General features: G+C 36.6%; 2 protein-coding genes across 2 annotated transcripts in view; one reads left to right on the forward strand and one right to left on the reverse strand.

Annotated features, from left to right (window-relative positions):
* Nucleotides 1-11271, forward strand: part of LOC139731093 (ZP domain-containing protein-like) — a 13649-nt gene extending 2378 nt beyond the window's left edge. The window contains exons 2-10 of the mRNA XM_071641974.1: nucleotides 1140-1394; nucleotides 2107-2244; nucleotides 2713-3066; nucleotides 3270-3445; nucleotides 4247-4486; nucleotides 6209-6345; nucleotides 6786-6885; nucleotides 7630-7792; nucleotides 11153-11271. Of these exons, the coding sequence (XP_071498075.1) occupies nucleotides 1140-1394; nucleotides 2107-2244; nucleotides 2713-3066; nucleotides 3270-3445; nucleotides 4247-4486; nucleotides 6209-6345; nucleotides 6786-6885; nucleotides 7630-7792; nucleotides 11153-11256 (1667 nt within the window). The 3' untranslated portion in view covers nucleotides 11257-11271. The remainder of the gene's footprint in view (nucleotides 1-1139; nucleotides 1395-2106; nucleotides 2245-2712; nucleotides 3067-3269; nucleotides 3446-4246; nucleotides 4487-6208; nucleotides 6346-6785; nucleotides 6886-7629; nucleotides 7793-11152) is intronic.
* A 16335-nt stretch (nucleotides 11272-27606) lies between these two features.
* LOC139731094 (uncharacterized) lies at nucleotides 27607-35173 on the reverse strand. The gene is made up of 6 exons (XM_071641975.1): nucleotides 34968-35173; nucleotides 34028-34294; nucleotides 30806-30853; nucleotides 30219-30266; nucleotides 28939-28986; nucleotides 27607-28281 (listed from the first exon to the last, which is right to left on the reverse strand). The coding sequence occupies exons 1-6, from the start codon at nucleotides 35101-35103 to the stop codon at nucleotides 27653-27655; spliced, it is 1176 nt and encodes a 391-aa protein (XP_071498076.1). The 5' UTR covers nucleotides 35104-35173; the 3' UTR covers nucleotides 27607-27652.
* Nucleotides 35174-72089: the final 36916 nt, after the last annotated feature.

Genomic DNA, 72089 nt, shown 5'->3' on the forward strand with positions numbered 1-72089 from the left:
AAGTGACCCCACCCTGCATCCAACTGGACCCCATGAAAGACAAGCGATTGCAGCTGAATATGGGCTATTCAGCCATCTTCTTAGAGGGAAAATGAAACAAACTAACAAACACTAGGCACTGTATAATAGGCCTAAAGACGAGCATAATACGAAAGTTTGGTCGACACCTTCGGGGGAAAACAGTTTGACTACTTTGAAACTGATAACATGAACATTGTATACGTCTTGGTGTGTATTGATATCTTATTGGTTTACTTTTGCTGGACTATGATCATTTTCTGTCAGTTTGTCATTAAACTGATGCATTGTCATTACGTGATTAGTGTTGGGCGTTGTCAGCATGCACAGCATGCAGTATCATAAAGAAATTATGATTAGATTGTCGTTGTGTTGTTTGCATGCACTGCTGATTGGGCCTTACCATTTAAAATTTATTGAGATGTACAACAAAGAATACGTGAACAGAGAACGATGTGGAACCTTTAAACAATCGTAATTACACTGTATAAATCTGTTTATGTCCCCTTTCCCGCCTAACTAGACGTGTGCTTTAATATCTCGAAGATTTCTCCTCAAATAACCTGCTATTATTTCCTAAATGTTGCAATGGGTACATATTCTCTCCGAAGGTTCGTTTATCTGGAAACGAAATCAGGTTCGTCATTAACGGAAGGCTCGATAATCTGAAAATTAGAATAGAGTTAAGTAATTCGGATGGTTCGACCGTACGCACCGTCTTTTTATTTTGGATTAATGAACACAAGTTAATTTCATTTTTGGATTAACGAACCATATCTCATTTTCGGATTAACGAACTTCAAATTTACTAAATTTGTTTGTTCCGAGCCTTCAGAATAACTAACATTGCCCACGCCTGCCGACCAAGAATTATCAAAGCGGGGAAACATATTTCCATAGCTAAAGGGAACGGGCTATGAACCCTGGATCTCCTGCGTACAAACCAGATCTGTATCCACTGCATATGTTTCTATGGTGATCAGTAAAAAAAAAAAAATTCTAGACAGTTTCTTTAATTGATTTCAGCAGAAGGATAAAAAAAGAGAACTTGTTTATTGTGGAGGATGCTTTCAATATTGCCTCAACTAATGCTCTTCCCATTTCACGTCCGTTCAATGCAGGTACCAAATTGTATTGGCATGATGACGGTCCCAATAGGATCGAATCTCTGGATTTATTGAGTGGCGAAAGAACCATTTTGCTGACTAGAAGTGGTTTCTATGGACTCACCTGGCACAATGGATATGTATACTTGACGGAAATATTCCTTGACGTCATTGCAGTCATGAACGACACCTCAGGAGAGGGGTTTCGATACGTTGGTCCTCGGATCTTCCCCGATGCCCGAGATATTTGTGTGGTGTCGTATCTGAAAGGTTAGATATTGTAAACAGTTTTACCAACTTGTACGCGAAATAGTTTAAAAGGGATCATTTGATTTGATTTGATTTATTTCAGCTGAATTCCATTACATCAGATATGATTTTGTACAAGTCATTTATAACAAACAGTATATCAACACATATTTTTAGTACAAAATAAGACAAATACGAACAGCTTAGGCTGGGAACTTAAACAGAACGGTCTCCAAAATAAGCCGGGGCTTGACGGCATGGAGACCCTATACTTTGATACTCTGGAAATCTTACATTGACAGCCATATATTCCCTGACTATAGATTCACTCCTGCTTTTGCAGTCGCTGATTCCACAGCTACAGAAAGCTCGAGCTGACACCAAAGGCCATTATACAAAAGATTCTGTTTTCTGTATGTACCTGTGAGAGACTGTCTTCGTGTTGTTAAAATGGTTTTAGTAACTCTAAAAATTAACAAAACATCAACGACACCAACAAATTGCTATAAAGTACTTAGACCTACTGGTATAACAGAAGGGGTCTAACTTACTAGAATCTTTTATACATTACGCAGTCAAATAATGCCTACTTCTTTATCAGAAAAACTGCTTGGACCACTGAACCCTACATGTATAACAAACGACTAAAAATGAATGCAAGGCGTTGGTATAACTTATTGAGCATTGAAAATATCTATATCGTATGTTGACTGACAACATTCTGTTTCTACAGACCCATCGCAATGGACTTGCGATTTCGACAACTTTGGCTCCAATCTTTGTGGGTGGAGTCAGGCTTTTCAGGACGATTTTGATTGGCTGAGACTGCCACGTAACGTCAGCAGACATTCAGAGAATGGTCCGTCTATTGGTAAGTGGAAATGCCAAGTTTATTTCAGCCAATACTTTCATTCCTAGAAAACCCAAAATATCTCCGAAAATGTAGCTGGATTACATGAACATTTTTTAATCAGGGCACACTGTACCTGAGGTACATGTACAATGTAACCTGTGATGTATAACTGCCGAGATTTGAAACTATTGCGTTTTCTTTTTAAGACCAAAGGGAGTGACATTCTAGATTCCCAAAAATTCCACGTTTTGAGCATATTCTCCTTGTAAGCTATTGAAACAGAAATTACCTTTTTTTTTACTACAATTGCTCACATAGGAAAATATAGTCATGAACCATTTGTTCGTAATCACAAGGCGAGGTATAATCAGTAGATTGTTTAAAGAATATAACTATTAAAGAATATAACTAATCATTGACCTACCATCGACATAAATTCTTTTATTGTACATTTTGTGTGTGTGTGTGTGTGCGTGTGTGTGTCAGGAGATTACAGTATGTTCATCAACGGCACGACACAGGAAGACGGTACTCGAGCTAACTTCACAAGTCCATATGCCAACACTGTAAGCACGACTGCCACCTGTTTCCGGTTTGCCTTCATCATGCCGGGGGTCTCCAGTGATACCATTCTCAAACTGCACTTCACGAATCAAAGTTTTTCCTCGGTCATCTGGGTTAAACGGGGAGACCAGGGAGCATTTTGGGAGCTAGCCGATGTAGCAATCTCTGGACTGGGTGAGGGGCATTTCATCTTCGAAGGCGTGGTCGGTACTCCAGAGCGTAGCGTCATAGGAGTGGATGACGTCCACTTCGGACCCTGCGATGACCAATACGACGGTAATCGTTGATCAGCATTGTGTGTATTTGGTATTTATAAACGCACTATTACAAATCTATAAGCACCACATAACACAACAACTTCTACGTGCAATTTCAATCAGTATATCACCAGGTGATTCTGTTGTGGTTGTGAAATATCGTCACTGTTACTTGCTATCATTCGTCTCCTGCACTTTCTCTGTTTCTCTTCTCACTGCCAGCTCCGAAGGTCTCATGTGATAACGGCAGAATGGAAATACTCCTCAAAAGGGAAAGCTACCGAGTCTCGGCTCCTAGCCAGATCCGCTTTTCCCGTTCTCGTTGCTATAGTTACGCTGTTAACTCTGACTACGTCGCCCTTTCAACATCTTTCGAAGAGTGTGGAACGCGCATAGCGGTAAATACGACAACGTCCGGCGGAAACATGTACCGATAATCAGATAGGATTTATTAAGCTGTTATCGGCTTGATTAGACCTCTCTTTTGTTGACACATAAGGAAATAGATTCTAGTTTCTATTACTTATTCTGCGATAATATCAACGTTTCTGTCTATGTGAATATTTCCTCTTTAACTGTCAGTCCAAAACATCGAGACGTATGATTTTGAATCAGTCCTGTCATGGTGATTCTGCAATATTCAGTAATTCAGTCGCGAAATGTAAAATGCAAACCCCAAAATACGTACATTGCAGTTGTGGAAATTGAACCAAACGATTTTATCCTTCAATTTGATATTGTAAATGTCCTCTGAAAATGTGAATCTATCTCTATCTATTTCTTTTGTACTTATCTACTACAGTAAACAAAACGACACTCTCATGAGGCTCGTATGTTGCTATACATTGCAGATAAGAAAAAGTGTCGACTCACAGAACGTGTTAACGATTTCTGGGAGGATATATCGTATATTGGACGGGGATATTGACCCCTGGTCACTCAATGTGACCTTGATCTGACCTGCAGCAAAAATGAAAGAGGGCGACAAGTAAAATGTTATAGACTATTGCTTCAGACATGCAACGTATATCCATGTCACATGCAAATAATACTTTTTTCTTTCTCCCTTCATCTCTCCCTCTCTCTCCCCTCTCTCTCCATCTTTCTCTGCGTTTCCATCTTCAAGAAGTCACAAAAGCAATCATGTAAATCAAGAAAAAAAGTAACATAACTCTAACACAAAAAATTTGCCTTTTCAGAGTGACGAGGAGAACTTTTTCTTCACGAATGAGATTGAGGATGTGAGCGGGGTTATGCAAAGCTTCGTCGTCAATTGCACGGTGAGGCGCAGACAGCTCATCCACACCTCATACATCGCCCAGTCTTCTGTGTCCGTTTTCACAGAGGCGTTTGGCCATGGCAATTTCACCATTGCTATTCGACAATTCACTAGTCAAACTTTTGACGTTGCTCTTCCGGAACCGGCTCCCCCGCAACAGGTACCCTGCATCAGCTTGTACTACTAATTTAAGTTAATCTGATCAAGAGAGCATTAATATGTGAAGGGAGATTCTTATGTATGTTGCAATACCTGTTGTGAATTGGAGATTATACTTTCAATCGTAGAGAAGAATGATTGATGACTATAAATAGTTAAATCGTTTTCACCAGGAGAGTTATATGTACAGTGCACTCCCGTTACAACGAACATATAGCGAAGTGTTTTCCGAGCGCCACTGACAAAGAAAAACAAAAGAAATGCACTCCGTTATAACGAAATGCGAATCGCCTCCGAACATACGTAGCAGAACAAGCATTTATAGCGTCTCCGCATGGGCGAACGCGTCACATCACTGTGTGTTCGCTCCGTGTGTCACGCACAGTTTCCGAGGGGAACTTGCGTTATTGTAATACAATAATCTGAAATTAATTATTCGTTTAATTGTTCCGAAAGCTCTTTATTACAAAACACACAGATGCTGATACACCTTAAATGTCCGTTAGTATGGAAATGAAATTTGTATTTTCCGATCAGCGAGCCTTCGGAAAAACGAACCATATATTTCTATCTAATTCATGACCTTTCGGAATAACGAATCTTCGGAAGAGCGAAGCTTCAGACGAGCAAACCTTCGGAGTCCCAGGAATGGTGAAACTTCGGAATTAGGAGCCTTCGGAATAACGAATTTTAGTAAGAAACGGACCTTTGGAATAGCGAACTATAACCGCATCCTAAACCATCAGTTTCTATACATGCGTGACAATACAAACAACTTTATGCTCTCTTTTAAATGTAACATCTAAACGAAATTAAAAAGGTACCATCGTATTTCACATAGCTTTCCAGTGTATGATGAGTATTCAACAAACAGAATATGATATACAGTAATTTATGTGTGTGGCTTCCTTGTTTTCGTTTTATATTGTATTTGTTCGGTTATAACGAAATTTCGTTATAACGAAAGAATCCCGAGCATTTCGTTATAACGGGAGTGCACTGTAGCTGTTATGTCAGTAGCGTGCTGCTCTAGAAAACTCGTGATAATATTTAAGAAAGAAATTTACGAGACGTAGCTTCTACTTCTCAAAGGAAACCAAAGCTCAAATTTGTATATTGATTGACAATCGATTAAAAATTCAGGCATTTTAAAGTTTCGCTACTATAAGGAGAATAGTACACTTCATGACGTCATTATGGACGGAAATATAAAGAAATGTAATGAAAATTAAAAAATATTTCACTAATCTAGAATTATGAAAGTACGCTTGACTTTACCGTATCTCTTTTAGAAAGCAGGTGGAATATGAACATATGAACATTATTATGTCAATAATAAGTTGAAGAAATGTGTTCTTTTTATACCGATCTGTTTTTTTTTTATTCTTCCAAGATTTTCTTGATATTGTTGTCCATTATGACGTCATAAAATCTGGTTGTCTTCTTGTCAAATTCATATCCAAAATTCAAATTAAAATTGTAAAGTCTCGGTGCCGGCGTTGGTGGACAACGCCGGCACCGAGACTTTACAAATTCATACCTCTTAAATGGATTGTCCGATTTTTCTCAAACTTTCACTAATACGTTTTACTATTGCTGTTTTTTCTCACTCCACGTTGGTTTCCTGGAGTGAGTCGGTAGCGTTTCATTTTGATACCCTTATGTTATAGGATTACCTCAACTACTTATCAAATCAATGGTTCACTGAATCCAAACTATCAAGGTGTTAGAAGGTGATACCATCTTCCTGGGCACAACAATCGCATCCATAAAGAACCTTTACGCCTTCAACAATCGTTGCTGGGCGACGCCTTCTCCGGACCCAGCAGATCGGAGTTACCGGGATCTGATAGAAAACGGGTCAGTCGGGAGATACAAATAATTTCAATATACATTTATCAGTTATCAGTATAATACAAACGAACTTTATTTCTAAATACATCTTAGTTATATGTAGACAGACTATTCAAAATATATTTTTCAAATCGTTACTTTTTTTCAAATTATTCATCAATTCATTCTTTAAGACCCCTTTAAAGTAAGTCTTGATAGGTTTGCAAGAAGTGGAAAACTCGAGCAAGGTTTGTTGTTAGTTGGTTAGTTGAATAGCAAATAACTTTTATGAAAAAAAAAAGATGAGTATAGAAATTACCCAGTCTGTACGATACTGAATAAACAATATCAGTCAATATATATATTTTTTTAATTCAAGTCGTTCCAAAACATTTCGAGTAGAGTCTGCAGATATAATGATTTCTTATCATTACTCAGTATGAAATCCATGGCTAAATTAATTGCAGACTGGCTGTATCGACGAACGTGGAAATCTATGACATCAACAACTCTACTGTGAGGGCGTTTTCCGTCAGGACCTTTAAGATCAATCGCGTCACAGATGTGGTGAGAATCTTTCAGCGTTTATTTCCATGATCACGTCGCATTGCGATGATGAACGTGATAGGTATGATTGTAATAATAATAATATGGTGAATGAACTACTTCTCTGTGTAGGCAAAGATAGTCCTGATTTTGGAGACCAAGAGGTAGCAAAGTAGGTCCCCTCTTACTTGTCTTGACAGCAATTTTTGACATTATGGATCTCATTGCCTTCAACATTTGGACGTACTGAATCTTAACTTGTATCCTTTTTTGGGTGGGGGGAGGGGGGAGTCATCTTCCTAGGATAACGTTATCATTGACTATCGTAAGGGAGCTCCTTTTTCAGGATACTAACCAAAAACTAATAACTAGTCTGCCCAACTCCCTTTCGTATAACATGTTTTTGAGAAAAGTGCATTTAAAGCCGTCAGTTGAAAGGAAGTGAAAGATCGGCAGTAGATAATGGACCTCTTATGGTAATTTGAAGAAAAACAAACAAACTACAGATTAACCAGGTTAAAGTTTTTCATTCGCTCACTTATTTTACTCACATTAGGATGATAGGACCCTATTGTAGTTGCCGTGGTATTCTGTCGAGACTACAAAGAACGGCTTATAACAGTTTGGTCATCAGATCGATCCAAGTCTTGCAGAGGGAATTTTGAAAACTTTGTCTAAAATTTAATTTGTTATATTCTGTGTAATTATGTATTAGATATCACTCGTCATTGAACGTAGTCGATTTTTCATTGGGTTATTTGACAGACATACATCCACTGTAACGTCCTGGCATGCCAACAGAACGATCGACTGGAAAGTTGTCATACTTCGGACCGTTCTGGCCCACGTGCCAAAAGGTATTCGAATCGGAACCCTGCTAACGCTTACCTCCTGTCAAGTGGACCATTCTTCATCGAGAGCGACAAAGGTATTGATTGTTAAAGATTCCAGTTGAGATGGTTAGGGAAAGACCCCCTGCTTTTGCTATAGTATAGTTCTCTTGTCAAAAGATGCAGTTTAATATCTTTGAAAGCAGGATTCGCATATTTAATAATTAGCACATCAGGATTTCAGTTAAGTTCAGTTTGTTTTATTTCTCCACTTGTACAAATGGAATAGTTATCAAAACGAAAGAGAGAGAAAGAGAAACGATGGTGTTTAGGAGTTATAATACAACCTAAAACAACAGCTAACTTTACCTAAGAATTTTTATTTGAAGAAAGAATACGGTGATATGAGTAAATGCTGAAGTGTGAAATAAAATCATCTGTAAATGATAAAAGGAGTTGATTATTGTCCTATTTATAGACGAATATTGCTGTTTGTCATGTTTATCGGAGATTCTAAGAGTCTTCAAATCATCAAACAAACATTCAATGTGTGCTAAGTACAATGTAATGAGAACCAGTGAGAAATCTGACGGCAGGCTTTTTTATTTACCTATATTGTTTTTCTAATGACAGTAGAGTTGAAAGTGCTGATACCACTATTTTCCCATTCAGCTAGCACAGAAGGTGATGAGGTAAAGTGATTGCATTACACAAAAACAAAAATTGCAATCTTTCCAGAGGATCCGATAATCTTTGATCCTATTGTTGTACAATATTTGATCAGAGAAAGGGAGAGAGTGACGAAGAATTCTCTTGATTCAACAGGAGACCTACTGTAATCTAAAAGCGCTGGGTAGTGGAGTATTCTAATTGTAATTAAAGTGGGATGAAATCAAAATATATAATGTAGATGGAGTGAATGTAAATTCAAATTTAGTATACATATTCAAGATCGCCTGAACATGAGTTTGAAAGACTATGTAAAATTTTACAATCAATTGAAAGGCTGGGAAACTTTATAGTTCTATATAACAATTTGTGACGTCACATATGGAAAACTTTACAAAAAGTATATAGGGGAAACTCAACATATTTCTACCCGTCCTGTCTTGCACTATGAACAAGCATGTCACTTACCTTCTGAGGGAGTAACAGTGGGAATAATACAGGGGAAACTCGGTATAACGAACACTGCTATAACGAGATATCGGTTATAACGAGGAAATTTTCCCGGTCCCAAATTTCCTTCCACACAAGTCTATGTAAAATGCTACTCTTATAACGAGATCGGCTATAACGAAATAACTGCTATAACGAGATAAATTTTGTGACTTCCAAACAAAGAAAAACATAGTCAATCAAACCTGCTATAGCGAGGTAAAGCAAAATGCCTTCGGTAAAGCTTTCGCCTGTGTTATCATCTTCCGAGATTGTAAAGCTTGATGCGCCAAAAACTGTCTTGTACACACATAATCATTTTCTTCAGTGCACTCCAGGTAGCACTGCATGTTCGTGTAAGTGTGTGTGTGCGCGCACACTGATACATGCAGAAAATGTGGTGGGACGGCCATGTATACATGACATCATCATGACGTTTAGCAGGTGTGAGGCAATCTGATGCTGTGATTGGCCTTCTACATAGGGAATTCCCCATCTTCACACACACGCAGTCATAATGTACATACAGAATGTGTCACATACACACACAGCATTGTGCAGAGCATATTCAAGCTTTCCACACAACACACACCCATACGATAACCACATACCAATCCACAGACGATCTTGATACAATCGCAAGCTGTATTAATTTACAAATTCAAACATCTACAATTAATAAGAAACACATTCTTGATATGGGATTTCCTTGGCGAAAAACATCTTCTTACCCATAAAGGTGAGTAATTCCCTCACACACAATATCAAGTTATCACAATATTACATTTAAAGGAATAGTATAGTGTTGGTTGAGATGGGAATTCAGGTTTCCAATTTTTGGGAGATAATGAGAAATCTATGAATTTTGGAAGAGCATACAATTCTAAGAGCAATTTAAAGTTCATTCGATGAAAATCGGTTTAGAAAGGGTTGAGATATAAGACAAAAGATCTTGATAAAGGGAGGGTCCCACGTCATATCAAAACCAATTTGTGTCATTATGTTTTTGGATACCTCAGCTATTTCAAAACTGGTCTTCATCAAATTAGCATTACATTCCTCTTAGAATGGTATACTCCTTGATATTTCACAAGTGGTCGATAATCATCTCGCAAAGAGTTAAAATCTGAACCCCCCCCCCCCATCTCAACCAAAATTGTGTCATTCCTTTAAAGACTTGATACCTTAGAAATTACTGGAGAGGGAAAATGGCCCTATTCGGATATATCAAATTCTGCGAGAATCAACGTTTTTATATTGTGCTAAGCTTAATCAGTGATATCTGTGTAGGACATAGTGCTCATGCACACAGTCGAAAAATCTATCACTTACCAGTGAGCATCATCTTCGATGCACGTATTCGCTTACCGATGGTATTCGCGGTTTTTGAATGTGCCCCAGTGTTGGCAGGGAATAAATTGAAATCCTCATCCTTTTCAGTCTTTAAAGATTTTGCCAGTAACTATAGTCTATGTTTATTGTGTATTATCAATAGAAATACAATTGTGTGAAAATCTCTTTATATTTCCATTGATATGTTTTTACGTTACGTCAAAATTCCATATATTCCGTGTATGTGCGTAAGGGTTTGAGGGGTGTATTATAATTATGTATATAATATGTATCGTATATCCCAAAAATTACAACGGTACCCTCCGCAACGATAACTTTAAAAATGATACATCAATCAAAATACAATTTCAGGGTATGAAACTAGAACTCATTGCCCACATCGTACAGAAAAACCCATTCGTTTTGCTTCAGTGGTTAAAGAGAAATGAGGAATTTTGTAGAGCTTGTCAGCAATCTTTTCCCTCCAAGTTCTGTCTGTTGTGTTCACACACTAATATGCAGTTCCAAGAGCAATCACGTGCTACACTTTGAAAAATCAGGGGACTCATGGCATGCTTTTTGCAAAATATAGGTAGGATGTTATGTTTTAAGACCCTGAAGTAGCATTTAGACGGTTTATTCATATTGGGTGATATCAATGCGAAAATCCGATTTTATTCTTTTTTGGGGACATACAATAACTGTATATGAAATGTTCAGAGCGACCTCACTGGATAAGGTCGTCTTTAAAGATTGACATATTCTTTTAAATATTATTATGTTGGCATGTATTGATTACTGAAACGAATGCTACTACGCTTTAAATTGCATTGTCATACAATTGTTTTATTTTCTAATATTGCTGAAGGTAAACACCTTCGTTATCAAAAGAAGTATTAAGGTTAACAAGTTAGATGTCCATCATGATTCTACCTTTTGGTCCTTGCTTTGCTCTCCCTATTCATCAGGTACGTCCGTGAGTTCCGTGACTGCATACGTCGCTCTGTCCGCCATGTTGGTCTGCAGCATCGGTGTGATCCTCTATCAACGCCATCAGAACACCAAAAACTAAAGCCTCAAGCGATGTAGTGCTTTCAGATATGAATAATAACTTCCTTTACAAATTTAGGCGTGACGTAGATAAGTAGATTTGATTTGATTTGATTTGATTTATTGGTTCCTGCATCGATCATTATGGTTGTACGCATATATGTACAAATTGTGCACTCATTGTTGATACCATACAATTAGCATTAGTACGTAAGCGTGATTTTGTCTTCACCCTGTAAACAATGCGTAACAAAATGTATCATTGATGTACTGAAAAATATAGAAGAGTTATTCAGCTTTAAAGCGTAGCTAGATTTGATTATACATGAGACATGTAGAAAAAAAAATCAAAGGGAGGGATGACTTGCGTAGAGCTAAAATAGAGGAAAGGGAAAAAGAAAGCAATAGGTTCATTTGCTTTCAACCAAAGATTGCACAAAGTAAGATCACTTGGATTAGTGATCACCTGGGCATAACCAAATATTTTTTCACCCACGTGCAAATGAACTGTTTTGTATGCCAGGTCACAATCGGTAACATGGTTTAATACGTAAGAGATCATTAATATGTGAGGCGATATTTTATAGGAAGAAATTTCATTTAGAGCACAATACACTGATTTTTCGCATTCTACATCGGTTATAAAGAGATATCGCACAATTCTCTTTGGACGTTATTAACAAAGTAAGACTACGTACTACTGTCACTGTCGCTGTGGACATTTTATGCGAACGATATATATATATATATATATATATATATATATATATATATATACCCGTCAAAACACAAATTAAGAACACAACTTGATAATTCTCGCAGTATATATCTGGTATATAGTTTTATGTAATGACTTTATATTCACTTTTTGTCGTAAAAACGTACCACGAGGATGAAGGATAACATATTGTAGATAGATGATACATGTTGATTGTCATGACAGTTATGCTTATGGTGCATGGAAGCAGTTTTTGAGCAAGATTGTTTTCAATTGAAATACCGAGAAATCTGACTTAAAACAGTTCTCATATATCATCCATGGTGAATGAAAATTCTTTCAAATCAATGGCACATATACTACAAGCTGCTTCTTTTAGTTAAAGAAAACTATGTCCTAAAACCTTTTATTTGTCGATAATGCATTCGTTTACGAGATACATATGTATACAGTGCATTTCAATTAAACGAAGATTGCCTAAAAACTATACCAGTGAAATAAGCACCGTAATGCCAGTCGCAATGCAACCTGAGCAAATCCGGTTATGACAGAGGATCGGCATAATTCATATCATGCTCTGTTAGGCCCACATCTCTTGACTTCGACCTCGATCTCGACCTCGATCTATTATGTGACTTTACCATTTTTTATGGTGTACCACGGCTTTCGTACAAGTACCAAATAAATTAGTATGAAATACATAACCACAGAAAGAGAAAGAACATAGTGTGTTGGTGCTTTCATTGTGGACATACTGCGTTTATCAAGCGTGTAGTCAAAATATCTCCGGGGGGGGGGGGGCATTTCATGAAGCATTTTTGTCCGACAACTTGTCAAATTTGCTCTCAGCCAATCAGATGCAAGGATTTCAGTAGCTTTTAACACTTTGTCAGACGAAATATCTGACAAAACGCTTCATGAAATGCCCCCCTGATCTTTGCTGTAATTTTCACAGTATTGGATTTATAGTCTCTCAACGTTACAGTCTTCTCACATAACTCATTCATTGAAAAAAAAACCCACAAAAAACATTCAAATAGAAAACCGAACATCGAACATAATTAGAAAATCGACAATTTAAGTGAATTTCACAGTCTATATCTTATCTTATCAGTTGGGCAAGATCGGTGGGAAAGAAGCCTGCAGTTGCAAGCCTGCAAACGGTTTACAATATCCCTGAGCACATATTTCCAGAATGTTTAACGTTAAAAGATGTCTACCTCTCATTCTATTCATCTCAATCTATTAATCGCTTTATCTATCAGTTTATCTTGAATACCAAAATGGTACGTGTATACGCACCACAAAAAAAAAAAATATATATATATATATATATATATATATATCCGAAAATGATTACGTGAAAACCCTTAGGAGTTCAATGTCCAAATGGACAATGTCATCGAGAACAGGCGACAATATCATCGTCGTATCGAAAGATGTATATGATCGTTGATGTCGGAGACAACAGAGCAGCCAAGAAGAGGAGAGATAAGGTGGAGTACGAGGACTTCGTTAGAGAACTTTACCTTTGTGGAATATGAGGAGGAAGATGGTCCCACGCTGGTTGGAGCGCTCAGAACAATGGTAAAGCAGTATTTTGACGATCTGGGTCCCGTTTCATAAAACTTGTTATCATGACAAGTTTTCTTAGTTGTTATAAGCTACTGAAATCCTTGCATCTGATTGGCTAAGGGCAAACTTGTCACAGAAATGTGACAGTTGTCACTCATAACAAGTTTTATGAAGCGGGACCCTGCTTGTCCCTGACCGAGTGCGAACACTCCAAATAAAACAGCGTTGTTCGGGTAGGGTAGAATCCTCAGAAAAGTATCAGAAGTCTTGTAAGGTTCTCGGAAGGAATTTCACGTGATATTGATCTCCAATAGACATAATGATGACAAAGTTATTCAATTTAGTGGATTATAATGATTACACTAAAGACACTAAATATTACTTATGAAACGAATCAGTTTGTGGATCATGTTTATTTTGTAATCACGGCCGAAATGCTTATTCGCTAAAATTTTCAAAAAAACAAAAAAACCCAACCACCTAACGTATCGACATTGATCATTTTATTTATGTTATCAGTGCGGCTTTATCACCCCCCCCCCCCCGCAAAAAAAAAATAGTACCTATAAAATTGGATATAAATTTGATTACGAGAGAAAACAAGAGACCGAGTGGTATCTGAGTATCGGAAGTTCACCTTTCCCGCATTCTTGAAAACAAATATATGAGGACATAGCAACCTGGGAGGGGGAGGGGGTGGGGGGGGGGGGGCTGGATTTACCAAGAGCAGCGTTGGAACTATTTTCAATAATGCAGTTTCTCCGAATATTTCTCGTCTTACAGATAATTTGTTTGTAGATTTAATGGTGCCCATTTGAACAAATAGGCGCCCTAAACATAGTGAAAATTTGGCCATGCGTTTTCGAGAAGAAGATGAGAATGAGAAAGCATGGCATAATGATGTCCATTTGAACAGATTAGATCCTACCTACCTTGGGATTCTACCTGCCAAGGTTGGTGAAAAACATCCAGGGGTTTCCGGAAGAAGTAACAAGTAAGAAGTTCACGCACGACGGACGACGCACGACGGATGCCTGACGAGTGATAGCAATAGCTTACTTGAGCATTTGTCTCAGTGAGCTAAAATAACATAACAATTGAGAATAGGCAGAAAGTAACAAACTTTTCAGTCTATGTGAATCTATCGCGAAGTTATTCCATAATCTGACAAAAGCATTTGTTTGAAATGAAAACAAACATCAAATGGACTTCAGTCCCACTGTACTGAGTAAACCTTAAGTCTCAGAGACTATTTTTCTCAGAAGTAAAAATATTCCCTTATGTTTTTATCGTTTATTTGCCAACATCACAAACTATGCTTTATTTGAAAGTCGGTGTGTGTTTGTTTGTTTGTTTGTTTGTTTGGGTTTTTAGGGGGGCTTTATGATATAAAGCAATATTTATTCCCTTTCACATGATATGTGAAAGGGAACTACGTGAGCACTTCTACATCCAAGCCCGTTAAGTATTATGCATTATGACCAAATGCATTATTGTTTTATATGTATCTTATTCCTCCACTTAATTCATCTTTGTTCGTACAAAAAACGCATTAAGTAAAGATACATGTGTACATATACATATGTATATATATATATATATATATATATATATATATATATATATATATATATATATATAAATTGTGTGTGTATGTATGTGTGTGTGCATACCCATGAGCAAAACGAAAACGTATCTGCATTTAATGTATGAACATAAAGTACGTCAAAGTGATTGATAGCTCCTCTAAATTATTCCTATTGTTTTTTTGTTTGTTTGTTTGTTTTTTGGGGGGGTTACCTTGAATAAACTTTCTATTTAATACAATTAGAATCGTATGCTCTTTAACAAGTCATTTAAAAAGTTGTTTCTAAGTATCTTGCAAAAAGTTAAAGGCTGAATCTTGACCTCAACCAATGCTATACAATTCCTTTAACGTCGGGTGATGCGCAGCTTCACCACAATCGACAATTCGAAGGTTTACGCACAAAATCGTTGATTTACTACTTATCAACATTGATTAACTGAGTCGTAAAATTTGGTAAATCACTACGAAAGTGAAGCATTCTATACGACTAAAATATTTGAGTATCATAGGTTCTACTACCGAGAAAATACTCGTGATCTATGTTTGACACGCCTGCAGGTACGTCAGAGAGACAATTATCCTGATAGGCACTTTCATTGTTTTTCAACTGTGACAGGGTGATGGGATACGTTTCTTCAGGATTGGGTGAAGTCCAGGTGGTGTAAAAGGTGTGGGACTCTGGCTCGGGGCACCGCGAGTAAGACACAGCTATGGAGTGCATTTCTTCGTATTCTTGTTCGACCTCCTGATAGGGTGAAGTGCAATCAATGCTTGCTGCTGGGTGGCCTTCAGGCAGTGGAGGTGTATCTGTATGGCACGCTGCTTTCGGAGGTTTGTAGGATGCTCCCATAGGCGGGACCTTAGGTGCCGCGTAGAGAGCGTGGTATGTGTGAGTAATCGATTGGTTATCAGCGCTCTGAACCACTGTATCGTCTCTACTGACAGCAGCTTTTCGCTGGTCTCTACTCCCTCTTTGGCATTTATATCTCATTACCACCAACAGAAGTAGAACGAATAAGATTACCACAGCAATACTCAGTGTAATGACAAGGGAATTGTTGGCCTCTTGAGCAACACTGTTGCAGGTCTTTCCTGAACTCGTATGAAGCATTGGAACATTTGAATTAATTCCGGTACTTGAAACTGGGATCAAGTCGCTCGATAATTTCATCGCTGAAGTCGGATCTGTGAGAAAAAAGAATGGAAAAATTGAAAGGTTATAAGACCTTATTGCATCTTTTGGTAAGAATATATTATGATCCCACTTTGTAAGGCGAGACGTACATTTGAGACTATCGTGTTCATGGTTTGACAGTACTTTTGTTTTGCATAAAATATTACAAAAATGTCTGTTCAAAGCGACATATCAAAATCCACTTGAAGACGGCAAAATATTATTATCATATTGCAGGACCCCACAGAATAACAGTTTATGGACCACTGATGAGTAAAGAATGCCGAATAAAAGTAGTAGATAGATATAAAAGACTGTAGAATTTCAAGTGTATACTTTGTATACATCCTTTTATTGTATGGAAATAAAGCATATTTCAAGATGGGAATTCTTTCCGCAGGCATTACAAGAAAACACACACAGACACACACAGACAGACACACACACACACACAGAAACACCTATGAATTCATTGGATAAAACAAAGAAGACTCATGAAGATACAGGATTGCCATACTTTCAGTAACTTTGGCATTCTCTAACAATTTGAATTAAGTTCCTAGTAAGATTAGTCGAAATTGGAGAATATTTCGATGTCAAGTTTATGATTATAATAAAGTCGAGGATTTCTATTTTTGGTTTAGCTTAAACGTTGTTGTCTTCGATATTTCTATAGAACCTATGAATGACCCGAATTCACGAAGATGGTTCAAGCTTAGACCACATAGACCATGGTCTAAAATAAACGTAAAATTTCATATGCGCGGAGCAGTGGCGTACCTTTGACATGCGCGTATCAACGTTTTGTCACTAGACGTATGTTGGCGTACGCAATCTGCCAACCGTATCATACGCAGAAGAATTTTGCATAAACCATGGTTTAAATCTAAACCACCTTCGTTAATTCGTCATTATGTCAGTGTCATGCATTACCTGGTGCGTTATTCCACGACGTCCCTTCTGTCTGGCTATTACTCATTACTGTAGATGAAAACAATCACATGACAGTATTAACGACAGAAGGAAGATCTTATAAAGGGCATTACACATTTGGAACTTATAGAATAGAAGGAAAACCTACATGAGAGTTTTGAACTTTAAACATTAAAAAAGCTGTTTGTAGGAAACGCTGCCGTTTCACTGTGTAATTTTCTCCCACCTTGCAAATATTACTATATTCCTTAGGTTATTATGCAAAGGCAGTAAATATGAATGATTTTAAAAGCATTGAACGGTAAACTATGTTTGTTTGTTTTTTTGTATCGGGAATGAACGAAATCATAAGTCCCAACCCTGCACTCCAAACTTACAATGAGTAACAATAATAAGTTTTTGGTACGTAAGTCACTTGATCGGACTTTTAATTTAAAAATTATCAAACACAGTTCATATCTTCATCACTAAAAATACTATTTAAGGGCTCTTTTTGAATGAAACCAGGATGATATTATATTGATATGGTATTCGATGTTGTTATATGATAACAATTAACATGTAAAAATTCATGCATACTATAACTACGTACAAAATGATTGAAAGAAAGACATGTTTACGGTTTCCTTATCACCCAGGAGAGGTTAACATTTTTCTTATTGTTGATGTTCAAAGAACCTGTCTGTGAGCCCTTTAAATAGTGCTAAATACCTGTTCGGTAATCCCGAGAGGTCTCTTGTATTGTGCTGTCTGTCACTGTCAATAAAACACAAAACAACATTTCAAATATCATTCTTGGTAGTACATTAGAGACATTACATTGCAAAAAAAAAAAACACATAACACAATGGAAAACTTAAGTGTTCCGTTTTCAAGCAGATCACTGTATTTTTATTTCAAATTTGAGACTGAAGCTAAATTCACGCGTTATACCACAAAAAAAAAAACCTGATGCAAGACCTGAAAAAAAAAAACAGTCATAGACAGATTTATATAAACATGTTGAGAATTCACGTATTGGCTCAAATAAAACGAAGAATAAAGAGCTAGTAATGCATTTTTTTTTTTTTTTTTTGGAGTGGGGGGGGGGGGATCGATAAAGAATTTTTCGAATAGTGCACGCTCTTCATGTTCAATTTGACTCCTTAAGAAGGTGGAGGCCACCGAAAATAGTTCTTGATTCTTCGTTATATATATATATATATATATATATAAAGATATATCTAAGCAATGTAAGCAATGAGCGAGAGAGAGAGTATTTAAGTGATAATTTATATTCGTGTATTTGTATGCGTCTGATTGAGCGCTTCCTTGTAGGTTTCAAGCACGCAGATGGTCCAAAATAAAGTGCATATCACACACATACAGGACAGTGATATTACGCATCGTCTCGCCTACGTCGACCTAGTCTGGGCTCCGTCCCCTTTTCCTCGGTGCGATAAACCAAAAGAGGGTGCAAATTTCTGACTGCGATAATCATGAGACTGCGCGCCCAACGAAAACGAAAGAGGTACAGTGTATTTCAGTTTCTCGGGTATGGCAGTTTTCGGCGTATCGCAATCCTCGGGTGTCACGCCCTCAAACGGCTTGTCGCGTACACTGAATCACGGCTATTACGAGTAAAAAGAGTCCAGAAGCTACAGTGTATACTAAGCTAGACCAACGTCGACCTTGCACAAGGCGAAACAAGGGCCATAATCGAAGATTAACTCTGACCCGGATCGAAATTAACACGTGTTAATGCCATCATGCACAGACTAGCAAAAATAGATTCATTGCAAGAGCTTTTTCTATCCCCCTGATTTTAATAACTTTCACAGCGTGCACTCCCGTTACAACAAACACAGTCATTACGAAATGCTCGTTCCAACGAAGTAGAGATTTTGGCCAAAGGATTATCAATCGTATTTGCTATATTCATTTACATACTCTACTATTCAGCTATAACGAAATTCGATATAACGAAAGAAAACCGCAGGTCACTAATGTATTGTAGGACTTCATTTATAACGGGAGTGCACTACACTTACTGGATTATGTGTGGGTGTTGTCTTCCTTACCATTCAGTTTCGTCTCGAGAGGCAGCCGATTATGCCTCGAAGTGGATACTTGACAGCTATTGTTCAAAATTATACAGAGGATTTTTAAGTTTCACTTGCCTACCCTTTACGTGAAGAGAGCATTTCAATTAATACGGAGCTTGATTAAAACGGAACCGGTATTGGCTAATTGCTTAAAGATGGATGGGTATTAAAACCTTGCAACATTCTCAATATCCTACCTCTGTAAACGGAAACAGAATGTAAGCCACCGCAATAACTGGTTGTGTCTCCTGAACACGTCATACTGCAAAACTGGGTTGCATCTCTCTCCGAATCCTCGCAAACTAGTATTCCACAGCTACACCGATAACCGTGTGCAAGTGCAGCATACGGGAATCCGCCATCTTTACACTCTCGGACACACAATGCGATAGTCATGCTCCCTTCAACGACTATGAAATCGTCCCTGTGGCAGGCGACGTCAAAGCAACCAACACAGCTGGAACCTGTACACACACACAAACGCACACACAGTGCACCGCAAGAAACAATGTTATTAAATGGATATTTTCATCTTTTATATCTAAAAGGACAAGTTCTCCTTCATAGACATGTGAGTTTTGTGAACGCAGCAATATTAGTAGAACACATCAGTGAGAGTTTGAGAAAAATCGGACAATCCGTTGAAAAGTTACGAATTTTTAAAGTTTCTGCTCAGTAAGACTGGATGAGAAGACTATACAATAGCTTGTGATGTCACATGTGTACAACGATATAAAGAAAGAATAAAGAAAATTCAACACATTTTCACTTTCTCGTATAACAAAAGAACACTCGACTTCTCTCTTTCAGAAAGCAGGGGGAATAATACTACCCTTAACATACCCCAGTAACAAGTAGAAGAATTGTGCACTTTATTCAAAAGGTAAAGTTTTGTGACATTCTCTTTTTGTTTTCCATAATTATATTGTTGTACGCATATGGCATCATACACTGTAGTAGTCTTATCATCCAGCAGTGATTGCGCAGATACTTAAAAAAAATCATAACTTTTGAACGGATTGTCCGATTTTCCCCCACACTGCCACTGATGTGTTCTTCTGATATTGTTGCCTTCACTCAATCCACATGTATATGAAGGTGGACTTGTCCATTAAGATTTTGTATGAAGAGGAATGAACTCATCTTTCTATACTATGCTGCAGGACACAAATCAAGGCAATGAATGAATGATAGCGTGATAATTTGATATATTTGTGTTATTTCCAATACCAATAAAGTACTTTGTGTTCTTAATTTTTATATTTCCTAATACTTCGTTGAGTTTTTCTGTTTTGTTTGTTTGTTTGTGTGTTTGGTTTTTTTTTTTTTTTTTGCATATGACTTGAATTGTGCAGGGTATAGGTTCTATACCCACCACAAATCAATAAACAAAAATAAATCTAAGTCAGTGTTTGTTGCTAGCAAAGCAAAGATGATAACTATCATTGTGTAAAACTGAGTTTGAATGATATTTTGTCGATGTTATTCAATTATTTTAACGCAATACGATGCATTCTGAGGATTCAACTCGTCACGGATTCCTCGAATGACAGGTACAAAAAGATTTTTTTTTTTTGAGGGGGGGGGGGGGGAATTGGACGTGTTGGAAGTTTTGGTTTGGTTTATTTATTTATTCACAAAATTAAACGACTTGCTCTCAGCTTGCGTCTGTTTTTGAGCAGGTCCGTTAGATTGAAGTATACTGTATTCAACAATGAATGAAACATACACGACGTTGTACGAAGCACATACTTCTGAAATATATATTTGCAAATGGTAAATAAAAGGTAAACTTAAATCAGTATCATCGAAAAACACAGAAATGATCATATAAGAAGTACTGAGAACACATCACAATTCTTAATAGTCAAGATATCATGAAGAAATGAAAGGAAAAAAAAAACAATATTACAACAGCATCAAGTACTTATTCGGAATTTCACTCAAAAATACTTTACAAATTCTCTCACATCGGGCATCCCCAGGAAGATCATTGATCAATTTGACATATGATTATTTTGCCCTCTTGTTCCTGGCGTACCTTGCGGTATCTGTGACTTCAAAACACCTAAACAGCAACTACCTTCTCTTATATTTACTACATAACAAAAAGACTCAGATGCAATATGATGTATACAATTTAAAACACAATGTCAATAAAGTGTTGTTTTACCTTAGCAATTAAACATTCACAATTAAATCTGATATCTTCAGATATCTCTCTTCTACTGTATCTACTATCAACAAAAACAATTTAACGTCTTGTTTTTACCAGCTTCTCATTTTCGTTAATGTATGAAACCTGGATGCATCTACAATACACCCCAGTAATTAACATTTGTGATTAGATCAATGTGTTATACAGAGTAGTACTGTCGTCTTTCCATCAAGGCATTGCTTCCTTTGAAGGGGTAACAGATAATTACTGAGCCTACCATAACTCTACTGGTAATGACAATTTACCACTTCCTTGTTGGTAGTCAAGCCTGCGTGACCTTCCTAAAGAGTGCTATAATGATGATTAAAGAAGCATCCACAGAGATATTCCTGTGATATGCAAGTACGTCGCCAGTTTTGATGGTCTCTGAATACATGATAGCAACGCTTATTTACATTGCTACGCAATCATTCGATACCATATACAAGTTTATCAGGAAGTTACAGAGGAAAGTATCTATACTGTTGTATTTATTGTTCATCTTTCCCACCTTGTAACGTAGGCCTATACATTGCACACAAAATGCCAGGGCATTTTCAAACGCTAACATATAAGTAAAAGGCGGCAACAGCTTCAACTTACCATTTGGAAGATTGATACCTTCATGTTGATAAAGACATGATTTTGCGGGGTCTTGAGCAGTTACGCCGTAATTCATACATTGAGTGAGCAGAAGAAGTAAACCTGTTGTCAAGCCCATTTCCATCAGCATCTTGGTTGCTCTGAATTCCAAGATCAGCCTGGACTGTGAGCAACAACGTCGATAAGTTTCCATTCTCTCATGCCTTGTTTCAAAATGTTCACTGGAAATCGTATTGTGTTGCTGTCTCTCTTGCTTTCAGAATAGCTGCATAACACGGAAATGCTTTCTACAGGCTAACCATCTCAACTAAGATTGACCTCCCTATATAAACAAAAACTTAAGTTCTGCAATGTTGCCAGATCTGAGTTTTCAAAAAAACAGACTATAATCCCTTTTTCTCTTTAATTTGTATCAACAAAATTGTGTTATTGAAAATAATGAGTTGAATTGAATAAAAATGAATTGTTTAACACTATTTCAAGTCAACAAGAAAAGTTAGGATACATGGCTATTTATGAAATTTTCCTCTGGTGTAATGTAAACGTAGATTTGTCGGAAGAAGAAGAAAAAATACATCTAGATTTTCATTGACCTGTATACATATTCAAAAGTACATTTGTATAAAGTATATATATTTTGTAGAAAGATCAGTAGATAATGTTGAAAATATCATAAGTAATGAGTTTAGATACATTCATTCCATCTTCTCTTTTTCATTTCTAATAGACTGAAGAAAAAAAAATCGCGTCCCTTGTAGCTACGGACAACATTTCAGAGTGAACTTTCTTTGCTTTTGCTTTTTCTCTTTACTTGTTGCTGTGTTTGTGTTGTTTTTGTTATCCATTTCACCTCAGTGAATAAAGTGACATTAATAGGTTCGTCCTGGAGTACTGTTTTGGCTATCTGGTAGTTGTTTCCTATTCCTAGTATAAGATGTTAATTACTTTTCTTTTTTTTGTGTTTCAGTTGTGGGTAGACGCCATCGATACTGTTTCAACACGCAGTTTGATAAACAGAGAGTCGGAGTGACATACAATCCATTGTTTTCCATCATAGAACATAATAACACTTTATTATTGCATCAAGGAGGGAGTTTCATAATCTATTCAAACTTATGATTTATTACTTTCAGATAGTCTTTGATACATGCGTTTTAACCTTCTCGTATGAAAGTTATTCAAAGTACGACTGGAAAATGGACAGGCTTTCTACATGCCCACAACATTCTGCTTCAATACTGTCAATACTATTCAATTATGTCAAATGGTATCGAATTTTTTTTTTATGTAAACCCTTGTGAGCCATAAAGGGGATATAAATTCCCAGTTTCTTTCTTTTCTTTATTGTACTCTCTGTATTTGAGAGCCTATACTAAAAGTATTGCATCGGGAATTCATTTTTTTTTTCATCTGTAATTCGTTCTCCCCTCGGTCCTTCTATTTAATCAGTCTCCAGTTTTCCAATAAGACATTTGCTCAATTCCTTCTTACCAAAATATATCAACATTCGAGTTCTACACATCTACCTGAAGACAGGAGCAAAAGCAGGGCAGAGAAAATGTTAAACAACAAATATATATCGGCACGATTGTGTTACAGTAGACATCTAGTGATCATATATATCCTCCAAATGGGATGTGGTAATTATAACATTTGAAGGCGGACATATACATTTTTTCTTGTATAAGTTCCACTCAATGTATGCCATAAGCATGGCGTAGATATCTACTATCACGAATTATATATATATATATGTATATATATATATATATATATATATATATATATATATACATACATGATCTTTTGATATCGGTTCGAGGAACACTATGTCATGAACAATTTATCAGAAGTGCTAAATTCACATGTAAACTTCTCGAGTTAGAATTTTATATGCAAATAGAATAAGTGTCAAAGGAACAAATATCGAAATTATCGGTTAAAGAATGACATAGAAAAAAGTCACTGATGTTAAAGTGTGAGAAATATTCATCATTAATAGCAGAAAGGGCCAAGGGGAGGAATTTCAGAGGTAAAAATGCCATCCCAAAAATCAAGGTAAACGCTACTTAGGTGTTAAACTGAAACAAAATGCACAATGGTTGGCAATGATGGTACCCTTGTGGTGAACAGTTTCAGATATATAATACCCCATTTCAATGAGCTTTCGCTCATTGTTTTGCATAATGTACGGTTTCCTTCTACCCTTGCAATCTTGGTAGTGTATATAGAGTGAACTTGGTCTTACACTCATGCCAATATGATAACCTGGAAATGTTTCGAAGAGATGTCTAAGTTCGACTGCGTTTCGCCATGAATATGTTGACTTTTCTGGAGCCTTATTGTAACGCCAGTTTAGGCTACTTGTACGTCATGCCATATACTGAAGCCGTAAGCTCTGTTCAGCGTAGGACAGGTGTGAATATTTGGAAGACATGCATGAGATCTGTTTCTCTGAAATAATTTTGAACGGCCATATTAGCTAAATATTACCTGGATATGAATTTCTGGCATCAAGGTAGACCTCCAGTTACGATAGCCAAAGAGACATTCATAAGATAATGTACCCTAAAGCATTTTTACAAATGAAGAGTTTGATCGCAAAATTTGTTAAACTCCATTCTTGTTAGCTTATGATTAAAGCCGCTGAAGTAAAGGAAATATGAAGACAATATGGAATATTCTGATTCATAACTTCAATGATAATTCTTTGTTATGTAACATTTGAGAAAATAATAATTAGTTTCACTCTGATGGATTTTACATACTTTAAACTGTACAAAAATGGCGCTTAAGGGGTTTTGCGGTCATACTCTTCGATAACTGATTATCTGTACGTCATTAAAACAATTAATACGGTCGTTACTTATCTTTCATTTCCTTTCTTTATTGTCCTTGTCTTCATTAGCACAAAACATAATGTGACTTATGGGGAAAGTAGATCTGCAACAGGCAATCAAGTAAGCCTAATTGTTGCCAGCGTCACAGCACGCCCCCTTGGCCATTATCAAAATGAAACTGAAACATACCTCTGCACTATTGTTATCGGGATTGATATCAAAGCCGTGGTCATACATAGTCACATGCTTGCCAACAGGAACGTCTGACAAAATGCAGAGAAAAGTCGATGAAGTGGGCAATGCTGTCGATACTGTAAAGAATTTCCCCCTTTTTCTTTGGGTCTGGGGATGGAGAGCATTGCCCGGTCTTTGAACAGAAAGAAACACGCTATTCTCTTCAAACGTCTTAAAGCTGGAAGATTAGGTGTCATTTGTCTGACTTCTGCAAACTGAGGATTTTGACCTTCTTGCTCCCTGAAATTCATACAGACATGTATGAATAGATTGAAATTCTCATATATTTCAATGGTATCTATACATTAATTCCAAACACAGAAATACAATCTTTAATCAAACATCAGCAACACCCTTATTTTATTGCTATTGAAGGATTATGCCCAAGATCAACTTATTATACAAAGAGGGCTTAGAAATCTAATACATTGTTGCAAACAACTAGTGAGTGTTTCCAATGACTTTATAACACAATGTAATTAACAGAAGTTTTTTATCCATTCATGTATAATGACCTACAGTGTATTGATAACAACCAATCACACTTTATGTTCTAATATGCAGACATCAGTTAATTTATTTATAGTTAATTTATTTATAGTAAAATCTATGCACAGAAGCTTGATCATTGTTTACAATGTTGACAGAGCAAATGACATAAAATAAAACACACATTGAGGAAAAATACACTTGAAATTAACGTAATAAAAAAAAAAAAAGTTCCACATCATACATGTATAGTTTCTGGTCACTATATAGCTTAGTCTTTATTATCTGGAAAATAATAACAAACAGTATAATATACTTGCCCTTATTGATGCTCATATTTCCCGTGAATGTAAATCAATGCTATTTTTTATCATTCAAAGTCAATCATTGTCAATGCTGTAAATTCAGGTAATTCCAAAATCTATAGGTCAAGATGAAGAAAATACGATAATAATGATGATAATGTCTACATATTATTCTCAAGGGCATTAGGTTCCCACTAAACCAATAGTGTTCGAGACAACTTTGTGCCCTTCTCATTCTAAGCTGACAAAGCACAATACGTTAATGATCATAAAAACGTTGCCCACTACTTATTACGGTGATTACCGACTAGCATTAATTGTGCTCCACTTTCAGTGGTTTCTGCGTATAGAACTCGCGAAGTGCTTTGACGTTGAGACAGACTGTTCTTTTGCATCTGAATTGTGTGTGCAAGTGACAAAATGGAGAAGAATCTCAATTATTATTAGCCTTAGCTTAGCCCAGTAACGCTTTACACAGAGCGCAGTATATAGCATCATTCAATACGCTTGCAAAACACTACCACACATACATATACACAAAACGAAATCAAGTAATGGATTGATATGGACGTAATATTTTTTTTTTTTATATGTCATTTTTATGGCCAGTTTTCTGTCAGCTTGGTCGACATAAAGTAGGATGGGTCGTTATGGTGAATAGATGCTTTTAGGATCCAGTACGGAAGGTGACACATCTTATTGTGGGATCCGGCTGATAAGAGGTTAATGTAATTATTTCTAGGCCCTGTAATATAGGTTTACTCGGACTATTTCATAAAGTTATCATCCATGTTCGTTGTATGCGCATTCAAGTTCGATCGTTACAATCGGTTGAGTGACCTCGGTCAAACAATATCATGTTCACTACTTTCGATTTCTTTTTCAGGCACTTAAATAAAATGATTGACAAGTTCAAAATGAAATGTGAGCATTCAAGTGAGTGTGACCGGGGGTGGATCAACACTTCAAAGCACTCCCAATTTTATTTTTGAGCTATCGATTTTCACAAATGAGCATTCAATTCACCATTCACAAATTTCAGCAAGATTTCGTATAATCCCTGAAAGTAAAACTATGACTGTCATAATTTATTTATATAATACAAAAAAGTAATCATATTTGTTTGCTTAATTTGAACACCTTTCCTATTCTCACAATCTTATATGTCACCTTCGATATAAGTCCATCTTCCAGCATAAGTAAGTATGGAAGTCCTGTGATAATCATCACATATTTTGATCCAAATTCACATCTATTTAGCGAAACCACACTCGTACGTGATCTTTAATTAGATGCCCTATATTTTCATTCTGATTTTTTTTTAATGATTCTATGATACTTTGTGATCTTCCTGTTACACTCTTATTTCTAATATGATTATCATTATAGGCGTGACCGGTTAAAAATCGATGATTATTCAAAGAAACACTTACTTCATAGGCAGATACGAGAAGTTATGTGCATGTGACGACGGGATTAACAGAGTATGGTATAACTTCTAACCCAGTTCAGGCCAAAGTGTAAATTTCAATTGTTACTGTTGGCATGTTGATCTATATAACTATTTATCCACATTGATCACTTTAGTAACGAGGGTAGCTACCTACAGCATTAAGCATTGAAAGTGTGATCTTCTAGAATATTTCAAAATATTCTGCGTGGTATAAGTTCAAGACGCCTACAACACTATGTCACGACGGCAGTTCTGATAGGTGATTTCATTGGGTTCCAATTGAGGCCAGGTGGTGGAATAAGTGTCGCCAACACCGGGTATGCAGATGCCGTAGGCTTCGGACTCCGACTCTGGGCACCCCGGGTCAACCACAGACACAAATTGCATTTCTTCGTATTCTTGCTCGGCGTTCTGGAAGAATGAAGCGGGATCGACGATTGCCGCAGGTTGCCGGTAGGGCGTAGATACCTTCGCGGATGGCACTGAACTCTCCAGGCTCTCGTTGGTGTCCGTTTTCGCGGACAGTTTGGGCGCTGCGTGGAGGGCCTGATATGCATCATGGGTAGTCATTTGGACATCAACGCTCTCCGCACCCACTGCCTTGCCTCTACTGACAGAGTTACCCGAACTTCCCCTGCTCCTTAGCCACTCATATCTCATTACGAACAGCAGAAGCAGGACGAACAGCAATACCACAGCAACGGTAAGTGCGATCACAGATGGCTTGTCAGTGTTCTTGTTGACACTACTGACGGGCTTTTCTGATTCATGAAGATATGTCGTCACTTCTAAGCTTGCTGAAGAACTTGAAGTTAGGGTCAGGTCAGTTGGTGATTCGATTTCTGTCGTCAGATCTTTTACAGGAAAATCAAACGTTTTCATGTGAATATACAACAGCTACAATACTAAAATTGCCTTAATGCAGTTCTCATACTATTTCAACTCCGCAGACGGGCTGAATGTTATTCTGGTCCTGAGATTCCCATGTGTCCTGTTTTGAGTTAGTTTATATCATAAATCTACATTGCTTATGTGTAATCAAGAATTTGACAGTAAAATTGCAGTATGCATTATTTCCTTAGACTGGAAATCAATCTATAATATCGTGGTTAGGGACAAATCTAAAATGAAACTGAGAAACTAGATTGACTTCTAAATCTATGAAATTGAGATCTTCAATCTAATTTTGCATGTGTCCCTCAGCCTATCCAGCTTGATTAAACACTTTTTGGAGCAAAATCAATTTTTCGTTGCCTGATTTGTCCATTTTTCTCACAAGAATATCAACACTTTGAAGACTTAAATGTGTAGCGCTTGTTCTAAAAATGAACTATGATATTCTTTTAAGAAAAAAAAACGTCATTTTGATGAAAAATGGATTTAGCACCTTCTCTACGGAATTCTTCATACGTAGAATATAGAGATAAAACTTAATGATAGATATGGTGGGGTTTTATTTTGTTTATTTGTTTTGTCTGTGTGTTTGCGGGGGGAGGGAATTTTGGACTAACCTCGCAAATAATTCCAAGAGATGTTTGTTGTTGATATACCATCTTGAGCTGTAGAGGACAGGGCAGAGAATCTCGATGTAAATGAACAGACATTGAGACTTGGTATATAATAATCCAAATGTAACATTTAAAAAAGCACAATGCTCAAGAATCTTCTCAATCAAAAGTGCTAACAAAACCTTGTAATTTAAAAATGTCAAATGTTCAGTTATAGGCGAATGGAACATAGCAGGCAATGCACTATTACAAGTGGAAAGACGGACGGAAACTCTCGTTTAACATGCTTAGGTGGTTTCATTTTTGATTATCTAATAATCAGTCAAAAAAAAAATGAATTGAGATAGAGGCTTTTTTGTGTCACCCAAGAGATATGGCATATCATGATTGCCAAATATATATATATATATATATATATATATATATATATTTATACACTGTAAAAACATCGGTGTTAGATTTAACACCACGGGTGTTAAATCTAACACCGATCAAACTTCAATAAAGGACCACACCCACAGGTGTTAAAAATGCACTGTGATGGTGTTGAAAAGTGTTCACCTGACACTTCGTGGTGTTAATTTGACACAGTACCTGGTGTTATTTTGACACTGTACTGGTGTTAATTCAAAAATGACACCACATGGTGTTGATTTGATATTTGTTGGTGTTAATATCAATGGTTTAACACCCGTCCAGCTTCAATAAGAGACCACACCAGCTGGTGTTACTTTGGTGTAAATTTATTTTCAAATTTTTTCAAAAATCTAGTATTTTAATGTAAAATTCTCGATCGTCTTGTTTGAATTAAAAATCAACAAGAAGTGCAGTTACTAAGAAACTCTTCAAAAACAGTTTAAAATTTGGAAATGACACCCGTAGGTGTTGATTTAACACTATAAATGAGCACCGAAAATTTAACACCAGCTCGGTGTTCACTATTTAACACCGGACTTTTTGCAGTGTATATAGAATATATGCATATGTATAATTACAGAGAGAGAATACATATATATATATATATATATATATATATATATATATATATCACTCTTCAAACGAATAAATTCCTCGACTTTATATAAAGGTTAAGACTATAAAGGTAGTGGTTCGACTAGGTATAATAATGAATCAATGTGTATACATCTTGTATATATCGTAAACTGGGAAAACAAATTATGACAAATATATTGTTTGCCCATGTCACTAGGCTTTAAGTTTTTACTGGATAACAACATTTGTGTCAAATTACAGTGATGTTGCGTCATTGTGTGCATACTAACCTGATGAGTTTTTCCCTGAAGTCAACTTTGTTGTTCCTTTATCAGTGGCTGCAGATCGAGCGTAGAAGGAAATGAAGTTTAAAACAATTATTATCAAGGTGAATATTTAAGCATAGTTTTCATGTGGATCTCTCGAAGAAAACAAAAACACTCGAAAAATCTTTCTTCATAGATATTTGAATAGAACATTCCAACGCTTATAGGCATGAAATGGTCCTATATAGACTCAAATAAATAGATGTATATTAATATATCATATAGAATACCCCCATACGTTTATGTGCATACATAATTCTTACGTTCATGCGAAACACACGAAACGGTTTCATGAATTTTAAACAATACGCTACTAAAAATGTAAACTTAAATCAGTTTTATATGTTATCGTTTTCATAGTTGTTATGAAGTATGTTTAGAATAGCAAAATGGATGCAATCATTAAGTGTCGAGTTTACAGCCTTGTTTTCCTTTGTACGTGTGAGGGCGTTCGTGTGTACATATATATAAAAATAATACAAACACAATCATACACATCATATATATATATATAAACATATATATATACCCCACCCTAACTCGGTACTAACCTGATTGGTATTCCTCAGAGGTCTTCTCTGTCGTGCTATTGTCATTAACTGTAGAATGAATATTAACAAATGACAAATTTCAAAGTGACTGACGTAGTGGTGGTGTAATTAGAAAATTCAAATGAGATTTGCAGCATGTAGGAATCAAAGCAGAAGATAAAAATTTGAAGACAGCTATCCATATAACATAATGCTTTTTAGTGGATCACTCTTTTCCATTGATTTATTTCTGTCTTAATGTCATTTCTTCAAAGTATGCATTGTTTGTCTTACATTATACATTCATTAGCATATTGTAACCAAATTTGGTGGAACCGATTCGGTTTTACGAGATCAATTTTTTGTTTGGTATACAGTATCGATTGTGCGTGTAGCATAGAAAGGACGCACTATCGGAACGTTGGACAGTCATTTTAATGTGGTAGTGCATTACGAGTTTAACATTTAATATTAAATATGCGGTTATTTGTTTGTCGTGAACAAGTTTGGATTATTTCAATACCAACATCGGTTTAGACTGATGATACATGCCGATTTTTAGTAACGGTGTACAAGTGACACTCCTAAAATGCCAATTGGAATGTTGCACGAATTTCATGATCACGCCAACATTGTATATAATTTGATAGATTTTTTTTTTTTTTTTTTGGGGGGGGGGGGGTTGTCCACATCGGATAGGGGAGTACGAGATTGCCTTCTCTATCTGCGATAGGGAAGGAAGTATATAAGCTGGCCACTGTATGACTTAGGGAGTGCTGCATGAAAGTCGAGTTGCAATTAATCGCAAATATCTATTGCAACTTTGCAATAGATAGATCTATTTCAACTTGCAATGAATTGCAGGATTTGCAATAGATTTTGGGAACTTGCAATTAATTGCAAGTTTCTTGCAACACCCCCTTAGTCTGTAGTAAGCAGCCCGTGTATGACAACTGTTAATGTGTTGTACATGTTCACTTCTAACTATATGTATTAAATTATACATGTGTTTCTTAATAGATGACTACACTGCGTCTTCTCGTGTGTTACTGTAATCAACGGTCTGCAGGGTGGTGGCACATATACCAGAGGACTGTTCCTGAGGAGACAACTATCGAGGTGTTGGATTCCGGAGTAGTTGGGAATGTGAATTGTCACATATGCCCCGTGTCCAATTCAAATTCCAGAGTCGTCACCTGAGGAAGTGGGACAAGTTGGAAACGGTGCGATCTAGCGCTTTACCCCATGCCCACCAACAATACTTGTGCCTAACACATGGTTGTGAAAGGTGTACCATATTAGCGTGACTGGGTTTGTAACAAAGTTGGTATAACAAAGTCGGTAGCAAAACATGGTTATAAAAGTTAGTAACAAGAGTTGGTATAGCAACAGTTGGTAACAAAAGTTGGTAACTAAATTTTGTAGCAAAAGTTGGTAACGAAAGTTGGTAACAAAAGTTGGTAACTAAAGTTGGTAACAAAAGTTGGTAACTAAAGTTGATGTCGTGACGCTTTAGAGTGAAACATCCTAAGTGGTGACGCTGCTGAAGATGAACTTGGTACATGTGCCCCTTGTGTTGGTGAGCTGCTTCTGATACAACATATTAAATAGTAGTGCACAGACAAGTACAGGTAGTTTAATAAAAGGGATCGTTGTAAACTGCATCAAAACTAACCCCCGCCTACTCGGCCATCCTGACACGGCTCGCGGAGGCAGCTGTACAGACAGTCAAATACTCTCACAATCACAACACGGCGAGTTCGTCAAGAAATATTGTATTCTTTAATAGTGTGTAAACATTTGTACTTTGTGCTTGCATTATGTGTATTGCCTTATGTTTGATAATGGAAAGAAATAAATTGACTTTGAAAAATACAAAATAATAATCTGTCTCGAACTTTGATTTTTATTTCTCTCTCTCTCTCTCTCTCTAAATATAAGATATATACATATTTATTATATAATACACTATATGATATATAAATTATATAAACTTATTCTAAAATTTAAGACCTTAGAATTCATCCATCACACACAAAAAATCATATTTTCATTTCATGAATCAAAATAGGAAGAGTGAAAGAACTAATGATGAAATAGAAGAATGAATACTACTACTTCCGTTTTCTGTGTGCATCCACTTTACGCAAGGAATTTGTCGACGAGGTGATGCCAAGGCGATTGTCTTCAATTGTGCTATTAACAATACTTTCGAAATTGACAGTGCATGCATGTGTCAAGTTTGAAGTACATCGTACAAGGGCCGTGAAAATGATCGCTTGAAAGTATTTTTCCAGGGACCAAGGCTTCTTCTATTTTATCTATTCCACTTGAGTAGACAGTTTTCATTACCCTTCTAATACAGCCTGATTGTTTTGCATGTTACAGTGTAAGCACATACAGTCCAATATGTACCTTATACCTGTCAAATTAGAAAGTTAACGAGGGCAACAGACATGACAGATCATCATTCATTGCATATTGGGAAGCACAACTACTGAAAATAAAAGGAGATGAGCAACACTATCAATAACAAAGGAGTTTGCATCCATACATAGAGGGAAAAATGCACATTATCTTTACATCTTGATAGTCTTGTTGTGCAGGTTACAGGGTGCATCCTTGCAGTACAGATCACAAAACGGTGAGGTTTATACGAGTTCACACAAACAAAGAATTTGGTGCAAATAATTATTGTTGTAAATCATTTTGTATGTCGTATGTTGTGTATAAAAAGCGGTGGTACATTGATTGGTGGTTAGAAGTATCATCCAGGTCTTCTTATATTAATCAGTCATTAAACAATGTTGTCAGGAGAAGAGTTGATTCAAAACGTCAAATAAATATGCATTCAGGACAAATGAGGAGGAAAAACCAACACTATTAAAGGAATAATTTACTATTTGCAGATTAGTGTTTCAAAAAAGCTCTAAGATGTGAGTTATGGATCGAAACAAGTAATGTACAAATTTCAATCAATATACTCAATGCTTAGTATTGTTAGATATAATAAAATGTGAATAAAGTTATAATAAAATGCTTGTAGACTTAACATCTACAGTTATGGTTTATTGAGAATAGTAGTGACATCTCATTATATTTTAGGCTTTATTTCGAAATTCTTATTTATACTAAGATGTTTTGTGATACAACTGACCTTCACATTTGCATCAAATGTGATTTCTCGAACATTCTTAAAAATCCCTGTTCCCAATAGTAAACAGAAACTTTAAGATAACTTACCGCTATAAACGGAGAAGTAATAGAAACCACCACAAAACATGGCGAGATTTCCTCGACATGGCATGCCACAAGATTGGACTGGTACTCTGCTTGTCTCGTTGCATTCCAATACACCACAGCTGCACATATGACCGTAAATCAGCCCAGCATACTGGGATCCTCTTTTCTCACATTCGTTGACACAGGTTACAATCGTCATGTTCTCATCCTCGAAGATATAATGGTCACGATAACAACTTACGCTGAAGCAGCCAAGACAGGTGGAAGCTGTACACAAAAAAGCGCGCATACACGCAGAAATAACGAATAGTAATGTGGATATTTTGTCCAATAAACTCACCTAGAGTAATGCATGGCTGTACTCTTCTATTTCATCCTATTTTGACGTGGAAGAAACCAACAGTGCATCGATTCATGTGCTCTATCTATAGATAATTTACCTATCTGTTAACTGACAAAATCTACCATATTGGTTGAATTATGCTATTCACATGATAAGACAATGAATAAAAATCTTCAACTGGATATATAGAAATATGCAACAAGATATTTTTTTATGCGAATGTATAGCTTATATTGAATAGGTCATGCATTTAATCCCTTGCTTTCTTTCTGAGGAAAACAAAAATCACAATCAGAATAGATAACGAATACAATGCATCTCTTCATTAATTCTGCCTTTCAAACCAATTGTTTTTATGCATCTGTAATGCTTCTATAAAGGCTTCTATGAGATTCACATGACTTATGCAGTTAAGTTGAGTATATCGTACAAACTTCACACAATTTTATTTCATATTGAAACTTTAGGTTTACCTTTACCTTTGAACTATACTTGTCTTACATTAGATTTGTCTTCCCATGAGACCATGTACAAATTTTGGGAACAATTCTCCTTCCCGAAACGATAAAAAGATTTTTTCTTAAAAAGTCACCTCACCTTTTGACAGATAGATGTCTTCATGATCATAGAGGCACGAAAGTGAAGGCTTCTCTGCTGTTACGATGCATAACATGATATCTTGAAGGAGCAGAAGTAGATATATTTCCAACACACTTTTTGACTTCCACGCCATTCCATTGAATTTGTTTGGGTTTTTTCTTGCTCTGTTTTTTTCTTTCTTCTTACAGAAGCACTGTTATAAATAACTTTGGTAGGTACTGCGCTCAATGCGTATCACATGCCTTCTCTAGAAGTACTTGCAGTCATTGAGTGTGAAGTCAACTCTGTGCTTATATAGGCACAGTATTATAACCACCCGGAAATGCTTATGACGGTTTGCAATAGTAGGACACGTGACCTAAATACACATGACATTAAATTAATGTCAGACATATCATACTTGGATGGCTTCATAAATAGCTTTAAGTATGTGAATAACCACTTAGGACTTACTGGATGAGTTTACTTTCACTATGTTATTAAATTATTATTTTCAAAAACGAAAATGTGCCTTATATATTTCTTATGCGATTGCAGATGTTCATCTATGTTTCTCTGTTTTCTTAGTTATTTAGATATTATTGGTTTATTGTATATTTCCGGTTGCCATCTCAGATATGGGACATGAAAAAGTGCCCACTCTATCATACATAAATATTTGAATCATTTGAATCACCATACTTGCACGATTTTGCCTATTTCCTTTTTTTTCCTTCTCTTTTAAGGCTGTCGTATCTTCAAGCTACAGTGTACATGCTTATTTGACGATTCTTCTGCATTCACACTCTCAATACATGCGCCATAATTCATTCAGGTCATCTGATTCACCATAACCCGAGTGGTTCCCAGTTGGCGTGTTCTTTTATTTTCTTCCGCAATCTGTACACGTATATCTCAGTTTTGTTCGAGATGCACACACTGTATGTCTTATTGTCATGGAAGTAAAAAGAAATGACTGTATTTCATTGGTAATACATATTCAATGCAGAAAATTCCCAATAAAATCATCTGAAATGAAAATTTGAATTTAAATTAATATTGAACGATCTTGCATTCAAAGGTGGACTTGCTTCACTCATTCTTTTGAAACCCTTTCCTGGTTTGTGGGCTGATGGGGACAGTCGGCAGACGATCATTTGTTTAGCTGTAGTTGTTGTTTCATTTTTGCATCCATTTAACATGTTTACCAAAAAAAAAAAAGAATAATAAAACCAAACCAAAACAAAACAAAGCGCATCATCGGAAGCCTCTGGCTGACCAGTTCAAATGCCGAATACGACTTTTAACCGACTCTAGAAACGCCATTCTAACAGCGCCAGAGCAAAAATGCTGCTTGAACTTTTACTTTAAAGTATGCATAATGGTTTCTACGAAAGCTGTTGTCACTTTTGGAACTTATTATCTTCATTTTTCTTATTGTTTCCTGTCAAGCCTTGTCAACATTACATGCAAGGAAATCATACTATATGTATCTGGATGTATAATGTCATACACCTTTTCAGAAAAGAACAAGAGATTGAATGGACAAACATGTGATTTCACAGCTAAAATGAATCATATCCAGTCTTTTCAGATTTCATTTTTATTTCAACGTGTAAAATATTTATTGGAAATCGGAATTAGAGCTCTACACTGGGATAAATAAACAGATGATGATATTGATAAATGTAACAACATATCATACATTTCCTTATTAATTCTTACATATACATGATATAGCTACAGCTATTAACTGTTCCTTTTTGGCCAGTTCTGCAAGCTTCTTAGCGAAATTGACTTTTAATTGTCATCTGTTGATGTAATTGCCTTTCCATTGCAATCCTTACTATAAGCCAATCAATAGTACATGACTAGACATTTCAATCCGATACGCTTGGAGAAGTTAAATGGCTAAGATATCCAAAACAGAGCGATTCTGATAAAGTGTGAGACCCTCATCTTATTACAATTGCTTTGTTTTATTTTGTTTTTGGATGTTTCAGTCATTCCAAACCCAATTTCCACCAAAGTAACTTTGAATTCCTCTTAAAATGGTATGCTCTAAACTATTTCATGAGTGTTTCTTGGTATCTCGCAAAAAGTCAAACGCCCTATTCTTGTCTCCACCAATACTATGCCATCCCTGTAATACACAGGAATGCCATCAAAATCTGGAAACTGACAACAAGCTGTACGATAATGTCTCTCACAGAATTCGATCCTGAAATATCCTTTTGAAACTCAATACGTTTCCCCAGAATTATTATAAGTTGTACAGGTAGGCAACAAGCATTATAATTGTGGTATGTAACATTGCCGACTGCCATTCATGATAGTGGTAATTTCTACACTATTTTTGGTTTTCACGTACATCACACTAAAGCTTTGAAAGAGATAGAGACTTTTAGCTGCACCTAGGAGACATTATGCACAATAGCGACATCATTGTGTGTATGTTATATGTAATTTACATGCGTTTGGTGATACACACGATGACTCGTATCCGACTAGTAATAAGTAATAGTAAAAGTACAGAAATAGTAAAGTGACCTATATGAAACTATTCGTATAAGCATTGAAATTCGGACCTCGGGGAAGTTTTTATATCAAACTTCCGATCTGCAAACAAAAGCAAAGTTATGATTTTAAACAAGATGATTCGAATCTGCTCAGTTTCAATGTCAGCGATATTACGTTCATTATGTTTCTCAGCTTTAAAAAGAAAACACACTCACATGCACATACACACACACACACACACACACACACACACACACACACACACAAGATGACCAGAATGAATTACTATTTTGCAATGAATTTGGGGTGTTACTTTTCATGATTCCCTTCAATAGCAAGATACACACACAGTATACACACAAGAGTCCCTAATCGTCTCGATCGGATCAGAATATGAAGGAAAAGAAAAAGATATTAATTTGGACTCGGTTGTCACCCATACCAGGTCATACGGGGGTACTGCCTTTGCCATCATTCACTGCAGAGATCTGTGTTGATTTACTCCGCAATGGTATCAGCAGGGGCTCTTTGCTTTGCTCTTTGCTAATATGATGGGAGAAATGGCAGGGGTGGTTTCAAACCCAATGAATCGCATAAAAGAAACAACAAAAACAGACAAATAAACGAAAAAGGCATTGAAAGATAAAGTTATAGATAAAGAAACAAACAGACATAAAAGTTTTGACATTATTTCTTCTTCTTCTTTTCTCCCCCTTGTCTCCTCAAATGGGCTGACGAGCAAAAAGACATGAAAAAAAAAAGCGGGGGAGGGAGGGTGACCTGAAAGAAGAAAACAAAACAAAACGAAGAGCCCAAGGGGGGAGAGGGGAGGGCATGGATTAGGAGGTTTAACAACCCCACCCAATCCCCCCCCCCCCCCCGGCCCCGCTGTTTTATCCGCCACTCATCAGTAAGGTTTTTATTTTTCCCAGGCTCAGACACCTCTATTCCTGCCTGGGCAAAGAAGTCTATAGAAAGAAGTAAAAAGAATACGAGTTACGGACGACAGAGGGCGCTCACGCCTAACTCTAGAACAACTTGAGCTCACCGCCATCGATGATAATGTTTTGCACACCCAAATTATGAATCGTGAATACCTATCTCTAGTTGATAGCTCGAATACGCTGTTCATTCTTCGTGCTTATCTGGATTTGATGAGCCAGTCTAACGTTATATTCTGGGCTTGGCAATATAAATATCAAATAAAAAACAAACAACCAAACAACATAAAGAGACACAGAGTTGTGATGAGCAAAATCATGCACAGCACCCAAGAAGTTTCCTTTTTTGGCTGAGGTAAAAGAACATTCTGATCATTCGGGGGAACTTGATTGGGAGTTATAAATTGGTTATATGGATCCTTATCATTAGTTAATGATTGGCTGAGAGCAATCACGCGGACAGACTTTTATTTTGCCTTACATGCCCAGCGGGCAAAAGTTTTTACCACTGGTCGTGTACTAATGACAGGTAGGCTACAAACTAACAACCGTCCAGACACCATAATCACGCTCAATGACGTCACAATTAGTATTGTAGCAATGCACACTCAATCAGTTACAGGCGCACACTTAATGACCTATTTACCGTTAACAAGATCGTGTTCAGCAGATAAAAGTGTGTTTGGAACATTTCTTTGGGCATTTTTTTTTCTGTTTGTTGTTTTTTACTTAAGCATGTTCTACGCAGTAGCTGACTGGAATCTACCCAAAAAGGTAAATCAAAACAGTCCATAGAACGGTGTTATAAAGCAAATAATACACAATAAGTTCGGGACGTTAGTTGAGATGGAGCTCACTTTCGGGTATTCTACAAAGTACACTCGGACCGTGAATCTTACACAATTGTACGTAAATACCCTCGAGTGCGCTGCATCTTTTCAAAGCCCTCTAACTTGTGTATTATTTGTATTCATGTACGAGTACGAAATTAGTACGAGATTTCAAGCCCCACAGCGCTTTTGTTTTGATGATTATAGCTTACCACTGACTTTACTCAAATCGGACACCATTGTTCTTGTATTTTGCCTCATCTACTTTTTCTTCGACTGTAATACAACAGGTGTTTACCTGTTACATTTCTACTATCTATATCTCACATGACATCAATTTACCTGTTACATTTCTACTATTTATATCTTACATGATATCCACTCACTTAACATCGATCAACCATCGCCCCGAAAAAAACAAGCAAGCAAAAACTCAGACACAAAATATTAACAAAAATCTTTGTTCTGAATTTTATCCAGAATGGAATGAAAACAGAAGACCATGCATGTGCATGTAGTGTGCTTCTATCGTTGATGGTTGATAGTCCAGATATTATAGTTATATAATATGGATTTAATTAACATTATATATTTAATCCATGTAATGTGCACACACATGCATAAACACATTTTTACAAGATACAATAGGTGTACCTATCAAATTTGAGTCGATAAAGAGTCGGTCCAAAAATGTTTGCCCAGAATGAACAAAGTGCGAGTGATTAAGAACAACGCTTCATCTCATGGACAACCAGCATAAGCTAAACCTGAAAGTGGGGAAACATATCTTCTCTAAAAGTGTTATAATCATCATTTCGTGTGCATCTTCTATACAAATACCGGGGACATTACACTAAGCATTGTAAAAAAGTAATGATTTTTTAATCCACTTTTACAAATGAGCTATTTCCAAACTAGGTCATCCTACAAAATTTTAATTTTATGTGATAAACAGAGAGTAATCATGTAGGTTTTTCAAAATTAAAACTATCCAGGACATCCTTGATCAGCTACTTTTCAAATTATCCTTATTGTTTCTGTACTTCATGACTCGGTCAACAGTTTTGTTGTTCTTTTTTTTTGTATACATTTATGCTGTTACAGAGAAAATAGTTTTCCCATTTTTGGTCTTATATTGATAGTTTTTTTTTTTTCCTGAATTTGTAATTTGATCACTTATCTACATAGACGAGATGAAAAGAAATAATATTATGTAAACCTATTTCTATTTCGTTTCGATGTTTACCTTTAATATCAACAAGGTCCCGCAAACACCGCACCTACACTAATAACATGTCACCTATTAAACAACCACTCACAGTTTTGATTTTTTTCCTAAATTTGTAATTTGATCAGTTTTTCCCATAGACGAGATGAGAAAAACTGATAGTATGTAAACATATTTCTATTTCGTTTCGATGTTTACCTTTAATATCAACAAGGTCTCGCAAATACCACACCTGCTGGTCGCCTATTAAACAACTACTCAATCATGTCCTCTTCTGTACATCCGGAAGTGGTTTAATTTGAATTAAACTTAAAAATTACTGTACATAATAATGACCTATCAATGATCTCTTTAAAATTGTTCTGATTAATTTCTAGTGTAATTCTCATTGATGCTAGCTGATAATTGGTTATATATTCAATTGCAATTAGGTTACTGACGGTGCCAAGGGGAAACAAAATTCTTTCAGTTACAGAAAAAGTATTGATGATCTAATATGTGGGATGCTTAAAGGCATTATTTACCATTTGCAGATGAAACAAATATGAGTTAGGGATAGGAAGGGTCTAGGAACACTACCCCCTGGAAAACCACCCTCCGGATAACCACCCGGATAATTACCCCCAGGACAATTCCCCTCCTAGAGCAACTACCCCCCGAACAACTACCCTCCTAGGGCAATTACCCTGTAGGGCAATTACCCCCTAGGACAATTACCCCTTGGACAACTACCCTCCTAGGGCAATCACCCTCCAGGGCATTTCCCCCCTAGGACAACTACCCCCTGGATAATTACCCTCCGGATATTTACCCCCTGGATAACTACCCCTCGGAGAACTACCCCCTGGATAACTACCCCCCGGAGAACTACCCCTGAATAACTACCCCCAGAGAACTACCCCCTGGATAACTACCCCTCGGAGAACTACCCCCCGAATAACTACCCCCCGGAGAACTACCCCCTGGATAATTACCCTCCGGATATCTACCCCCTGGATAACTACCCCCCGGATAACTACCCCCAGGTTAACTACCCCCTCCTCCGACAACTAGGCCCCCAGGTAACTACCACCCGATAACTACCTCCTCCGATAATTTTCCATGGATGATTACCCCGGATAAGTAGGCCTGCAACTCAGCCTCCCCTATAACTATCAAGAGGACAGTGCCCCCCGAACAACTACCCTCCGAGGGCAATTACCCTCTAGGGCAATTACCCCCTAGGACAATTACCCCTTGGACAACTACCCTCCTAGGGCAATCACCCTCCAGGGCAATTCCCCCCCCCCCCCTAGGACAACTACCCCCTGGATAACTCCTCCTCGGATATTTACCCCCGGATAACTACCCCTCGGAGAACTACCCCCTGGATAACTACCCCCGCGGAGAACTACCCCCTGGATAACTACCCTCCGGAGATCTACCCCCTGGATAACTACCCCTCGGAGAACTACCCCCTGGATAACTACCCCCCGGAGAACTATCCCCTGGATAACTACCCCCGGAGAACTACCCCCTGGATAACTACCCCTCGGAGAACTACCCCCTGGATAACTACCCCCTGGAGAACTACCCCCTAGATATTAGAAAGTACCCTCCGGATATCTACCCCCTGGATAACTACCCCCAGGATAACTACCCCCCCCCACCGGATAACTACCCCTCGGGTAACTTCCCCCCGGATAACTACCCCCCGGATAACTACCCCCGGATTTTCTGTAGCAATAATATTCTTTTTATTAAAAGTTAGAGTTACGGGGGGGGGGGGGTAATGACCCGCGAGGTAGTTATCTAGGGGTTAATTGACCTGGGACACTGTCCTAGGGGTAATTTTTCTCTTGATAGTTGTAGGGAAGGGGAGTTGTAGACCTATTTTATACGGGGTAATCATCCATGGGAAGTTATCGGATGAGGTAGTTATCGGGTTGTAGTTATCTGGGGCCCAGTTATCGGGGAAGGGGGTAGTTAACCTGGGGATTGTAGTTATCCGGGTGGTAATTATTTGGGGGGGGGGTAGTTATCTGGGGGTAGTTATCCGGTGGGTAGTTATCCGGGTGGTAATTATCCGGGGGGTAGTTATCCGGGGGTAATTATCCGGGGGGTAATTATTCGGGGGGTAGTTATCCAGGGGGTAGTTACCTGGGGGTTAGTTCTCCGGGGGGTAATTATCCAAGGGGTAGTTCCGGGGGGGGGGGGGTAGTTACCCAGGGAGTAGTTCTCCGGGGAGTAGTTATCCAGGGGGTAGTTGTCCGGGGGTTAGTTATCCAGGGGGTAGTTCTCCGGGGGTTAGTTATCCAGGGGGTAGTTCTCCGGGGGGTAGTTATCCGGGGGTAGTTATCCGAGGGGTAGTTATCCAGAGGGTAGTTGTCCTAAGGGGGAATTGCCCTGGGGGTGGTTGCCCTAGGAGGGTAATTGCCCTAGGAGGGTAGTTGTCCGGGGGTAGTTGTCCTAGGGGGGAATTGTCCTGGGGGGTAATTATTCGGGTGGTAGTTATCCGAAGGGTGGTTTTCCAGGGGGTAGTGTTCCTAGATCCAAAAATTTTATATAGTAGAATGTTTTGTGATCACATCAAATGTGATAACTCAAACATATTTAAATCACTGCTCGCATATCTAAAAAAGCACCTTTTTAACTTTGTCAGAAGGACAATTCTCGTAGGCATTTTTATTGTTTTCGAAATGTGACAGAGTGATGGAAGAAGTGTCTTCAGCATCGGGTAAACTCCAGCATGAGGTGCCATAGGTATCGAACTCTTTTTCTGGGCACATCGGGTCAAATACTGCAATGGATTTCATTTCTTCGTAATCGTGATCAGTGTCCTGGCAGGGCGAAGCCGCATTGACGATTTCCGCTGGTTGTCTGCAGGGCGTGGCGACGATCATTGAAGGTGCGAAATTCCCTCGGCTCCTTAAGGCGCTCCCTTTCGCGGTTGGTTTTGGCTCTGCGTGGAGGGCCTGATATGTGTGGCTTGTCAGTTGGACGTTAACGCCCTCGGCACCCGCTGCCTCGCCTCTACCGACCGAGTTACCCAAACCTCCCCTGCTCCTCAATCGTTCATATCTTATTACAATCAGCAGAAGCAAGACGACTAAAAATACCACAGCAACAGTGAGTGCGATGATAAGTGGACTGAGAGACTTCTGGTTGACAATTTTATAGCCGGGTTTTTCCGATTTCAGAAGAGACGGTGCCAGGTCTAAGTTTGCTGACGTAGTTGAAGTTGTGGTAAACTCTCTAAAAAATTCAATTACTGTCGCTGGATCTGTTAAAGGACTAGTAAACCCTTTGGAGCAAAAGGAACAAACAGAAAACCAAAGAGGAAACACGTATTACTTATATAAATTCACGTAATTCACCCAAGAAAATGTCATGATCACGATATTTTTTCAAAAGGATAATCAAATGAAGTAAGATTTTCTGTTTTCATGTGACTTGTCTGTTTTCTTGAATAAAGACAAAAAGAAATAAAAGGAAAGATAGAAAAAAATATAAAGAGTTAAGAGTTATAACTAAGTCTCTGAATAAAAAAAAAAGATGTCGACATTAGATATGACCCGATGGCTCATGGCCACTAAAAGTTGGTGTCGGGCCATCAAATTTATCTTTTGGTGGACCGACATTGGCAAATGAGATAGCCGTAGGCACTTTTTTTTTTGGGGGGGGGGTGGTTGGAAAACTGACAGAAAAAAAAATACGCTTTGATCAAATATGTTTTTATTTCATTGCAACTGATTGACAAATTGCCCTACATCGACGTAAATAAAGAAGCACTGAATTGATCAGTGTTTTAGCAGTAGCCATGATAAAAAATCATGGGCGTACATACTCGAGCAGGATTCGAACCTACGACCTCCTGATCACCGGACAGGCGTCATCTCCACTAGACCACCGAGCTTTCGCCCGACAGCAAGTGCTGGTTCTAATCCTTATAGCATGCAGCGGGTACTGCTTTGTTATTCAAATACACAATTTTGAATAACAAGCAGTACCCGCTGCATGCTATAAGGATTAGAACCAGCACTTGCTGTCGGGCGAAAGCTCGGTGGTCTAGTGGAGATGACGCCTGTCCGGTGATCAGGAGGTCGTAGGTTCGAATCCTGCTCGAGTATGTACGCCCATGATTTTTATCATGACTACTGCTAAAACACTGATCAATTCAGTGCTTCTTTATTTACGTCGATGTAGGGCAATTTGTCAATCAGTTGCAATGAAAACATCTCGACGGCAGAATTTTCATGAATTTGAATTTTTTTATTTGTCTTGCTTTTTGTAATTACACTTATAGTGAGTTATTCAAGGGTGAAAAGGCCTATGTAATTATTGTCATAGTGTTAGTCCCCCCCCCCACATTCTACCCTCTCTCCCCCCCCCCCAACACACACATGCCCTGCCTCTGACCATGGCGCTACCTTAGTTCCATGCTCTGACATGAAACACTGCGTGCAGTGGCGTATCTAGGGGGGGGGGGGCAAGGGGGGCATGTGCCCCGGGCGCCACTCCTTGGGGGCGCAAAAAAAAAGAAGAAGAAAGAAAAAAGAAAAAAGGAAGAAAAAAGGAAAAAAGAGAAAAGAAGAAGTAGTAGAAGAAGAAGAAACAACTCATCGGAAGGGGGAGGAAGAATGGTGTGTGTGTGTGGGGGGGGGGGGGGGGGGCAGAAAACCAAATCAAAAAAAGATAGAAACAAAACATAATGATGACTCGGACAAAATGACAATGTTTATTGCGTTCACACAAGAATTCCATGTTATGTAAGCTGAAATACAACAATTTTCGGCTCGCTCGCTGCGCTCACTCTCTAAATTTTATATAGAAGAAGAAGGTGAGAACAAAATGGGATGATGGCACGGACAAAATGACAATGTCTATTGTGTTCACACATGTCATTTTATGTTTAGCAGGCAAAATGTTTCACGGAGCAGCGGCTGCAATTTCTTTCGTTCTGAAGCGATCGCCAATTGGATCAAAAGAAGGCGCCAACGGTTTCGAAAATACGGGGGGGGGGGGCGCCAAAAAAATCAAGCAAGATAAGAACAAAACGTAATGATGACGTGGAAATATACAAATTTCGTCTCAATCGCTCGTACTGATATAGAGTATTTCTTCAAGTCCTCAGTTTGTTGGTAAAAATCGTTATCTATAAGGCCGTTACTATATCTTGATTAGAATTGTAAGATTTGATAAGCAAAAAATAACAATGGTTCCATGTTTTGTAAGCTGAAATACAACATTTTTCGGCTCGCTCGCTGCGCTCGCTCGCCAAAATTTATCAAAACAAAAAGGAGATAAGAACAAAACGTCATGATGACGCGGAAATATACAAATTTCGGCTCACTCACTCGTACTAATTTAGAGTATTTTTTCAAGTCTTCAGTTTGTTGGTAAAAATCGTTATATATAAGGCCGTCACTATATCTTGATTAGAATTGTAAGATTTGATAAGCAAAAAATAACAATGGTTCCATGTTTTGTAAGCTGAAATACAAAAATTCTCGGCTCGCTCGCTGCGCTCGCTCGCCAAAATTTATCAAAACAAAAAGGAGATAAGAACAAAACGTCATGATGACGCGGAAATATACAAATTTAGGCTCACTTACTCGTACTAATTTAGAGTATTTTTTCAAGTCTTCAGTTTGTTGGTAAAAATCGTTATATATAAGGCCGTCACTATATCTTGATTAGAATTGTAAGATTTGATAAGCAAAAAATGACAAGAGTTCCATGTTTTGTAAGCTGAAATACAAAAATTTTCGGCTCGCTCGCTGCGCTCGCTCGCCAAAATTTATCAAAACAAAAAGGAGATAAGAACAAAACGTCATGATGACGCGGAAATATACAAATTTCGGCTCACTCGCGCGTACATAATGGGGCATTTCATGAAGCAATTTGTCAGATATCTCGTCTGACAAACTGTTAAAAGCAACTGAAATCCTTGCTTCTGATTGGCAGAGAGCAAATTTTGTCCGACAAGTTGTCGGACAAAATGCCTCATGAAATGCCCCCCCCCCCCCGATTTAGAATATTTTTTTAAAGTACTCAATTTCTTGGTATAGACAAATCGTTATCTATAAGGCCGTCACTATTATTGATTAGAATTGTAAGATTTGATAAGCAAAAAATGACAAGAATTCCATGTTTTGTCAGCTGAAATACAAAAATTTTCGGCTCGCTCGCTGCGCTCGCTCGCCAAAATTTATCAAAATTCATTACATTTATAAATCACTTTCAAAAGACCCCTCTTAAGGGCTTGAAAAGCATATCATGTGGACTTTGCTTAAAGTCCCTACCGGGATCGGGTTGGGGTTGAACAATAGTCTTTTTCAGAAATTAGGGACGCAATTTTCGCGCTTGCCCCGGGCGCCGTTTTCCCTAGATACGCCGCTGACTGCGTGTGAAGACACACTCGCGGGACAAGAGGCAACTGGTATTACGATTTATGTATTTATATCCGTCTTAAATAATTATCTTGTTCCCAAAATTTAATAAAAAGTATTTTTCAAATATTCCATCAAAAATGTAGGGTTCTACATAACACAGTTTACAGATAGTGCCTTGACAAAGAATCGGCCGCAGCTCAGGCGTGAACAGGAGCTACGCGTGTGTATAAAACAGAATTACCCTACCCCCCCCCCCCCGCCCGCCTAAATACTGGTTAGTGATAAGGTTAGAGTAAAGATTAGGGTTAGGGTTAGGTTCACGGCTATAGTTTGGGTTGGGGTTAGAATTAGTTTCAGAATTTGGATTAGGGCTATAGGGTCAGGGGAGGGGTTTGAGGTAATTGTCCATGGGGTAATTGCCCTAGACTCGGAGACAGACATACTTATAGGACTCACACCCATAAATATTTCCCCATAGGGGTGTGTGTTCAAAATCAAATTTCAAAAAATTCTGTAAAATAGCTGGGAGAAATGAGGTGTTTCAGCGTCACTAACCTGGATAAGTGAGATATACCCTTTCATCCATCAAATTTTCAGGGTGGATTCTTCAGCCCAAATTCTGTCCAGGGGTCCGCAAAGCCAGACTACGAGTTCTTGTCACTCAAAAAATTACCTGTTTTCCGTACACGTACCCAATGAAATATAATCCCCTCAAATTCCATCAGAAAAGCTTTCATCTTCCAACCAAAATGCAGTTTGTAGAGGAATTCATACTCAATATCTACAGCTATTCAGGTTTTTTTTTTTTTGAAAACTACATCATTGATTTTTAATTATTTGTTTTCTTCATTTATTTTGGTATCTTAGGTACGAATTTGTGAAGGGGTCTGGGATATTTCATTGTATTTACGGGTGTGAGCCCTATATCGATCAACGTTGCATGATTCTATCAACCGATGATCGTTACAATATGTCAATCCGGCAAAAGGCTACAGAAATGCGTTCTTTTTCGGTCAGTAGGGGATGAACAGAAAAAGAAAACGTGAAAAAATTATAACTAGTGCATCTTCCCGAATGCATAAACAAGATCTTCTCCTGGCAGTACTCTGTTGCAACAGTTTTTGGGATATTTTCATTGGTCAACTGGGATAACAATAATAATAATAATAATAACTGTAATAATAATCACCATCATTATCATCATAGTAATAATAAGGTCTTCTTTATCCAGGGTAGCCTCTTCAGTGTTGCCACTGCTCTACCAGAGGGCCCTGCCATTATTAGCCTAGAGTTGCCAGGTACCCTTTCATACACCTGGGTCAAGAGGGACATGGTAGGTAAAACATCTTGTCCAAGGACATAAGCACTGGACGGGAATCAAACTCGGGTCCTCCGATTGGGAGTCGGGAGTTTTACCCACCACACCACGGCGCAATACTCGGTATCGATATTGACAGACAAGAAAAGAATTTTTGTGTGAGTTCCTGTCTCTTTTCTTCGACGGGAATAGCATACAAAAACGCAAACATCAGCTTTTCACTCACCTGATGGGTATTCCCAAGACGTTTCGAGGGCGTCCGTCGTGCTATAGGCATTTACTGCAGATTGAACTAAGAAAGATATTCAGTTATAAAATGAAACCAAAATTTTAAGATAAATGTTGACTGATTGAAAGCAACAACATTATTTCAACACATCAGCAAAAATTTTGGGGAAAACTTGGCAATCGATTCGAAAGTTATCAATTCTTAGTTTTGGTGCTGGAAAAGTAAGACTTCTACAGTTCACGACACCATCAGGGACAACAAAGAAAGTATTTGGAAGATTCAACATATTTTCACTTTTCTTTCATATACATTTGACTTACCTTTTTCAGAAAATTGGAGGGTAACATAACACCTAACATAGTGAATACTACAATGTGTCAATAACTGGTCGATGGAATGTATATTTTTCATGGAATTTTTTTTATTTTTTTATTCTCGTTATTCTTGTGAAAGTGCATCACATGCGCTGAGAGCATGGACATTTTTGTTTTCAATTGGGAAATTATATCTCAATACTGAATTGATCCCCTTCCCCATCCCACCTCAAAGTTACCTTGACTCACCTGGATCACTATTCAGTGATCCAGGTGATCTAACTTTGTGTATTAGCGAAAGCAGACAGACCTCTCCCCTCTCCTTTCTCCTATCCTATCTCTATGCAAGTCATCCCCTCCCCCTATTTTCCTATATGTTATGTATTATGTACGAGGGCTGCATGCAAATCAAGCAATGCTTAAGCTGTAGCCCTTCTGCGTTATTCATTGCATCACTGTTCTGTTGTGGGGTACGCGGAAAGGCCTTGGACTGCTTCAGGAGCTATTTAACTAACAGGAAACAGTTTGTAAATATCAACGGCTTTAGTTCCAGTCTAAAAACACTATCTTGCGGGGTCCCTCAAGGATCCCTTTTAGACCCACTTTTGTTTATTCTTTATATAAATGTCATTAGAAATAAATTCATCTAATGTTTTATCTTTTCTTCTTTTTGCCGATGATTCTAATATTTTCTTTTCACATCGAGATCCAACAACTCTTTTAGAAGTAGTGAACAGAGAATTAATGTCGGTTCAAATGTGGATTCAAGCAAATAAGTTATCTCTTAATGTAAACAAAACTGTTTATATGTTATTTAGTAACTCTGTTACGCATTTGCCTGGCGATATAAAAATGAATAATGATTGTTTGACTCAAGTTGAATCGTCCAAATTTTTAGGTCTTTATATTGACCATGAATTAACATGGAGATATCATATAGATTATTTGTCTACGATGCTTTCGAGAAATACTGGGATCTTAAATAAGCTAAAACATCTTTTTCCCAAGTATATTTAAAAAAAATATATATTCAACGCTTGTTTTACCCTATCTCAGTTACGGTATATTTGCCTGGGGCAACTGTGCCAAATTACACATTGATAGAATTTTCAAACTACAAAAACGGGCTATTCGTTCAGTTAATCTAGCCGATTTTTCTTGTCACACGAATCATTTTTTCTTTGAGAACAGACTCCTTAAGGTTGCTGACTTGTTTTTATATAACTTAGGCACATTTATGTTTCAGTTATCAGCCAACGGCTTGCCTCACGTATTCACCCACATGTTTCAGAAAAACTATGCCGTCCATGCTTACCCAACAAGACAAAGAGATTAATTTCACCTTCCACGTACTCGTACACTCCTTGCTCAAAAAACAATTATTTTTACTGGACCTAAATTCTGGAATGATCTTCCCATCGACTTAATCAATTGCTCTAGTATCTTTATATTCAAACAAAAATTGAAATCAAAGTTGATAAATGAATATAACCTGCCTGACTAGAATTTTTCTTTGATATGTTATCTGCAGTATCCTTATTTAATGTATGATGAATCAACCTGCAGTTTATGATTGTTTGCTTCTGGTTTATGCTCCCATTATATAATCACTGCATCCGTACCAGTAGTAACATATTGAACTCGTTATGAATTTGATTCTAGATATGTGTGTGTATATACTTGTGTATCTATATGCTATATTAACATTTTTACCCTGTTGTTATTCCTTAGGTTCTTGTTTTTTTTTCTTTTCTTTTTCATCTCTTTTATTTTCTTTTTCCTTTGTACCTTGATAATTTAGTTTTTATATAGTTTCGTCATTATTACTTTGTGTCCTATCTCCATTCAATGCATATCAAATTTACACTGGTATGTTTTCTTGGAACCTGCGTTTACAAGCTTTGCTTTTGCGGTTCCATCATATTTCACAAGTTATAGAGAATTGTCTTATGTACATTATATACGCTGACACACTTTCTGTCCATGACCCGATTTATAACATATTTTGTATCTTGCTTGGTTTGTATTCTCTTTAGTGTATTTCGATGAAATGTATCTCAAGTGAAATATGAAAATAAATATGCTGGAACTGTTTACTGTGTCTCGAGTGTAAGACCGGTGCAGTTTCAGTTATTCAATTCAATTCAATTCAATTGTACATTGTACCATCAATGAAGAAACTGTATTGCTGTATATTCTAAAGGTAATGAAAAAACTCACTTTGTTAGCAACTAATGTTCATGTATATCCATTTATATGTATGGTACCATCAATGTATATGATATATGTTTATGTATCTGCATGAGCAATGATATAATGCACGAACCAATAAAATCAAAATCAAATCAAATCAAAGTGCAAGAGTCCGAATAGTTCGGCAGTTCGAACGCAATTGCTCCGAAATGAATTATCTACATGTTTAGACTGCTGTAACAAAACCAACGTTGGAACCAACTTTAGTAAATAGTCCTTAAAACCTGATTATATGCACTGTGTATATGGACGTGAATGAAAATTACGTAAACATCTCTTTACAGAACGAATTCCGCAAATCAGATTTTTTTTTTTCAGATAAGAGGTTTAATAATGATTAATAATGATTCTACCTTTAATTCAGCTAATTCATAATTTAACTTATTATGCATGCACATGGCGTTTTAAGACATTTAATGACTGGAACATAAGTCTCTTATATGGAACATATGCATACAACATATTATGAGGTGTAATCTTAGAAAACGTCATATACTGAATTAATTTGTTTCAGGAAGCTAGGAGGTATAGTAAGGGAGAAGAGAGGTTTTTGTTTGTGTGTTTGTTTGTTTGTTTGTTTGATTGTTTGTTTGTTTTATGTGTACAGGAGTGAACAAAGGTAAGCATTGAAAGGGAGGAGTCATCTCAAAACACGAACAAATTATACTGGAATAGTATCATCATGTCTGTCACTGCGCATTGGCAATCCATGTTCTGTTCAAATCAATTTAGAGCAGTGAACGTGTGTATGTTATCCGTAAAAACTGGTAACGAACACGCAATCTTCTTTATTCTCACAAGTGAAGAACATGGTACTACTACTTTCGAAACTGGATATCATATGTACCTACAAGTACATGAATAATAGAACTGATAGTTTTATGGAAGCATACGGTCATTTGACCTAAATTCTCATTGTGTAACTGCTAAAGCATGTATAAAATCTAGCAATTTAAGATCAAGTACCTCATCCTGTAGAAGAAACCATTGAAGCTAATAAATCATTCATTGAATGGAACTTTGAAACAACAACGAAAGCGGTAATGAAGCACAGACTGACTTAGAAGGGGACTTTACCTCATAGATACACTCAGCAAGAAAAAAAGAAAGGACATTTTCCAGTGTTTTTTTTCCATAGAAGATTTTGATAAAAAGATTTTCTTGTCATAAAGCATATTAAAGATGTTCAAATGGTCATCGAACTAGTAAGTTAATACAAAGGTAAATTTTGAACATGAGTGAACACGTTCTTTTTTTCTCTCTCTTTCAAGGCACATGCATCGAGGGTGTTACATCCGAATCTTGTTGGTGTATCAACAAGCATTTTTCTTCATATCCAAAACGGTAGCCAAATGATTGAAATTCCAATTTAAATATTTCTTTTCAAAGGGGAATAATTCAATATGAAAATGATGGTTTTACTTCTTTCGAGGGTGTTGAATCCGAATCCGAATCTCCTTGATGCAATGCTTAAATCCTTAACAGTTTTGAAGTATTCAAGAATTCTTATGTCTCTGTTTATGATCATCTTGAATATTCTAAAAAACTTAAATGATGCAAGAGTTGCATCAACCATATTCGGATTCTGCTCCCTCGAAATTTGGGCAAAACCATCAAAAAACATTTGGCGGACGGAAAAACGAGGGAGGGCATCAGTCTTGCTCCAAGACTAAACTTACAATTAAGACTGTTAACCCTTTTCGGTTTCAAGTAATCAAATATCGTCATTGAGTCATCTTTTTTTTTGAAAGGTTATATTTTGATTGAGAGTTAATTAGTTTAGAAGTGTAATTTAGCTTTATTAACAGCAATCCACCATTCATATGTGACCATCCACCACAAAACAGGGTCGCCAGACATGGATTTTTAGTTATAAGTACAGATTCTGAAGGAGCAAACTCTATACTTTAAAATGATGTATAACTCAACTCAAATAGACTTTCCTAATCTATCTAAATATTGACACGAAAACATATACCGTTGAAAAGCATGTAGTGAGAAAAAAAAAGAGTTTTAAGTATAGGGTCGATTCAAAAATTTAATCTTCACCAAGTCGTGCTAGCTGTGCAATGAGACAGAAAACACGATGTGAAGCTTTGCAGCATAACAATTAAAAAGATTATGAAATTAAGCTCAAATTGATCATGCTCTATAACACATTTTGTCCACGACTAATACTGACTTTCAAATCAGTAGCATTATCCTTTTCAAAAGCTATTAAAGTTGAAAGTGTGCAAAGAGGTTTTAAGAAATGAAAAGGGAACTCTTACGCACACCTATTCACACTATTTTACATAAAAAAGTGTTTTAGAAAAACTGTTTGAAATACAACTTCCAATTCGTTGTAAAAAAAAAATTAAGTTTCATGATCCCATTTCTACAATATAGATGAAGCTTTGCTCTTTCAGAAAATATTATGAAAAACTCAAGATTGACTACGTTGACCCATCTCACCTAGTTGGAGTCCTGACACAAAATCAGTGTGTGCTACTTTTTGTTAATTTTTTGATGCACGGTCACATGTAAATATGAAAGCTTTAGCAAAAAGGATAATCACAACAAAGATATCATTAAGGGCGGGAGAGAGAAGAGGAAAATCTTACCGTTGAAAACGGAGATGAAATATACGCCACCGCACAAAAACCTCCGATTTCCTACGCAAGGCATTCCACAGAACCTGCCTGGTTGTCTGCTTGTCTTGTTGCATTCCAATACGCCGCAGCTGCACATGTTGCCGTAAGACAGCCCAGCATACTGGAATCCTCTTTTTCCACATTCGTTGACACAGATTGCGATTGTCATGTTCTCGTCTTCGAAGATAAAATGGTCCCCATAACAACTGATGTTGAAGCAACCGAGACAGGTGGTGGCTGTACACACACACACACACACACACACACACACACACAGAAACAAAAACGATTACGAGGGAGTTATTTTCTATAAGTTATTGGAGTGTGAATACATAAATTTACTACTCACTTTTCAGGAGCACACGTATTATAAAAGCCCCAGCGCAATATATCATCTAGCGATTGACACTTTATCTATACTGCTAAGAATTCTTCCAATTTAGGGATGATAAAAATGACATCTAATTAGAATCAATTAATGTTTGATTAATCAATGAATGTTTTCCATTGCCAAAATGAATACTGGAATACTCAAAAGACTATGACATCTTTCTGATCCGAAGTGATACAACCTATGCGATATGTTCTCTAACACCTTCTTCTTCTTTTTTTGTCGACAGGAGTCCTCACTATCTAGGATTCACCCAAATTTGCTTCCTTCCTTCGTTAACCTACTTCGTATTTCTTTGTAGTGTTTTTTTTTTCTGTTTATCACTTCAGATCCTGATACATCGTTCGGAATTCACATCTTTTTGTTTCTCTATATCTTATCTCCATGATTTTCCAACCTTCTCTTTCTCCTCTCAACCCCCTTCCTCATTTCTGGTTCTTCACCTGTCTCCTGTTCCCATATTTCAATTAATCTTATACCTCAACTTCCAGATCACCACTGCCCCTCCACTGTCACTATTTTCCTTCCTTACACTCTCTCCGTGTCGCTTCTCAAATTAGGTCCCTCTTTTAGCAGCCAACAGCACTTTTAAATTATATTGTTTCGTGCGTTAATTCTGTGCAGAATTTCGTATTATGTAAGACAACAGCAGCGTGACCACTGAAATTATTTTCTTATCCATCTGAAATAAAAAGAAGATTACCGCATTAAAAAAAAAAAAGATAACGCGTTGGTATCTTTACAACTATCCTTATTCCATGGCCAGCCATAGTAAAACGTCTAAAAATGACCTCTGTCAAACGTGTTTTTTCATGTAATGTGAGATCAAAATCAATGCTCATATTACTTTACATTTTAACTTGGCAAAAGTTTTATGACACAAGCGTCGAGTGAACCAGGGGTCTAATAAAATAGGCGCTAACTACGCATTGCAAGAAAAGAGTGTGACACGACTGGAAAATTATCTTCGCAGCGAGAAAGTTGTTCTTGTCAAAAGCTGCACAATGAATATCAATCTATCACTGAAATCAACACTAATGAACATCAAAACTAAACCTACATGTAACATGACAAGAAACAAAGTTAAAAGGGATTGTCTCACCGTTTGAAAGACTGATGTCTTCATGTTGATGAAGGCATGATAGTGACGGCTCCTCTGCTTTTGTAACGCATAATATAAAGCACACTTGAGTAAAGAGAAGTAGAAAAATCACCAGCAATCTTTGCTTCTTCGTCATTTCATTTACTTTGCTTTGTTTCGCTCTTCAGTATAGGAAAGACCTCTAGAATGCTTACTGTCAATCTTCTTCCGAAGTGCTTAATATACAGTCATTTCAATGTGCAGCCTACTCTGTACGTTTCTACCCGGAAATGTGATGGTTGGCTCTAATCATACCATAGGGCACGTGACTTCCATTAGTACGCATTACCTACATGGTCTCACGTATTTAGACGATCACTTGAGACTTTCCAACTGAGTTTGATTTCACCAAGTGAAAGTGACGTATTACTTTACAAATGAAATTATTCCACCTATACATTTCTTACGAAAGTGTCGTACTAATATGATTTCTTCAACCAATACATGTTTGTTAAATCATGTTCAGTGAGTTATAATACTTTAAAAACAGTATGCAGATGTAGCCTACAGCTCGTCCTTTCGTGTAGATTCTTCCATCGCTGTTTTGGGCTAGAGGAGTAGGAACTCTCGCGCATATTTAGCTTTGAGTGCACTTAATGTTCAACATACATCATTATACAGACACTAGTAGACACAAGTGCATAAAGATAAGACAGATTAAAGGGAAAAAAACGGGAAGTTATTTATTTATGTGTTTCCTACAAGACAACATTCGATAGAACTTAAAGGGGGTGGTTAGTATTTGGGATTCATTTCAGAGGACATTATAAAGCTATTGTTGTGTGAAAATTGTTTGCTTCAGAATGGTCTCATATTCAAGTAATGTGCAGTTTAATGTTTCCAGGTTAGCAGGCCTGTACAGTGACGGGGCATTAAACTACACATTACTTGAGTATGAGACCGTTATGAAGCAAATAATTTTCACACAACAATAGATACATAATGTACTCTTAAATGAATCCCAAAGGGATTGCAACACTCATCCCCAATCATTACCACTGATTCCCACTGATCAGTTACTAGCCATACCCTTTAAGACTTAATAGCCCGTGTGTTTTGATACGCAGTATCAATCAACCCAATATTTTATTTGAAAGAATATTTAGATAAAGGCATTTAATCAGCACGACCAATATCGACAAAACAGAATATGATGATTTATCAAATTACAATTCATAGCAATGTAGAAACATACCCCTCCAACCAGTATCTTGTCTTTATCTAAATCATAATGTTGGGTTTTACAATCCGGAGTGTCTTGACAGCACAATAATGACTCGTAAATTCAGTCCTTAAAATTAATGTCCTTGTAAAAATCGTGATTAATATACGTCAGAGTGTAGAATAAAATTGTATATTTGATTATGATATTAACAATATAATATAATAATAATAATAATAATAATAATAATAATGATAATAATAACAATGATAACGATAATAATAATATTTATCATGCTGCCTACTACTATTAATAACCAAGAGCTTTGAAGGAGAGACAGATTTGCTCCCCCGCACATATCGTATTATCTCCTCCCCCGCCCCTCCACACCTTTCCTGATCGACACTCCCGTTTGTATATCTTGAAACATCTACAAAGTTATGTCAGCCGGAAAATTCTCATCCATGCTTTCATTGCTTTGCAGATGTGACACGGGGATAGAATAAGTATCTGCAACATTTGCCGTATGCTTTAATTGGTTATGATTTCATTGTTAATAACAGAGTGAACAGGACTGGTGGTGGGATCGCGTTTTATTTATCTCAAAAATTTGAATATAGTATTTGTAATGAACTGAATAAAATTACTATGAATGATATTCTACAGTCCCTGTTTGTGGAAATTAATATTCCGCAAAGTAAAAATATTGGGTTTTTTTTTCTGTTTATAGACCCCTAATTTCAAGTTCTGAAGATTTTGGGGATTGTATGACAAATTTATCAAAAAGCCCTTTTTTACTGATAAAAGTATTTTCATAATGGGTGATTTTAATTTGGATTTGATTAAGAATGATGATAATACATCTGAAGAATTTCTTGAAATGTTTTATTCAGTGTCTTTTTTTGCCATTAATTTCGAAACCAACTCGTGTTACAAATCATTCCGCCACCCTCCTTGATAATATTTTTGCTAATTCTGTGCAGATTTTAAATTCGTCTATAATTTTATCTGGTATTACTGATCACTTTCCTATTACAGCATGTTTTAACCTCAAACACTGTGTAAATAAATTTCAATTATCTTCTTCCAGACGTAGAGCTACACCAGAAAATTTGGCTAGCCTTGGTGCTAGCTTAGATAGGGATGGTTGGTCTAGTGTTTGCGATAATGAAGATATAAATGTATCGTTTGAGAATTTTTCAGGGATAATTAAAAGATGAATGATGAATATATTCCCTGATTAAAAGAAAATTCAGTTAATTATAAAACCTCCCCCAAATTAGCATAGATTACAAAATCTCTTCTTCATTCAATAAACAGGAAAATCGGTTATATTATAAATTCAACATGAAAATAAAATTGAGAATTAAAAAAATAAATACACTTTGTATAAAAATATTTTAACGAAGATTGTACGGTTGGAAAAGAAAAGATATCATATGATTCAGTTAGAATAATATAAACATGGTATAAAAATGCATGGAAGGAGTTGAAGCAGGCTATGAATATATATATATATATATATATATATATATATATATATATGTGTGTATATATAAAGAAATCAAAATATCAAAATAAGACATGATAATAATTTTTTTGAAGATTCCAATGATATAGTCAATATTTTAACTCTTATTTTTCAATGATTGGAGAGAATTTGGCAGAAAAAAATACCGCAGTCAAATTTACATTTTTTCTAAATTTTTGGTCAATCCAATTCCAGCTCTATTTTTTTCGTTCCAACAACAAAATATGAAATGATAGATATTGTTACTGCAAGCGAAGTGCTCATGACGCAAATCTCTCGTTTGAAGAGGCTACACCCCCGTAAATAATGCCAGTGTATATCTTGGCAATCAATGACTTAAAGACCAAAGATATAAAACACCTGTTTCTTGACCTGGCCTAATCTAAGCATCAGTCATCGCCACAGCGCGGGGGGGGGGGGGGGGGGCACCCGCGAGAGGAGGAGATTGTTTTGGTTTTGGCATGGGCTATGTAGCTCCATGGTGTGTGTGTGTGTGTCGACAAACTTCTACAATGCTCTCCTTCTTATTCCTGTATTTTCGTTATTTATGGGTCAATTTTTTTCGTTCGAAATGTAAAATGGATGACCATAGAATTTCCCAATAGAATATAAAATTGAAAACTTTAGAAAGGATAGAGAAAATTGAGTTCACTTTGAATGGTCTGCCACAGGCAGATATCCTTATCATGCTCTTACGTAATACCTTAGCTGCTGGAGTCATTCTGGCTTGGCCTCCAGGTTTGTCACGCCTGAGCAGAAAGTTAATTTGCAATGGACAAATACTTCGACTCCCAACTCCCAAACGAAAAATCTTTAGCGAGGTATAGCACCCCATCAGCTTCGTGGAAGTAGGGTCTCGCCTCAAACGAGGGATTGACGGCATGGGTTATGACGATATCAGTAGTTTTATTTTAAAGGGAATTATATCTGCAATTGCTGACCTACTTTCATATATTTTCAATAAATCCATATTAAATGGCGTTTTTCCTGATTTTATGAAAATAGTTAAGGTCTTCCTTTATATAAAAAAGGAGATGATTCTGATGTAAGGAATTATAGACATGTTTCTTTGCTTTCATCTTTATCTAAAATATTGGAAAAATTAATATTTACAAGAACAATTAATTTTCTGAAATTTCATGATATTTTTTCAAATTCTCAATTTGGGTTTCGTCAGAAACATAGCACCATTCATGCCCTTTTAAAGTTTATTGACCACGCTGCGCATACTATTGATAATCATTCTCATCTTATTGATATCTTCCTGGACTTCGCCAAGGCCTTTGATACAATTAATCATGAAATATTACTTTATAAACTGTCTCATTATGGAATACGGGGGAAGGCCCTGGAGCGGTTCAGGAGTTACCTACAAAACCGAAAAAATACGTATCTCTTAACGAGAACAGCTCGAGTTTAGAATTCATTAAATGTGGCGTCCCACAGGGTAGTTTATTTGGACCTTTACATTTTATCATTTATATTAATGACTTTTGCAGATCATCTGACATACTCTCATTTATGCTTTTTGCTGATGTTTCAAATATTTTCTTTTCTCACAATAATCCAGATACTCTTTTACGTATCGTTAATTCCGAATTGAAAAAAGTAACTCAGTGGATAAGAGCTAATAAATCATCACTTAATCTTCAGAAAACTAAGTATATGCTTTTTAGTAGTTCGGTAGAAGATTTAGGCACAGATATTATTTTTGATGATACTTTGTTAGAACGAGTATCTCATATAAAATTCCTTGGTATCACAGTGGATGATAAACTTTCGTGGAGGCCGCATATTACAAAAATTTGTACAATAATTTCACGCAATATTGGTATAATGAATAGACTCAAGTTTCATATTCCATTGTCCTCTTTGTTGACGTTGTATTTTTCTCTAATTTTACCTTATCTTAATTACGGACTCCTAGCATGGGGAAGTGCCCATCAAACTTTACCAGATAAACTACTCTTATTGCAAAAAAAAAAAATGGCTCTTCGTATCATTTGTGGCGTCCCACCAGGTTCCCATACAGAGCCATTATTTATTAAATATAAGATTTTGAAAATCAAAGATTTGTATTTCTTTTCAAACTTGGTCAGTTTATGTTTAACTACAATGTAAATGCACTTCCCAGTATTTTTAATTCAATGTTCTCACGAACCAGTCTTTTCATAATTATCCTACAATCTAAAGATATGCATTTACCTCTTCTGAGAACTTTAATGGCTCAGAATACATTTATATACACCGGTCCTAGATTTTGGAACCCACTCAGCTGTGAAATAAAAAGTTCCCCATCTTTGTATATTTTTAAGCGCAAGTTGACTCTTTTTCCATTAAATCCTCTCTGATATGTTTTTTTTTTCTTCAACCTCATGGTTCATCATCCATCCAACAATATTTCGATCACTGATTTCATTATTACGTAATGAAGTAGTCATCACAATCCTTACACAGCTGCATACAGCGCCAAATCTATGAAGCACATTCTCTACCATCCCCTGTTCCATTTCCCTTGTTCAGTGTGTATGCATTCTCTCATTCTCTCTTTTTCCTTCTTTCCTTCTATTCTTTTCATTTATTCTGGCAAACTATGTCATGTTGTTGTGTTTCTCCTGTTTTGTCCCGTCCTGTCGTATATCATATTTGTTACAAGTGTTTGTAAATAAGTAATTCATAAGTGTTATGAGTGGTTCACATTACACAAGCTTTGCTTTTTATTGGACCTCTCAATTCTTTTCTTTTTTCCAACTGAAGCATGACTTCTTCTTTTTTTGCCAGGATGCGCTCTTATGTTCATCGGTATCATTTATCTATTGCAAAGGCAAATGTTGTATTTATGATGCAATTCCTAATTTATCTTATCTTGTGTGTTGTTGGAAAAAGAAGAATGAAAATAAATGAATTGAATTGAATTGAATTGAACATCTCTTGAACACCGCGGAATGTCGTAGGTGCCGAATTCTCCCTCTGGGCACCCTGGGTACATCGCAGATGTGCGCTGCAATTCTTCGTACATGTGCTCGTCGTCGTGTTGGATGCTTAAAGCGGAATTGGTGGTTGCCGCTGCTTGTCTGCAAGACAAAGAGACCACCACGGAGTGCCCCAAGCTTCCTGGACTCGTTAAGGTGCAGCTCTCCTTCGCAGCCAGTTTGGGCGCTGCGAGGAGGGCCTGATATATTGTGTGGGTAGACAGTGGGACATCGACACTCTCAGCACCCGCTGCATCGCCTCTATTGACCGAGTTTCCCTGAGTTCCCTTTTTTCTCCACCATACATATCTTATCAGGAACAGTAGAAGCATCACCAAAAGTAGTACTACTGCAACGCTGAGTGCGATGACAGTTGAATTGTTCATCTTTTGGTTGACAGTACTGCCGGGTTTTTCTGATTCCAAAAGTGCCGCTGTTCGCACTTCTATGTTTTTAACAGTACTTGACGCCATCAGGATCAAATCAGTTGGTGAATTGATTTCTGTCGCAAGATCTATGAGAAGAAGATGAATCGTTTTCAAGAGAAAAACAACAACTAGCAATTATATACTTCACACATTTCCTTCATGACCTTGTTCCCATGGAAGCCCAATACCACACTCTTCTACCATGCACTCAGATACAGGCCATAACCCTATTCCCTTTTGGGGGTGAAACTGATTCGAAATTCGCCTTTGATGGAAATGTGATATAGGCATTGACAATGATATTGCAATATCAACAAGACAAAAAGCTGCTAGAAATCATGTGTCCAAAAAAATGCATATTGAATTTTAAGCGTTTGACGCTAATGATTTCTCTCACCCAAGTAAAGTGTTCAGCAGCTTTTTCCCTTACACGTACTTGTTATACTATCGGCCACCACACAATACTTGTACACAACTTTCAATGGCACAACTGACCACAATGGGCTGAGAATAAACACCCTTGTTTATTTCAGGTCAAAAGTCGGCACGTCGTACAATCGAAAGTCATATAGTATGCGATGACCTTAACTCACGTGCCATGGTGTAAACCCCCTGTGTCCTACATTATTCTGAGACAGCAACATAAACATGCTTTGGGAAAATAATCTGTTTTTCACATCTATGTAACTTTTTGAAAATTTTGATACCGTACCTTCTACGTAAAATGAGCAAACTTGTAGAGAAAATGTACACCTTTGCTTTGATGTAAATTGAATAAAAAATATATAACTATTTTTTCTTTCAAATGACCAGTAGCTACATTATTGCAGAGACTTCACTTTTGCGTACAAAACACTGACAAAAAGTTTGAAATTATTCGCAAATTCAGTAGGGAACACCACTTGATATTCAATCACCTCGTAAAATGCGAGCTACGTGTGACAGAAATGGAACTGCGAGAAACGCTTTCATTTTAAGGTGGAATTTGGCGATTTGTAGATCAAGTTGGGCGTTTTTGTGCATTTGACCAAACGGGCATTAGACGGAATTGATATAAGACCAACTGAGTTTAGCCGGAGTGGTGTTAGACTGGGAAGTAGACCATTTGATATTAGACCAAGTGGTAATAAAACCGAACCAAGTTCTTCGTGTCCATACTTACCCGATGCCTGTTTGGAGGTTCCCTCCGTCATTTTATTATCATTTACTGCAGATTAAACATAATCATAACGAAGTGTAAAATATTTTTTTTTCACGGTAAACTTTTTTTAGCATTCAAGAAGTGTAACTTTTCCAAAGTAAATCAAAGTATTGATAAAGATTTTTTCGTAAACGTTTTGATTTACAAGATACTTAGACATTAAAAATATACTTATCACTTTGCAGTTCATCTCGTAAATGGTCACTGAAAAAAAAAAACTAGTGTTGTCTTTTTTTTCAACTTCTGCTACTCTATGAAGGCAATATTTCAAAAGTGTTATAATGAATATGAAATTAACACATACATACATGTATATTCACGTAATTATTCAAGTATGTATGTGTACATCTGTATGATATTTTGAATGTACGTGTAGTACATGTTTTGATATTTATAATGTAAGTATATTATATGAAACTATATTTAGAAGTGAAGTGATAAATGGATAACAGCGTTATGTGTTAAGATTGCAATATTACGATTATGTCAATGTGTGAACGGATGGGTATCTCCCACAGTTATCGTCAGTAGCTCAATTATCACTGACTGCAGAATGATCACGGAAGGATTCTTTGAACAGGTGAATATTGTTTGCATAAAACATAATAGCTGTCACGATTTTAACACTACGATTAAAATGCAAAGCACCATGCAAATCATCTCAGACTGCAATAAGCTGCAGTAGACATTGTATGACGTTAACAAAAGGAATAATAGATGTGTTATATTCATGTATGCAGAATATATGCATATGTATATATATATATATATATATATATATATATATATATATATAGTGCGAGAAGAAGAGCATTCGTGCACGTAGCTAGAAGTGATCAACGTGGTGTTTATTGCCGAGCTTTCGGTCTCGTTAGGACATTCATCAGGGCTGTAATGATACAAAAATGATTCACTCGTATGGCTACACTTTTAACAATATAAATCTAACTAGCGTGAATCTATAATGACTGTGTCATCAATAAATCCGTAATTATATAAAAGAATACATTAATAATAATATACATAATTAATTTCATATTATTGAATACATTTCATATCAAACTCGTGTTATTATTAGAAATGAAGATGTATAACAAAAACGCCAAATTCAATATCTTAATATTGTATGTTATATAACATGAGACTATGATGATATAAAACTAATCATTTTCATGTTGTCAACAATAAAACAGCATGTGGCAGCAGTGCAAAACGTAAGTTTTGCACTGCTACACACGACTCAACAACACTCGCTCAGAAATACGAACATTCAACACACAACCAAAACACCTCCCATACACAAGGCACTTCAACCTCGCAGAACACAGCCTTAACTGCTTAAACATAAATGCCATTGAACTAATCAAGAAGAAGACCCGTTCTGTGATTCTAAACCGTGAATCCTACTGGATAGACACACTAAAAACTTTACAGCCGAATGGCATCAATGTTAACCCTTAACCACCAGACCATTACTGCACAGCGCAACAATGTGATGTGCATGCAACCACACGCCAACCCACACATACACACACGAACAGACACACTCAACCCACACAGACACCATCGCAAGTCTTTATATCCGCCATTAATAAGGTAAGCCCTTACTTTATTATGTGAACCGTTCACATTTTGTACCTTATGTAATATTCTGTTATGTTATATTATTGGCTTATAATATATATATATTTTTTGTGCTATATATTATTATTAGTTACGTTATTATTATTCGATGGCCAGAAGACGACGCGTGGCTGTTGTACTGTATCATATATAGCCACTTACGTTTTGCACTGCTGCCACATGCTGTATTATTCTTGACAACATAAAAATGATTTGTTTTATATTATTATAGTCGCATGTTGTATAACATACAATATGAAGATATTGAATTGGCGTTTTTTGTTGTACACCTTCATTTCTATTAATAACACAAGTTTGATATGAAATGTATTCAGTAATGTGAAATTAATTATGTATATCATTTTTTTACTGTATTATGTTATATAATTACGGATTTATTGATGACACAATCATTATAGACTCACGCTATAGTTAGATTTATATTGTTACAAGCGTAGCCATACGAGTGAGTCATTTTTGTGTCATTAGAGCCCTGATGAAGGTCCTAACGAGACCGAAAGCTCGGCAATAAACACGCACGTTGATCACTACCTACGTCCACGAATGCTCTTCTTCTCACACTGAAAATAAATAATGAAGGAGCTACACTGGTGTTGTAAATGGTCGAGACCCCTTTCCGCACTCTCTTTCTCTCTATATATATGTACATTTGAAATATAGATGTTTAAATGAATATATTTTTTTTTCTTAAAAAAATAACAGCTGAAATACTGCAGGTATGCCAAATATAGATTCGATTTTTTTTTTGAGAAGTCATGACATAATTAATAAACATAACTTTCCTCTCTGATATAAGAAAATAAAAACATATATATACATTTGAATTATGAAAGAATATAGATACATTTTTCTGGAAAAAAAAAGACCAGAGCTGAAATAATGCAGGTGTGCAGAAAATGCATTCGAAATTTTTCTGGAGAAGTCATGACATAATTATTAAACATAATTTTCTTTTCTGATAAAAGAAAATAAAAACAAAGTCTACGACTACGGGTGAAAGAAGAGGGGAAAATTACCGCTGTAAACGGAGAGGTGATGTAAACCACCGCAAAATTCGGTGATATCTCCTAGGCATGGGAAGCCACAGAGGATATCTTCTCTGTCTGATTTTTTGCACTCCAATACGCCGCATCTACACATGCTCCCGTACGCCAGCCCAGCATACAGGTATCCTCTTTTTCCACATTCGTTCCCACAGGTAGTTATTGTCATGTTCTCTTCTTCGAAGATAAAATGATCCCGATAGCAACTGACGTTGAAGCAGCCAATATAGGTGTTAGCTGCACACACACACACATACACACACAAAGAGATTAAACAATTAATAATTTTGTATGTTTTGTATCATCAAGTGCGGGGAAATCGACAATTTACAAAAAAATTATACCTCACTTGGCCGTTGTCCAAGTCAAACGATTTGCTTAATGATAACGGTCTCCCCCACCTGTACACTGTATAATGAAATCCATGTATTATTTCACACGATAATACACTTGTAATGTTAAATCTTGTCTATATTTTCGTGACTTGTGAAAATCATGTTTGTTACTGTTATACTTATAATTATTTTGTTATGTACAAGTGGAGAAATAAAGCTTACTAAAAATGAAACTGAGAGATTTTCAAGTCATGAGGTCAAAGGTTAATGTTCAGAGGTCAAGTTCAAAATAATGCTACAATTTCAATTTTTTCTCCATATCTTGGAAATGGTTCAAGGTATCTTCGTGGAACTTGGTACATATGGATGTACTGACTAGCAGTGATTATCTAGGGAATGTAGGGGTCATGGGTCAAAGGTCAGGGATCAAAGGCCAAGGTCAACTCCTCAAAATTTCACTTCTCCCTATAGTACTTGCCAGAGTTTTGTTGAAATTTGATTTACAGTATACATGTATTATCCAATGGAGATTCTCTCGAGAATTTAGGGTCATGAGGTCAAAGGTCCAGGGCCAAAGGCCAAGTTAAAATGCAAACATTTTACTATTTGATACTGAAATTACACTTTTTCTCCATACCTTGAAAGTTACTCAATGTATAGACTTATAAAAGAGTCAAAAGTCAAAGTCAAGTAAAGATCCTCAAATTCCCAAATACCTGCGCGCTAAGGCAGTACAGCAGAAAGTGAATATTCAACACACTTGTTACCTGTCATTCTAATATTTTGCCAATTAAGCCTATGTAAAACTGTCATCACCATTGTCAAGATGTTGTACTACATACCTATTAGGAGAACCATGCATTATGGCGGAGGCATACCAGTCGCCATGGTGACATTTCTAGTTTATTCTTCAATACATTATTACAGCCTTCATCTTTTTACCTTTACCTTTACCTTTCCACTCATCAGACCAAATACTCAAGTGATTGTCATTATTTTACAAGCCAACTGAATAACTTATAAGAAAGACATATCATTAATTACACTGAATGTTTATATCAAATATCGTCACACCTTTTTTTTTTTTTTTTTTTTTTTTTGGGAACAGTTTTTTTAGTATTCCATTGGGAAAATTTAAATGTTTTACACGTAGCCTGATTTTGTACATACTCAACTAAACGTAAGTATAATTTGAAGAGTTTGTTTGCAAAAACCAAAAGTCCATATTTGTAAAATGGAGATATTTGCGATTAAAGGTCAAGAAAAATAAAGAGAATAAGAAAATTTTTGCTTCTTTTGACCATAACTTTAAAAATATACCTTTATATGTAGTGACCAATGTATCACTTACAAAGGCATCATTTTGTACTTTATGACAGAGATCGTACTTCAAAATCTTCAAAAATGGACTTATCGGTTTTTGCAAACAAACCCTTCATTTGTTCTGATTTTTAGTTTCAGTTAGTCAATTTATTGGGAAAATATCAAAACGAAATAATGGAATATGCTCGGAAACTTTTAACAAATTATCATATCCCTGTTGAAGCACCTTACAAGAATGTGTGTGTGTGTATGTGCGTGTGTGTGTGTGTGTGTGTGTGTGTGAGCGTGTGCATCTGTGTGGGAGTTCTTTTATACCTCCTTGGTTAGACCATGTACCTCACATCCGTACTTACCTGATGAGTGTTCCGCAGAGGTCTCCTTCATCGTCTCACTATCATTAACTGAAGATTAAACAAAGAAAGACTGTGATTTCAATATGATGCCACAGTACATTTCAAAAACAAACAAACGAACCAACAAACAAAGAGGTTATGGAATTTTGATGCTGCACAGACACCAGAAAAAAAAAATCTTAGCCCAATACCATTGTTTATTTCTTTATGGTTTAGATGATTGAAATAGAGTGTGGATGTTATTTTAGACATCATTGATTGATTATTATTGTTTGTCCAATGATGTGTGGTCAAACTTTTTTCTTACTTAACCGTTAGTCACTTTTACACATTTTTTTTTCACAAAAATGGGGTCTGTACTACGGGCGAAAAAAGAGGAAACACTTACCGCTGTAAACGGAGATGAAAGACGAACCACCGCAAAATTTATCGATATTTCCTCTGCACGGGAAGCCACAGAGGTGATCTTTTTTGTCTGATTTATGACATTCCAGTAAGCCACAGCTACACCTGTTCCCGTAAGCCAGCCCAGCATACTGGAATCCCCCATCCTCGCATTCATTGACACAGGATTCCGGTATGTCGTGCTCGTCTTCGAAGACGAAATTGTCCCCAAAGCAAGTTGCGTTGAAGCATCCAATATAGGTTGCACCTGTACAGACAATACACACGCAAATACACACACACACATAACACACACAGCACAAAAATACTTAATACACACAAACTTAGTATAATACTATGGATATTACTTCTATACACAGAATGTGTATTATGAATAATTGTACTCCTCAATGTCTCATTTTCAAATAAACTGATGTATAGATGAAACCCTAGCGCAGTTCACGGTTTCTTTCGGTCCACAACTTACCAACTTATAAACTGAAAAGGTTTCTAAAATTCCATTTTGGGTAAAAGCATGGCATCTAATCACAGAAGGAACATTGGCTGTATTTCTTTTTAATCGGAAATATTCCATTAAAATCCTGATTTCCTTACTGTGTTAGTCATGTTTTCCTCCATATTTTGTTAACAGCATCAAAACAGTGATTTTTTTTTCTCTAAAGATAATCGCAAAATTTGGACGTTAATAAGCACTTCTAATTACTTTTTCCAGTCCATTCTTTCAAGGCACTAAAGTTTCTATGATATCCTTAGTTTCAGTTAAGTTATTGATTGAATGCAAAAATTACAAACTCAATTCATTTCTTGATCATAAAAACATAAAACTTATCCTCATCTTTCAACTCAACTTACTTAACTTACCTTCTGATCCGATTGGCCATTTTTATGATTGCCATTAACAAACTCAGACAGAACATCAAAATACAGAGTAAAATTTTATCTCACCTTTTGAGTTATAGATGCTTTCATATTCATAGGGGAAAGATGCTGATGATTCCACTGCTGTTACGATGCATATGAAGCTCTGGATTAAGAGAAGTAGAGAAATCTTCTGCACGCTCAGTTTCCACGACATTTTATTTTGTGTTGTCCTCTTCTTTACAGGGTTAGCGGTATAATAAAATGTTGGTAGGCAGCTCCTATATAGGGGTTGTATAATGCGAGTGGCGTGCCTCCCTTCGAAGTGCTTACATCAGTAATATGGTTGTGACAGTCCACTAGGGTTAATTCTAGGCGCACATCACTACCCAGAACTGCTTGTGGAGGTTGACAGTAGTCCGACACGACGCGGCGTGACTTGCATACTCATAACCCAAGTTTTATGCATCTCATACTTGAGAGCTCTCCGAGGTTTCAGTTATTACAATAATCATATCAATCATCGGGATTTAAAGTGAAAGTAAAGTACTCAATTTATTTCAGATAGTACTTCTTGTACTTCTTATGAGAGTGTCATACAGTAGTAACTTTTGACCGGTACAGGTGATTAATATTTTTTTTCAACAAACATGTCTCGCCGAGTTCGTCTTTCGGGACATGATTAATTATGGTCTCCTATATAGATATTTGATATGGGAAGGTGCAATGCTTATAGACGTACAGCATAGAAGCACATGAATATTCAATAGAACTGTCATAGATTCATGCAGGATTTTGCATTTAAAGATCATGAAGACGGGCTTCCATATTCAACCACATTAGACATAGTTTTTTTTTAAGATTCTTAGATCCAGTTGCAGCTGAAATAAATCGATATTTCTCTCCCGAACTGAATGTTGATGCGATATCTTTAAATTGCAACCCTCCCTACAGAATAAGTTGATACCTGACAATAAATGTGTGTTTTTTTTTTATATGTCCGGCTTCAAATCTATTTCCTTTTTTTTTGAAAAGTTATTACTCTTTGACCGTTCATCGTTAAGGATGATTCATGGGATTTGTATATATATCTATACACCACACGAAGCATTGGCGAAGAAACAACTGCCCAAGATATCAATTTGACTTCAGTTCAATTCTGCTCAGTTTTATTTCTGCTCTCTATTATGACACAAAGGCGCTTTAGACAAGTTTCGACGTTATTGTATAGATAATGATGATGCTTTATGGAAGTACATATTATGTGTATCAATATAATAGCGAAATATACAGACACTGCATTATGATTTAAACACCAAACTTACAGTTTTCAAAAGGCTTTCTCAGGTTGAGTATACTTATGTATACTAATCAAAATATTGCTTATTGGTTTGTACAATGCACACATGTCTTTTTTTCGCACTTTTATGTTACCCAGCGTAAGAAAAAAAAAAGAGGTGGAACAGAAAACAGAAAAAAAAACAAGTGAAATAAATGAAATGTGTGGTTGTTTGCATCCATGATTACGCTCAACTTGAGATAAATACGGTCACTATAGTCCTCTCGTCCGAATCAGCGATGCAAAACAGAGTAGTGAGAGATTCAGTATTATTCCAACTTTTCACCAAAATCAAATAAAATGCATATTTGCCATCACCGCATGGATCTGTGTTCATATTCCATTCAATGAATGGTATCTATGATGTCATGGCTTTTTTCAGGCTTAGGCGCATCCTGTCGTACCTGAGCAATGAAGATTTGGCCTGTTAGAATTGAGGAAAGGGGCAGTTAATTCATTGCAGGAAGAGGGCGCTCACGTCTAGCTCTTTTTCAGTGTCCGTTTAAAATGACCTACAGGGCTCACACCTGTAAATTGAATGTCCCAGACTCCTTCACAAATTCGTACCAAAGATATCAAAGTTAATGAAGAAAAAAAATAATTAAAAATCAATAATGCACTTTGTCAAAAAACAACTGAATAGCTGCAGATATTGAGTATGAATTCCTCTACAAACTGCATTTTGGTTGGAAGATGAAAGCTTTTCTCATAGGATTTGAAGGGACACTGTTTCGTTGGGTGCATGTACAGAAAATAGGTGATATTTTGAGTGAAAAGAACTCGTAGTCAGGCTTTGCGGAACCTTGGACCTTGGACCTTTTACTACTAAAGTATAAGCTGCTTTTTCTTAATCTGTGTAAATTAATGTCTATTATATATGAATGAATGATGAAAATTGTGCAATTCCCATGCAAACCATTGACAGCTATTTTTATTAATTTTTTATTGTATTTATTTATTTATTTATTCATTTGTTTTGTTTCAGTAGGGTAGCTCTGTCAGTGGCTAAACACTGTTATTCTCAGAGGCCCTACACATATAATAACGTACATCACGAAATACATTGTAGACACATTTACCAAGAAAAATTCACAATTACGGTACACTTACAACATGGCCAAATAATTGAGCATTGAGGAGTATTGTATCATAATGTATTAGTTCAGTCGTTGTTTCGTTTCCTGTTTCTATCATAATGTATTATTGATTTTGTAACGGCCTCTTATTTAAGTTCTGTTTTGTAGATTACATTTTGATATATACGTGTAAATATGTTTCATTCAAAACTGTGATTTTAAACTATATTGTAAAGAAAATCTCCAATTCCAAGCCCTACGCTTTTGCGTGATTTTTTCCTTTGACTCATACATCTATGTGAATATTTTTATTATAATGTGATTTGATGAAATGAGTAAATTGAATAGGACAGAGTTTGAGCCGAAGAACCAGCCTTGGGAATTTGATGGATGAAAGGATATATCTCTCTTGTCCAGGTTAGTGAAGGTGGGACATCTCATTTCTCCAAGCTATTTTAGATAATTTTTTGAATTTTGAATTTTAACACACGACTTTATAAAGGGGAATTATTTACCCATGTGAGCCCTGTAGTCAGCTCGGGTCTGCTCCAGTCTGTGGGCAACAATACTGTAGTTTACTTGGGCTTAGCTTTGCTGTGTGACGAAGTAGTGGTCTCCATGTTGTATGGGTGGCCGTGACTCCATTTAGGGACCTCCGGACCATAGACCAGCCTAAAACCAATTGATAAAATAGTGTTCTGTTTTACACAGCTTATGGTAAATGTAAGAATCTATTTCCAGTTGATGGTTCGGATATGTTGTCCACTCTTCGTTGTTATCTATAGATTTTATACAAATTTACAATCGGTGTGTTTATTTCTGTAATATTGAGACATGTATTGTGTACTTCAATGTGTACTACTGTGACTGTTTTACCTCTAACATTTTTGTTTCTGATTCTTCTCATGCGGCATCCACTGTGACGGAAAAAAAAATCATGAAGGTCATAACAAGGTAGTACTTATTAACAAATTTTAAATAAGTCTTTGTTTACATATCTAGAATGAAGTGGAGTGCAACCACCTGTTATCTACAGTTGATGGTAGTTATAGTATAGTCCAAAATCATTTGCTCTAACATGTGTACTAACATTAGTGTATACTCCAAATCTATGTGTTTATTGATATCGCAAATATGACATTCAGTGTAGACATATAAATATAATATAAACCTATACATAAATTACGTGGAAAGTGTAAGTGCAGAAGAGATATTATATTTCATAGCAGTCTGAGATGTTTTATATCTAAGCTGCTGAAAACAAATGAAATAATCAAAATGAGTGTGATGGTTTTAAG

The sequence above is a fragment of the Diadema antillarum genome, unplaced genomic scaffold, assembly GCF_040938485.1.
Source record: "Diadema antillarum isolate AM-2024a unplaced genomic scaffold, OU_Dant_1.0 seq00000357_RagTag, whole genome shotgun sequence".
Taxonomy (NCBI): Eukaryota; Metazoa; Echinodermata; class Echinoidea; order Diadematoida; family Diadematidae; genus Diadema; species Diadema antillarum.

Coding starts and splice junctions, on each gene's coding strand:
- LOC139731094 (XM_071641975.1), bottom strand. CDS start 35,103: ATGGCGTGGAAGTCAAAAAGTGTGTTGGAAATATATCTACTTCTGCTC. Junction 34,295..34,967: donor AGACATCTATCTGTCAAAAG/GTGAGGTGACTT, acceptor TTTTGTGTACAG/CTTCCACCTGTCTTGGCTGC. Junction 30,267..30,805: donor CTCTGAGGAATACCAATCAG/GTTAGTACCGAG, acceptor CTCGATCTGCAG/CCACTGATAAAGGAACAACA.